Below are 60948 nucleotides of genomic sequence, written 5' to 3'. Positions count from 1 at the left end.
TTGCAAAAATATTGTAGTCTTTATTTCATTCTCGATTTCTTAGAGAGGAAATAAGCAACAACTACGTAGATAAAGAGCCCAAAGAGCCCTTTAAAAGTCTTTTAAGAGTACTCAAAGTGTTCAATCCAATGGTTGTGTCCTAAAGGTAAGGCACTTTATCCACCTAGCATTGTCCTTTGGAGGACTTGAGTTTTCAATCCAGTGACTGATTGCTTACAAGCATTTAGCTGCTTCTTCAGCAACAACATACAATGAAAAAATAAATGGGGTATTAAATAAACTTGGACTAAAAAACAATGCATTTCTAGCTTGGCAAGTTGTGGCTACGTGAATGGGCAGCAGAGGAAGGTTTAACTTGAGGTTTGAAGCTGTTGATGTTTGAGTTCCCAGAGACATCTCATCTTGGTCTAGCAGGCGACACCCTTCCACTCCTGTGGTATGTCTGCTGATAGCTCTCCATGCTGCTACTTCCTGCTCAAGAAAACCAGGAAACACAGGGGGGAAAAAAAGATATTTCCTTGAAAACCATGGCATAACTTGAGTGACAATAACAGCTAATTTGGATGAGGTTGCCTTAGAAACTGTTTCCTGTTTGACTGCACACATTTTTTTCATATTACCAACTGCTCATACACAATCTACTTGGACTAAAGCTTCTGAAAAGTTTGTGAAGACCATGCCAATAACAGACTGCCTACACAAAATGCCTACACACAGGTTTACAACAAACAAAAAATTTGAGAAGTGGTAAATGGATAAACTTAGAATAAATAGTGGGCCAGCAACAGCTGCCAACTGTTCTATGCTTGATAAATGCAGAACAAAAATTTCCTGTTTCTACTTCGCAGTAAACTTATAATAAGAATAATTGACTCTTGAAAAGTAACATCTTGCATTGATACATATCATATATATACATATTATATATGTATATTCCATTGATATGAAATTAACATCACTTATGACCAGAAAAAAAAATTATACTGCAAAGACAAGAGAGAGTACAAAATGGGTCCTAGGGTTTCTTTGAGTAGCACCAAAAGACAAAACATGTACAGTTGTACTTCAATACAATCATCCTGTAATAACAGAACTTCCTTACAGGCATTTACACTACATTTACATTTACATGAATGCTGAAAGAGCCATGTTGAAAAATAACATACATGCAACCCACACAAAGAGTTCACATGCATATCCATGTTTTCCCACCCTAAAGAAATGCCACAATGTACGCTGTACGGTAAAAGTGGACATTTTCTTGGTGTGGAAGTTTTTGCATATTTTGTCCTACCAGAAACTAGCGTAGAAATAAAAGCATGCAAATATCTTTGCTTGTTATACAAAATAACTACCACTGTGTAATGTCTTGATTCTGTGCAATTAAAAACAAGCAAAATTCATCTTACTCTGCAGAGCACAAAAAATTACTCACACAAAATATATCCACTTTTACAGTACATCATATACAGTGTACTCACTCCTTTGGGTGATGTGGGAAGTTCTTGTCTTTGGAACTGGAATGGATGATTCTATGCAAGCTTTGAAGAGAAAAAAAAAAGAGAGGAGAATTAAACACAAAAATAAATAGGTAGAAAACATAAATATGAAACAGTGAAAGTACATGTATCTCATAATGCATCCTAATGCTCCTTGAAAGGAAAGGTATTTTGCACCATGTCAAAATGGTAAGAGCAACAATCATGACAGAAGCCAAACTTCATGATAAATAGGTTAACAAAAGAACAAATAAATGACCTCAACAAACTTGGTATGAAAATGTCTTGGTTTGTCTACTCACCTGGTATGCTGTGCCTCTGTGTCTGCCTGCCTCTTGGAGCTATTACTGGTGATTGGTCACCACTCCCTTTAATATGTGGGTAACATTTAAAGGAGTGAATAGAACAGGCTTTATTATCAACAAAAACAGATCCTATTCAAATGTTCACATCACATTCAGTCATGATAATTTAAAATTTTTGATATAGCTGCACAACTGACAAAACAAATTTTTCTTTGGTCCAAGTGAATGCATTGTTGTTTTTTATGTCATCTGATTACTGATTTAACAAAGTACTTCACACAATCAACACACTTTTTAAAATATGTGTGCCTTGGACCTCTGACAACCAAGTTTTCACTAATCAGTGTGAAAATACGATGAGGAAGAGCTAGTTCTTTTGTTGTCACAACAATAAAATTCCTACTTGATACAAGAATATGTTACTAGTGAGGGCCAGCTCAATATTTCAAAGCTGACCTTTCTTTGTGTCCAAGACAAGAACTGTTTCTTGCCCTGCTATCAAGATTTCATTCATATTACAATAAATGGAGCAAAATTCAGCTCCTTGTTCCTTATTTCACAGCTATATAGTTTTGACATTATGCAGGGCTCAACACTAACGGTGGCCTAAGTCAGGCCACCAAAATTTCAGAAATGAAGAATTTGGTGGCCTGATCGGGCCACCAAAAAAGGTCGGATGTTTGCCTTTGGGCCACCAAAAATAAAAGTTAGTGTGGAGCCCTGCATTATGACAGCAAAAACCAATATTTTCTACAATGCCTGCCATATCTTTTAGAAAGTCAACCGATATCAGATAAAATGTAGATAATAATGGACTGTACCTAATACAAACAATAATCATACACCATGTGTGGTACCTCTCCAGCAATAATACAGTGAACACGTAAAGCTATCTCCGTTTGTAAAAATAGGGATCACCTTTGAAGGTGACTAAATGCTTAATAAAGCTTCGGATGTATTCTAAATGCTAAATCCATTTGTTAAGAAGACCTTGAACTTTAAAAGCACACAAAAATAAGGCCTTGTAGCTCCTGTCCTAACTGATATTCCTACAAGGAAAAAAAAAAAAAGAAGGAAATGAGAGGAGCTAATGAAATATACCTGAGAGAACACTGCCTTGTCTCTTCTTGACTGGTCCTCGCTGGATTTGCCTGGCCCTAGAGCCAAAGCCAAGGCACTGAAGAGTTTCTGTCAGGTAGCGGTGAGTTGGAGACACACAGCACACCACCAGCAGCTTGGCATCACCTCCTGTTCATATCATGGGTTAATAGCGTTTTATTCACTCAGGGTAAGCTCTTCAGTTTCAGCACTGCTCTTCCATCAGGTCCTACCATTACCCCAGCACTGCCTGATAGCTATCTATACACCTGGGCTAGAAGGGGCATCATGGAGAAAACCTTTTTTCTGAAAATATTCTTTTACAGAGGTGTTAGGAAGCAAGACATATAGTACATTATTGGGAAAGTGCTGGGCAGGTGGGGGGGGGGGGGGGGTGGGGGTGGGAAGGGGTATGGAGGAGGACAGTGTAAAACATAGTTACAATTTGTACATGTAGTTCACGAAGATACATATCTTACGAAAATTACAGAATCAAAGTTAATATTGGCAATGGGTTAAAGGTAGGTCAAAATCTTGAATCACAGTTCAGAAATACATGTAGCTTATTAACAATCCATTTTAGTTTTGCCATGTTTTCGTGAATGCAAGTCATGAATAAATTGGAAGAAAAGAGGGAGCAAAAATCTCACAACAAAAACCGAAATGCATTACAGTGGAGTCAAGCTGCGGAATTAAGAATGATTGTCTGGAGGACTTGACGTGTTACCTATGGAGTCCTGAAGAAGGTGAGTGAGCCTGGAGTTCCTGTAAGGCACGTGACCTCTGCCCTCCGCCAAGGCTGCTAGAACATCAGCCAACGCTGAGAGGCTTCGGTTGATATGAGACGTCTCTCGGAGGGCGGATCCCTTCACTCCAGACATTCCTATGGTGAGATTAAAGTTTGTCTTAGTCCAGTCAAACCTATACATTACTGTATAAGCTGTTATTTTTGCATACATATATTAATGAGGTTACATATATTTTTGTGAGATGTTGTTTTCATGAATTGACACAAGGCTATCGTAAGTGCTCTATTCTCCTAACGCATGGTGACATTTTCATGTGCTGTTAAATTTGCGGTCCAACAGTGATTCGCAAAATTCCCAAAAATTAAACCCTTGCAGAAAATAGCAGCATATACAGTATACTAGGGCTGCAAATGTACACTATGCTTTGAATTTATCCATTGTCTTCACATTGTAACACACAAAAAAACATTTATGCACTATTAGAGCACAGATTCTTATGATGATAATTTTGTTTAGCATTGTACAAACAAATGCAATTTTGACAATGTTATGTGGAGCTACAGTATAATGCTGTGACAAATGGAAAGGCTCACAGACAAGTCTGTGCAACTATAACATCCCAGATAGACAGATGAATGTAGAAGCTTACCCACACACTCACTGCCAGCGAGATCTACGAGCTGAAGTTTGGTTCGTAGAACCTCTGACCTCTGCTCCTCATGTAGGGATGATGAGAGAGATGGAGACTGGCTCCGGGATCTTGTGCCTGGTCTAAAGACATGACAGGAAGAAGGGTCACTTCTCATTCATAAATTTAGTAATAATGATAATAATAATACAGAGTACTTATAATGCGCAAGTTCCACATAGTTAACGTGCTCAAGGCGCAGTAGAAGAGTAAGTTATGAAATACAAAAATCCTTACACAAACATGCACGTGAAAATGAATGACACAATAATGATAATGAAAACATACACATCATATTATACAATTCTACTGGAAAATGGTCATGAACAAATGAGTCTTTTAGCCAGACATGGGTGTTATATGCTAATTCATGATCCTGGTGTGAATTGACTGCACGCCATAGAGACTTTACAATGACATTTCATAAACACTAAAAAACCAATCCTGCCATCTATACAGCGTTAATGCAAATACTTTGTGAACATTGAATGATCTGCAAAGTGTAATGGACAGAACCCTGACAGAGTGTTTATTCAATTATAGTAACACTGTTGTAAATTAGTATTAAATTGTGAAGAAATGCCTATAATGTGCCAGTAAAATATACAAATTAGCAAACATTATTCTCAACTTTTTCAATCTCTTCTCATATGTATGCATTCTATGTATGTACAATATTGTACCTACGTGTTCTATACATACATGCAAACAAAATTAATTTTCAGAAAAGGACAATAAAATTGAAACAACTGATTGATTGATTGATAAAGAACCTTGCAATGTACTTAATTAAACTTGCAGGTCTACAGTGTACAGTCTGTTTGTTGAAATGGTCCTCTCGTGCTAATCTTGTTTGATGACTCTCACCTCATGTCATTAAGATCAATCCTCCTTGACTGGTTCTCATCTTCATTTTCTCCAAATCTTTCTTTGAACGTAGCAGAGAACTTAAGAATTGTCTCTAAATCAGCCAAGTGTAAACATGTTCCTTACTCTGGTGCATACTATGTTTGCTGGTTAATCGTTATCCAAAATGAGAGTAATTTCAATAGGAAGCATTTCTCCATATTAGGCATTAAACATATCAATGAATGGCATCCTCAGAATGTTGTTGGACATCTTGCTTTCACTGCAGTAGCTGGACACCAAAGTGACCTTTACTTCAGTCCCAGACATCTACATTGTACATCTAGATTTACATTGTACCTATGCACCCTCTGTGTCTGAATCTCACACAGCATTCACAGAGGTATCCTGCCTCCCTGACAGCCTCACCTGTGTAATGGGGACTGAATGATGGTGACCGTCAGAGTGACCACTAGGTGGGACCGGCTGGAGTGGGCGTGGACTTGAGTAGCATCCTCATGGCGGTGGGTCAGTCCATGCCGGACGAGGTCAACAATCTCTACGGCCGTTGTGACAGGTCTTTACAAAAGATGAGTGGAAAAAGAGCCTATATGTTTGTATTTCGATATCCCAGTGTGCTTTTATTGTATCAGTATCTACACTCTCTCATATATTCACAAACAATGCCTCCAAGATCAATTAAAATCTAAAAAGATACCTCAACAAAAACTACCGTGCAAACAATATAAGAATCATGACTGAATAAACAAATGTCATTTTCTTGTATTCATTCACTTAAAATCAAAGGTAGAATATGAGCAAAATTGTACTTCAAAATGGAACATAATTCAACTTTATAGATGCTTGTAAAGTTTCACAAACTGCTGTGAAGAAAGATCATAGTACATATAAAGTATACATCATTCTCTCTGCTCTACTGCGTGTTGGTGGTCACAGATGCTGTAGTCCTCCTCCAGCCCCTTCTGTCATCAAACAAATGCAGCAATGTGGATTCTCTTTTGCCAGTGAAGCAATTTAGACTGCCTTATTGGAACTGCCTGCAGATGACAATATTCACAACCTCACAGAGTCAGCTGTGCTCATCTATGTAACACAAATCTCACCTTTGTGTCAGGGAAGGGACTTCCATGGACCCATCGTCTCCTGTATAGATTCCATGCCTTGAGCTGGCTGAGTTCAGGGCCAAAAGGTCACGGATGTCGTTGTTGTAGACTTCTACCACTGAGACGTCGACTTGGTGTGAATTGGGCTTTTCTCTCAGCAGTCTGAACAAACAAAAAATAAAACAATCAGCAAGAAAACATAAAATGATAAATAGAAAATAAGAACATAAAATCCAGTCAAAGTGACAATCACATTATCATCATCGGTATGCACAAACTATTTATAAACGGTGTAATACTGAATACTGAACAGATATACATACTAGCACTACCATAGTGTGAATGAATGGATTTTGATTCATGTTTTTGAGCATGGTTACTCAGGAAATCCACCACTTTGACTGTCATTATTTCCCCAGTAATAAAGTTGGAAATTGCCACTTGCAGTACTATATTGGTACTAGTTAAACCTCCCTCTCAAATACACACTGGATAGTAGCATAATTGTACGACAAGCCACCTATCACATCATAGTGATATATGTAATCCTACACAAATGTATACAATATGTAACAGGTATTAACATGAATACTGGATATTTGTTCATTAGCAGCTATCTATGTCAATTAGCATTCAGGATTGAAGACAGTATTTGAATAGAAATGGCTTGCCTGAAAAGCTCCCTGGCAGCCCTTGGTACCACGCCATCCTCCTTGTTCTCATCAAGGATGGTACGAGATGAGGTCGGGTCGTGAGTATAGCGCCCTCCTAGCATGGTGTGAGTCTTACCACTGCCTGTCTGTCCATAGGCCATGATGCATACGTTGTATCTGAACAATTATAAAGAGTAAAAGTAACGACATTTTACCACAGCGTACTAGTAACAGCTATTATTTTCAAGATTCACATTTTAGATTATAGAAAAAACAAACAAATAAACAAACAAATGAATAAAAAAACAGAAGAAAAGGAACAAAAGGTGTTTTAAAAAGTTTGCATCATGTAATGTTAAAAACAATATACTAGTATCTGAAATACAAACAATGTTGGTTTGGGTTGAATTGGGACCATCACAAACTGCACATGAAAGACTTGATTTAACATCATATACACCATTCCTCTGTTTGTACTATCCATGTATAGAAACCTTAACACAGTGTCATAATGCATGTTCTTTTATCAACTTTATACCTCACAGCCAGTGAACATAAAGAGAATAAATCAGGAGTGCAGACAAATATTTCATTTGAAGGAAAGAAGGAAGAAATAGGTAACATTACTGACAATAATCCAATCCCACCTATAGTATGCAAATGAATGCTAGAAAATGATAATTGTTTTTTTTTTTTCTGTGTTGGTGAATTGATCAATCGCAATTGGCAGCACATTTGCCATTCTTACAGTGTCCCTTAACCGCACATACATGTATATATGGTAAATGAATGATAGATATCATGACCAGCTCACAAGTGTCACAATATCTTTCATGCATTCACCCACCATACACGTGTGTATGTGGAACACTAAAGTATTAACGGATGTGCTACCATGTCAGATCTGTAGATACGACTTACTGGCTCACAGAATTGATGTGTACTGCATATTTGCACAATGATTGACATCGCTTAGAGTGAGCTATCATAGGAATTACTTAAATTGATAGAATATGTTTGTATTACCCAAACTTTGATGGGTTTGCACTGATGTAAAACCATATCAAAATTTAGCACTGTTCTCATGAAGTGTTTGTAAAAACTTAAAAGTAAAACATAAAAAAGGATGTCCTGCCACTTACCCATCAATGAGTGATGTGAGTAGAGGCTTCACCTCACTGAATACATCATCTTGGTCTTCAGTCTGGCTGTAAACCCTGCACGGTGTGAAAAAAGTACAGCACATCCCAGTTGGGGGGAAATGGCTGTCATCTTTGATTTTGTATACATACAGTACTCTCCGCGTAATCGGGTATCGCTTGAACGGGTACTCCGTTCAATTGGGTAGAAATGTCAGTCAGTTCCAATGCACATTAAAATTACCTGACAATCAGGTTGCCTCTCTGCATAAATGGGTAAATAATTTTCTTCTTATCTACTTTCTACCCACATTTTATCACAGATATAACACTTTAAGAAATCATAAATGTCAAATTTTCCACATTAGCGAGGAGTCTATAGTCAAACGACAAAGATCTCTGAAGACATATTTGTCCATAAAAAGAGTGTAAATTATTGCTCGTGACTGAGCAAGTGTAAGGTACTTATAATGTGCCGTGCATGCACGTGTGTAAAGCATACAGTGTAGGTGTTCGGTGCAGTGTACAATGTATGTACATACACATTGTGTGTGTCAAATGTGAATGAGACGTGTTCTTCTGTTAATCGGGTACTCCGCTTAATCGGGTAAGAAACGCTTTGCCCAAGCCTACCCGATTATGCGGAGAGTACTGTATCTACTTTAGAAAACACAAAACTTTACCAAAAAAAAATGCTATTAACATTACTTTAAAAGGGCATGTAATACTGAAACCAAGAATTCAACTTTCATCAAACTGGTGCAACACACTCACAGTATAAAGGTAGTGAAAGTTAGTCACAAATGACCTATTGCAAGAAAATTGACTGATAACTTCTATGGGCACTACTCGTCTTCTGTTTTGATGACTAGTGTGCCTTGAGAGCTTGGGAGTTTGTAGGGCTACTATGTTGTTCGGATGTCCTTGACACTTTACAATAAAATGCACTTGTAAGGAAATTCAAAGGCATTTTCCCCTTCACCATCATTCTTAAGTACCCAGTAAATTTGATGGAACAGTGGTTTCATTCCATGTTAAAGAAAGTCAATTGCCATCAGTAAATATAAATATGTGGAATGGAAAGGCTTGAGGAGAAGGGCAGCAACCAGCATGGCAAGAATGAATCTCTTACATCTATATTGGCCAATTGATTTTTTTTTACTGTGAATTGATCTAATCACAAAAGAAATTATTTGTAAGGAAAAGAGCTACTATTATTTCTTTCACATTCTAGATCCCTACATTTACAGGCTGTATGATCTCACCTTTCAAACTCAAACGTCCTGTTTATCTGGGGATGGCCAGGTCGACTACAAATCACTCCCATACTTTCCTGCACAAAGAGATAATAAAACCCTTGTTCAATACACATCAAATATTATATGATTTGATATTCCTTTCTTGGAATTTGGAATAATCCACAAATAATTAATGACGACATGGGTTCTTCATGAGTCTTGAGAATGTGATGTGTGTTGTTTGAAATGTGATTTGCTTCCAAATGTTTTGGGTTTTTGGAAATTGCACAAACAATTCATTGGCATTTTATGGGTAGTTATCTCTGATTATGGGTCGCACAGCATGGCTAATGATCGGGGGGGGGGGGGGGGGGAGAATACATTTAAATACTACAATGCTCACTTCAGTTTTCAATCATGTTCTTATAACAATTTTCATAGCTCCTTCAAAACCCAACTGTAAACTCCGTCTGATAGCCAAAAAACATTCTCATGAAATAAAGCTGCAATGACTCCCCCCCCCCCCCCCGAATATTCTATTATGATATATAAGCACAAGATAAAGCATCCAAGTGCAAAGGGTGCTTGCATACATACTCTAAGACAGAAACAAAGTTTGTGTATCTTCGTGTAATGAAATCATAACATTCAATTCTTTGTTAAGGCATTGTTGAATAGAATCTATCATTCTCTCTCGGCACTTCTGTTTTCTCTGTTACACTTACCTCATCAACCACATACACCACCTCTTCTGCAGTATCACCCTGCCTGCATAAGGACAAACATTCAAAGAGTTGTTAGAAATAAACATTAATTAATTACAAGAATACAGACTGGAAAGACACACACTGGAGATCCTAAACTTATGGAGATAGGGAAAAAGATAGGGAAAAAGAACCATTGTTTCAACATTTCTGGCAAACTTCTTCTGATAATATTCAGACTTCTTACTAAGAATTGTCTGCCATAATCACAGGTACTGCAGTTCTACATTAACAAATTAACACATCCAACACATCTTAACATATTCAAGCAATCTCCATCGCAGATATCATTGCGTAGAAAGAAAGGATCAAAATCCTATATTCTTGATCAGTCTATTATGAAGCAGAGTGCTCACTTATCCTCTGTGTGTGTCTCTCTCTCTCTCCATCTCTTTGTGTGTTTGTTTGGTTTTTTTTCAGTGCATGTATGGAGTGCATGAGTGTGTTTGTGTATGTTGACAAGATTTTAAATTCTTTTCTCACATCGTCGCTGGGGTGGCATGACCGCATATATCTGCAAAATGTCAAATGTTAAGGAGAGCAAAAACACATGGCAGCCAAAGCACTATAACAAATGGGAGAGACTTTCCTTTGATATGCTGTGATGGCTTCTTTTTTGGGGTAAGACAGCTGGGATTTGGACAGGACATCACATAACTGATTATCTTACCATTAATCCCAAAGTCATTTTCACCAAAATTTGAGATACACGGTCTTGTCATCCCGGCGACAACATACTCTTTTTTGAATGAATCTGCTAGACTTTAATTCCCACCTGTTACTCAGTGTATTGGAGCCCACATGTTCAAGGTCATAGTCCAGGACCGGTCTCACCCGGCAGTGCACTCTGATGTTACCCCTCAGCTCCTGTGTAGAAAGGAAATAAAACAAGCTTAATTCATTTGGTACACCACAACTCTTTTATCTCTGACTCACTACATATTATTCAATAATCCTTTCAGGCCTACAAGCTGAAAATGCTATTGACGTTGGGCTTGAAAAGAATACTACAGCTACAATGTATAATGGCAGAGTTACACCACTGAAGCAATTATTATCGCCATACCAATTGTAGCTTTGTGATCAACATACTACTGAATTGACAAAAGAGTGTACATAAATGAAAGGCTTATAATGAAGGTTTATCAGTCTTTGAACTCACAACGATAGCATTGTGAAGTTCTCTCCTCCTTCCTTTCTCCTTCATGTATCTCTCCTGGGCCAGGGTCAGATTCTTCTCCAACGTTCTCACTTCTTGCTGCAGCACTGTCAAGACAATGACATACAGCAAGCAACTTTGAAATTCATCGTCTTTACTGAGCCCTCACTTCCAAGATTGGCTTTGTGCGGTAGGGGCAATGTGTCAAGAGTTAACCTCAACACAATGAGATACAAAAATACAAACTGTCATATGAAGCATACATACACAATATACTCTTAAACCCTCCAACAAAGATGAAGTAATTCCTAAAGAATCCTTGCTCAGGGCTTTCAGGCTCTGTGTACACAGTTTGATGGAAATATTTCATAAACTTGAACTTCATTACTGTAAATGCACCAACACAGACAGTTTAGAATTTGATCAAGATCTAGGTTGGATTTAGAATCTTAGCTCAGTGCCCCGAGTACACAGTTTGATGAAAATATGTCACAAACTTGAACTTCTTATATAAATGTACAAACACAGACAGTTCAGAATTTGACCTATATCTAGGTTGGATTTTTCTGTCCTTGAAGCAATGCACGACAAAAAAGACCAAAGTGTCTAGTATTCTCAATCTACTCTCATACAGAAACAATAAATGGTGTGGAAAGAAGACATTGAATCACACATATTTCTGCAATGTCTAATTCATCTTTATCACTTTATTTTTCTTGTGTACGATCATGGGCTAGTTGCCTAATTAACCATTAATAAATGCATTAATAAAAATAAATAAATTGTCCTTACGTCCGAAATCCATCTTATCTGCCTGCATTGAGTCTGTCAAGGTGTTCACTCTGTACATGGCCCAGTCAGAAATATCCTGCATCGCTGTGGTTGTCATGGTAACAGCAGATGATCTCAGCATCCTCAGTTCACCTTTGATGTCCTAAGATTCCATAGAGCAAATCATCATTTTGAGATACGTGTAGACATACCAAACACGATGCAGACTTGGATAAACACAATTTAAACAGCCAAAAATAGATGGAGATAGAAATGACAGTCAACATTTTGTGCCATGAGTGTGATGTAACAAATGTCAAAACAAAACATACTCCAAAGCCCAATATGAAATCTCAGAATTACTCATAATTATCTTCCATGTCAGTTTACTTGTTTTTATCTTAAAACATACAGAATTATCAAGGTTTTGTGCTCTTTTTTTTCTTAGCATTCCCATGTCTACAGCCATCTTCATGACATGGCATTTTTATCACATTTCTTAATTCAGTTTTCATATCGTATTTGATTTTTGCCATTAAAATAGGGAAGAAATCAGTGATTCTAAGCACTTACTCTGATCTGAGACAGAAGAAATCTCAGGTTTTCTGATCGATGTGACTCTCTTTGTCGGGCTGTGATGAGAGAAGTTTGAATGTCGCATTCATCCTGTTTTTGTCTCTCCAACTGTCCTTGTAGCTTTAGTGAAACAAGAAGAAATAAAGGCAGTGAATGCAACTTAACAGGTACAAATGTAGGTACACATTATTATAAACATACAAATATATCAAAAACAATTCAGAGTTGTTATCCATAATATGTCATTTACTTTGACTAAAATTATTATTTCCGTTAGAAAGTTATAATTGGTCTCATGACAATGAATATGATATTGATTGACACTGTCACTATAAATGTCTGTTTTCTTCACAACGCATTGAGCTTATTTTCACTCACTCAGTCACCCTTTAACCCGTTGTGGATGGGCTGATTTTGCTACAACACACATTTCTCATAGACACTTACGCGAGTATACTTGGGACTCGTCCTCAACAAGTTAATTAAGGAAGGCTGTTTGATAATTATTTTGTGAAACTTTGATCTCAGCAGTTCCAACCTTACATGTTTAATGACCAAACAAACAGAACAAACAGGTTCTGCACAATGCTCATCCACGGTCATTACTTGCTGACTTCCACATAATCTATTCACGCAACAGTTAAAGCCTTCTCAAATGCACCACAAGTCTAAATCAACATAGCATTGTAGACCATTAAGCACTGTGTGACAGATACAGCCACAAAAAGAGTGGAGCCCAACATTACGTGACATTCTGAAGAAGACTTACCTGGGCAAGTCTGAGGTACAGCATGGAGTTTTCAGTTTCCAGTGCTATGATTCTTTCATCTTTTTTCTACGGTAACAAATCAACAATGAATAGCAAATCAGAGAGCAGTAAAAAGGATGAACCAACACAAAATCAATACAACTGCATTCTGTCTTGTCTCTTATCATGTTCATGACAGCTTTGTAGAAGTCCGTATTTGTCTAAAAAAAAAAAAAAAAGAATAGAAAAGTTTGCTTATTTGAATGAGTGGCTGCAAATGCTGCAAGCATTAAAATCAATATATCAATTTATCTGTCCAGTCGATTCTTTGTTGGTAAATGCAAAACTTTTACTCGATCCCTTTTGATTTCAGTTAACACGTGCAAGCCGCCCATAATTCCACTATAATGCCATTCAAAATTTGACTGCCTGCTACATGTAGAAACCTAGGCACCAATATGTAACCCGCTACAACAAAATGATCCTAAAGTGGGGCGAGGTGGATTATTTGAAAATTACATGACACAATTCCCTAATCTTTCTGCTTTAAATTGATATATAACACATCTTATAAAGATAATCGGCTGCGGAGATATCGATGTTTAAAAGAGAGCATGTCGAGACGTCACGGAAATCACTGTTTCGAGAAAAGCGCCCTAAAAGTTCTCCTTGCGACGCAATCACAATCAGTCAGTATTCACCTCCGGACAATAGAAGGTAAGCCCTCGCAACCCCCGAAATGCTCATTTAAACACAACGTCGGCGGTCTCCTCACCGACCAATCAGTGACCAGAATGCCAGGAGAAGCGGCTGGGCATAGCACACCCCGTCCGCACGCTCCAGTCGACTGGGCAGTGTGCGAGCTTCACGCTTCGGTAAGCGGCAAGCAGCAAACTGACCAATGAGATCACTCTGGTCATTGTTAGGGGTGGAGCCTATGTGTGGCGCTCAATCCAAATGTTCGAACCAGTTTCTGCTTCATTGAAACGCCAAAAAACATGGCCCAGAAAAACGCTTTTTTTTTCGGTCTTTCCTTTCATCATTTTGCTTCAAAATTTTGACAGATGACAGAAGACATGTCAGACTCCAATAATATGTCAAATTCAGAATATCGTAAGTTTTGACCAATTTTGATGCTCTCACTTCAAACTCTATTTTCACGGCTTCGACCGTGCGCGACTTTAGGACCATTTTGTTGTAGCGGGTCACATATGCTTTTGCGCATGGTCGAACCTTGGTGCGGTTGCACATGCCGTATATTGCACTTCTAAGGGACCATGTCATTAAGGAATTTAATGCAATGGTTAAAACTAAGGAGGCGACAAAGTGAATCTATTAGTATTAATCTTCCTCGTAAGTTCCACCTAAAAATAGCAGAATCATAATCAGCCACTGGGTACTATCATTATCATTAAAACATCTAGTGATCTACATGTACAATCACTGTAGCTGCAGCATGCAGGTTGCACCAATTTACAATTAAAGTTTCTTGATTAACTTTATCAAATGGCAAGGCATTCATTCATTCGATTCATTATTTTCATTTTGCACAAAATGCAGTAACACTCAGCAAGACATTCATACAAATAGAAAGTTTGGCAAGAGTTCCATGTGTACCCCCGCTAAAATTCAACAATAAAGGAAAACACTGACTCATTGACAATGTCATATTGTCGTCTCTGGACATTGAGTGTGATGAACTGAATCCAAACCCACTGCACACTAGGCACTTGCACTGGCGAGTGGCGTGTAAGTTGTCTAACATCTAGTAACATGACACCAGTCACAGAGCGTGGGACTAAGGCACTGAGCTTCAACTACAGTAAAAGACTGAAAAGTGATACATTCATCAACAAAAGATCGTAACTGTAAACGTAAATATATATAAAGAACAAGACTGCAATCCTACCTGCAGTTGTCTGTCACATTGCTTGACTTTTTCTGGTATAGCACTCCTAAATAAATCAAAACCAAGCGGCATTTTGATATAAACTATCGGTGACTACTGAACCGTCAGTGTCTAGGCCTCCGACACGACTAGTGCCAATCTAAGAACAGTAGAGAAGTCCAAAATATAATACAGATCAGAAATAAAACTTGAGTATTTTTGTTGTTTTTTATTTCTTTGAATGGACATTAAATCATAATGAATACAAAATTATAAATAAATTACTAGTTAAAAAGGGCAATGGATATCTTAGATGAGTGTTAGTCCCACTTACAACTTCGCGTCTGTTGGCTTTTAAATTGGCAAAATATTTTGGCAAGACATTTTGTTTTTGTTTCGTTTTGTTTTTTAGCGGATCATTAAAATACTTACTAACTTCAGTCGAGCTCGGGATTTTAGCTTCCGTAGAAACGCTACGAGTTGACATGGTAGTGTTTGGTACGGTATTTTATCTTATCTGTAGAATCTAGGCCTCTTATGTCCCTCGACCGCCGAATGAGCTGAGGTGCAGTGACCTGTGTTCTGATTTTACGAAGCCTAAGGGAGAAAGTTGCGGGGCTGCATCCCTAAATCAGTAAATATCATGTAAGTACTAGTAGAACCCTAGTATTAGACACAGCTACACAGTGCCGCCGTGTCACAGCGCTTCGCACCAACGCTGGTAACGGGCTGCAGTGGTTACCGGTATAACGCCCGTACGGTACAGCTACACATACAGCGCCCCGGCGGCCGGCCCGGGGTTACGTACGTACGGCGACCCCATCACTACACTAACAGCACTGTCGGCCCGAGGAGGGTGGGGGTTATTTCACTCAGGTTTCTAACATTTTTGGGTGAGATAATGAGAAACCTCTTGTGAAATATGAAAGAACATGGTAGACTCTTTAAGATTAAGAAAGTGTGGCTGTGGGACCCATCCAGTGATACTAAAAATAGCTTTGTTTTACTTTGTTACCTCTGGCTCTGCCAAGGGAGGCCCGGAGGAGGTTATGTTTTCGTTACCGTTTGTTTGTTTGTTTGTTTGTTTGTTTGTTTGTTTGTTTGTTTGTTTGTTTGTTTGTTTGTTTAATACTAAGTAATGGTTTGTCCATGTGCAAAATGACTCAAAAAGTAGTTAAGGCCATCAACTATAAGGGATTTGGATGAAACTTACAGGAAAGGTTGAGAATGACACAAGTACTGTAACATGTCAAATGATTAAATTTTGGAGGGTCGAATTTTGGTAGTGATCCAAGAATTCTTGGGGAATTTATGAAGGATTTTTGATATTTTGACAGGTAGGGTCAATGAACTTGGGAGTTCAAGCTGCACATTTTTGAGGTTTTCAAACGCGCACTAGTATATTAGTAAAGTGTGTGGTCCACTTTCTGCAAGTGCGAGGCGCGCCGTGCAGCTGAGGGTTTATGACGTAACAAAGGCTTCTATATTGGGAGATCGGGCGATTTTTCAGCATGTATATACCTACAAGTGTAAGGCCTATGGGTGGAGATCGCTTATCTCTATGGAAGAGCCCAAAGAGCTTTCCCCCAGGGGTGGAGAGGAGAAAAATCTCCTCGGTGGAAAGTAGCTGCTTGGCGGAGGTCTGCGAGCTGCGCTCTCAGAAATATCAGAGACAGAGTGCTTTTCTACATGTAGTTTTTTGATGTTTCAGTCATTCCAAACCCAATTTTCATCAAATAAACTTTGAATTCCTCTTAAATGGTATGCTCTATAGGTGTACTATTTCATAAGTGTTTTCTTGGTATCTCGCAAAAAGTTAAAAGCCCAATTCTCATCTCCACCGCCACATATGTAGTCATAGATCTACCCAATACTGTACCATCCCTTTATAAGCAGCAGAATAGAATGCTAGAACCAAGGACAGGGCCGATCTTGGGCTTCGCACTTCCAAAGCTAAAAAGCTATGAAAAAAGGCAAACCTTGACCTAGCAGTAGTACAACTATGTACCTTCTTCTAATACTGTGTAGTTCTTTGCTTGAAACTGAATTCCTCTAACTAATTGTACACAACCCAGTCGTTGTTAAAAAAATCACTTTTTTCAGCGATTGGGCTGTGCCTCCGAACGGTTAGAATTCTAACGTTAATTTAGTTAGAATTCCTCCAGTCAGGAGAACTGCCAAAGTTGCAGAGTTGTCTAGAACATGAGGTTTTAGAATGAATACTGTATTCAAAGTCACAGGACCTAGGTACAAATTGTATTACAATGATAGTTACACAGTTGTGCACTTGTACATTGGTATAAATTTTACATTTGTATGTCAAGAAGAAAGCTACATAAACGGGCTGATCATGGTGATGGCCTGGAAGATTATGAAACAGAGGGGTTTCTCCAGTCAGAGAGGGAGATACAATTGTAGTGGAGTTTGCAGCAAGATCCAAGAAGGGTGAGTCTGGTATATATTGGTATTAAAACATTCAGGTGGTGTTGCAGTTTTGGTGAGAAGTGTTTCCCATCGTTTTGGCCACTTGGTGATGAAGCTGTCTCTGACTCAGGTTTGTACAGTAAACATTCACCCACCCAGTGGGACAAAAATTGAGTTTTAATCAAAACAGATGGCATTTTTTTCTTGTTCTCATCATGGAGAGTCATGGAGAGTGGACATGTTTGTGTAACAAAAAGTCACAGTGCAAACTTGCAACCATGATGTGAGATGGATGAGAAGTGAAGAGGAGGTCTCATGACATGAGCACTGCGGGGAAGGAGCCTCTGGAGTACCCGAGAGGTGCTCATGAGGGGGAGAGTGCCTTGTGAGACGGAGCCCCCCTAATGAGCGGATTTCCTGGTCTAAATTTAGACAAAGGCATCCTGGGCTTGTTTTACCTCTTATGGTGTGTAGGCGAGAGTTGGTTGGGTATGCCCCGCTGACCACTTGAGCTTTGATGGGTATTGCTGGGGGGTGTTTCATCAACGTTTGTCAGCGCTGACAATTTCAGCAAAATCCTTGGTTTTGAGTGGCTGAGATGCTCTGGTCACTGACTGTTACTATGGTGATTCAAGTTGTCGGCGCTGACAAACGTTGATGAAACAACCCCCTGGTTGGAGATGTGGTGAGTGAATGATGGAGGGCAGGAGAATTATGTCCATGACCCAGGACGGTGGAAAGTAGGTGTAGCGATGACTTTTAGCTGACTGCTTTTGTGGTAATGTCCATGCGATGTTCTTCCACAGCACATTTCACCATCAACTTGAAGGTGTGCGGAGGGTGTGGTGAAGTAATGAGCTCATCTATAGGAGGGAGTTCATACAAAGCAAGCTTATTTTTAGGTCGTTCATGGTATGACTTGTTGGTACAGCATGTATGTGGCAGATGGGATTCATGAGCAGTCTCCTTTCGATTCTGTCGTGAGGGAGCAGGAGGACTTTTCCAAGGAGTCGGTGAAACTGCTTGTCAGCTTCGTCAGTGACTAGTGGGAACTACCTACACCCTACACCAACACTACATCCAATAGTGTACTGGCAAACATATGAGTAGGCAAGCACTTCCCGTTCGGCCTTCTTTTTCTGTGAGTGTGACAGATCAGATGGTAGTGACCGACTACAATTCTAGATCTACTATTAGCCTGCCATTACGACCAGACAGAAGACTGTCAAATTAGCTGTAGGCCTACCATTTTAATAGTGTGCATGTAGTATTGTAAAAATGTTACTTGTTACTTGTTGCAGTAATCCTAATCGCAGCTCCAAGGAAGCTATACTGGGATGCAAATCGTGTCATGTGCCGATGGATGGAGGTGCCAAAGACAGAGTGACAAGGTTGTGCATGTTTCTCCTATGTACTATAAAAGCAAGAGTGTCTTGAGTGTGCAACTGCAAGTAAAAACAGTCCCTTTCTACAGCATGCAGAACCCAGGAGGAGGTTCCATCTAATTGATGAAGGGCAGTGCAACCTCTCTGATTGAAATGAATGTCTTGAGATTCAAAGCAATATGGGGGGGGGGGGGGGGGGGGGGGTTCAAGGCTCAATGGTTATCCCCAATTCCACCCCCCCCCCCAATTCCATGGCCCCTGTAATGTATGATCTTAAATGTATTCTTTTGTGTGTGTGTGTGTGTGTATTACTATTCATGGTGCTTACTCTCAGTTTCCTTCCAAATCTCTTTGTTTCCACAGAAAATCAAGAATCCAGAGAGAGTGACACTAGTCCCATAGGAATAGCACCAAGATGGTGAAGCTACACATCAAAAAAGGAGAAGAAAGTCAGTTTATGTATGAGACAACGGTTCAGATGCCTGTTGAAGATGTCATGAAAGAACTCCTGGAAATCTACAATGGCAGACTCAAGGTTGAGAGAATTTGCTCAGGTATTAAAATGTCTGTTTTATATCAATCTTGAAGTCAACAAATTGATGTAGGAATCTATGCATTTAGATTAAAAGTGGGGTAATATTCCTATTGGTTAAGATGTCAAATGATGAATGAAACAAAATACATCTAGAAAATTGTATACCAGGGTGTGATTTGAAGGGCCAGTGAATACTGCAGCAGGTCATCTTATGCAGATCCATTCTGTGATCTGGGGGGCATTTCATGAAGCATTTTGGTCCGACAACTGTCGGACAAATTTGCTCTCAGCCAATCAGATGCAAGGATTTCAGTAGCTTGTAACATTTTGTCAGATGAAATATCTGACAAAACGCTTCATGAAATGCCCCCCTGATTTTGTCTTGGTGGTGTCTATTAAACTAGAAACCAAACTCTATCATAATGGTAATAGCTTATTGATTTAAAGGGACTGTATAGTACTGGTTGAGGTGGGGATTCAGGTTTATAACATTCCTAAGTAAGATAATGAGAAACCTCTTATGAAATATGAAAGAGCATGTAATTTTAAGAAGGATTCAGCGTTGATTTGATGAAAATTGGTTTTCAAATGGCTAAGATATCCAAAAAAGTGATAATAATAAAAGGCAACAGGCCACGCCTTTTATTAGGATCTCTTTGTTTCACCTTGTTTTTGGATATCTCGGCCATTTCAAAACCTATTTTCATCCAATAAACTTTTGATACCCCTTAGAATTGCATGCTCTTTGACATCTTATAGAGTGGTTCGTGAATATCTCGCAAAACCTTTAAAGCTAAATCCTCACCTCAACCAGAACTGTACACACCCTTTAATCTTGTCAAACTATACCTTCTATTATGTAGGAAAAGACCTTTATGGCCAGCATACTCAAGTTATTTCATGTTCATGCTGGATAGTGATTACATTCCAAATATCCTGTATTTATATGATTTCAAAGGTTTTGCAGCAATATTGTCTAGTAATCCAAATAGTACCATTGTCCTTTGTCACACTGACATAATCTTTGCTTGTCTCAACTTTTCAGAAATTGGTGAACTTGCTGAACATGGAACATCCCTTCCTCCAAACATGCAGGGATTGACCGATGACCAAATCCAAGACCTTAAGTTGGTAGATGAATGGGGACAAAAGTGTGAGCCAAGTGGTGGTGCCATTGACTGCAAAGATCCTATTGGGAGACGGAATGGCAAAGGTACATGTGTAATCAAGCTGTGATATACATACTTTTCTACAATTACTTCCACCAAGGAAGGTGGTAATGTTTTCATCAGCGTTGGTTGTTTGTCTGTTTGCAAAATAACTCCAAAAGTTGTTAACTGATTTGAATGAAACTTGCAGGAAAAGTTGATAATGATGTAAGGAATAGATAATTAGATTTTGGTAGTGATGCTGGAATTTTTATTGATTTTATTGATTTCAGAAGGAACAGGCTTAAAGGAATGGTATAATATTGATGGACATGAGAATTGAGCTTTTAACTTTTTGCAAGATACTAAGAAACCACTTAATGGAATGTCGCTGAGCATACCATTCTATTAGAATGGTATGCTCTGTAACATTAAATAGGAATTCAAAGTTTGTATGATGAAAGTCGGTTTTGAAATGATACTAATTAATTTATATGCTAGTTTATGCAAGAAATCATAGCTTTGGTTATTTCTCACTGACTAAAGCTTTAAGGATAGCAATTTTGGGTACAAATGTATTTTATAACTTCCCTATCAATTCCTCCAAAAAAAAAAATGAGTTGTGATTTTTATTTCTTATTTAGTTTATTGATTTCAAATTTTGTTATTTATGCATTTCCTTGTTAGTTCAACTTTTTTGGCTGTGTATTAGTGTGAGAGGGAGTGTGTTGTATTTGTTGTACACTATTTCGCAAAGTTCTGATACTTTCTAAAAAGTATCTACTTAATAAAAGAAAAGTTTCTGATTTTGTCCATAGGTTTGTACACAGTCATATGTAGAAATAATGAAGTTTCAGTGGCATGTGTTCAGTTTTAACAATTTGACACCCATACCGTAGGTCTGATTGCCATGAATTTGGTGTCAAAACATGCAGAAAGGATCGCAGAAAAAGAAGTTGTGGTATTTTGTTTTGAAATGTTAAGGTGTTGGAAAGCACTGACAAAAATTTGACAGGGGAGAGTCTTAATGCCTCCCCCCCCCCCCCCCCCACCCCCAGTAGTGTTAGGGTTAAAAAACCTTCACATGCATTTCACAGAATTATATTGACTAACTTCAGTCTTGTTTGTTGTGACTTGTTTGAATGATTTGGGGGATAACTTCGCACCAGTGCTGCTATTTGCCTTGAGGATTTTTTTTTTAAAATCTGTACACATTGAACTTGTTATTACTTGACTAAATGTTTAATTTTTGCATACTGCATGAAGATGACACTATTATATGTAGTCCACCATATTTCCTTTGATTCATGTTATTTCAGCCCCAAATGAGAAGATGAAGGAAGTTCTTACCAAGACAGTAAGCGAAGCAAAGAAGATTATATCCAAAGTAAGTATAATGTATAATGTGATACAATTTGTATTCCTTTGTGTGATGAGCAACACTTTGGTCTCACAAAATTAGCATACCATGCGTCGTCCTCTGTATTAATTTTGTACACCAAAAATTATTCTGCAGTCCCCAAAGATATTTACTGTTGTAAGTCATGAGCACACACACAGACACACTCACAGTCACACACTATTTCTCTTTCTCTCTGTGTTTTGTGTGAATGTGCCAGTGAAATTTGAATCCCTTGGCCATCTTTAATTAGAAATCTGGTTAGTGCCACGAGTAGTTGATTTCTTCAATCTGGCAGTTATTGTGTAAGTGTATGAAGAGGTTCACTGTATTATCAAGTAAATATACCTGGTATTCTATTTGCCAATTTTAATTGAATGTTTATCCAGCTAAAGTGATTTTTATGCCTCCACCATGAAGTGTCTCCAGAGGCATCATGTTTTCGGGTAGTCCATCCGTACGTACGTCCGTCCATCTGTAAACAATTTTGTGGACAGTGTAACTTGAGAACCGTAAGAAATGTCCAAATGTACATTGGCCAATGTGTTTATGAGGGAACAAAGTTGTGCCTTTCGACTTGTGGTTACGCATGCTCATGTTCAAAGGTCAAAAGTCAAAGGTCAAGGTCAAATTCTTAAAATCTTACAGTTTCACCCATATCTATGCCATGCCCCAAGGTTTTTTTCTTGAAACTTAGTGTACACATGCATTGCCAGATAAAGACTATCTAGGGAAAGTTGTGGACCACAGCATTAGTGATGTGCCATTTATCTTTCTTCCCAATATAGGCTGTTATATGTATTTAGTATTGTACATAGCTCCAGTTATCATACTCTCAATCCTGTATTCACTGTATCATTTATTCTTTGCTTTCATCAAGGAGCTTCATCTTTGAAGCTTCTTGGTTTAACTAAAGTAAGTTTGCTGTAAGTCAATCTAAATAATACATACCAAGGCAGACTTTTGATCATTTGATGAAATCTGTTATGTCTACAGAACCAGGTGTCTGCTAATGTCTGTGTAACAGCACCAATGGTAAAAGATGCCTTGGATCAGCTCCGGGGTGCTGTCACTATTGTCTATCCTATGGGACTACCTCCACATGACCCTATCAGGATGGAGTTTGAGGGTCAAGAAGAACTGGAAGGTACACAGGTAAGATTTCTTTAACCTGTTCCATACTCAATTCTGAAATGCCCATAGACTTCAATACGCAGGTCACTAGGTTCCCATACGGACTGGGTTAATACTCAACTTGCAATGTGAAGCCTACAAATTAAAGTAGGATTTGGCCATACCACAGTCTACGCTTTGTTTTCATCGATTCTGTGCCCAGAGATGTGAGTGTGTGTCCTTGTGAATTCCATAGGATTATTGTATTAAAGTGTTTTGATTTCCTTTGAAATAATGGTATTTTTACTATTCCATTCTTAACTTTAAGCACTTGTATCTTTGGTTCACTGCAACTTTGCCCTGTGGCTATAGATTTCTGCAAATTTAGTTACTAAACATTTGCTGATGTAACATTATAGAAAAAATGTATGTTTTGTGATATGGAATATGATATACATGTAGTTTTGCTGCAGTCAAGGAATTTGTACTTCTTGGGACTTCATATCCAACTCCTGGTGTGTGAAGTCTAAATGGAGACCTAATCTTGCATATTAAGCCTTTCTGCATTCTGACAAGACCCGTTCAATTCTGTAATTGATTAGAAGCATTCTCTAACTCACTCCTGTAGTGAGAATAAACAGATGAATAAAATTATAGGCTGTCAGGCTGCCAAGGTTGGTGGGCAGAAGAACCTGAGGTAGGGTCACTGTAGTAACATGAATCTCATGTTGTACAAGACACACACAAAAAAGGGAAGAATCTTTACTATGTTCAGTGGTACAAACATAGTTTCTATTACTGCAGCAAAAAGAAAGATGCCAGGCCTGATAAACTGTCATATTTCATTTTAATTAGGAAAACTGTGTTTACTTTGTATTGTGTTTAAGTGTGCATTACAGCAGTCTGCATCCTGAGTTTGTAGTGTTTAATACTGATATATACATTGTACAATGAAAGCTCTAAATTTCAATCTTTGTTCCATGTGTCTGAGCTGGTAGTGTTTAATACTGATATATCTGATATATGTACATTGTACAATGAAAGCTCTAAATTTCAATCTTTGATCCATGTGTCTAGGCATCACTCTCTGTTCTAGAGGAGTCCAATGCCTCGCTGTGGTTTTCTGGCAAAGAAATGCATCGAGGCAAGAAGCTCTGTGACTACCTGGGAAAGAATGAAAAGACAAAGATCATTGCCAAACTACAGAAGGTAAGTACTAGATATAGTGTGGCAGATATTGATGACTTGGTGTATGGTATGCAACCAGTAGCACTGGGATTAAAAAGAGACAATATTTGAAACTTCAATCAGTGCCTTGTTTTCAGAGTAGAAATGAATGTTTCATATATTTACAAAGCTACAGTATAGTTGCTGAGACTGACAGAGAGAAAAAAAAAATGGTAACAGTAAGTTTGATTGTCATATAGGCTTGAAGATTCTGATATGATGATCATTGGTGTACTACAGAGTTGTACAGGAGTTATCAGTCTTAGAATATACAGTAAACCTTGCTTAAGTCAACATCGCATAAGTCGACAACTCGCTAAAGTCGACACGATAAAAAAGTCCCGACTTTTGCCTTTGTTATTCCTTGAAAATTTCTTCGTCTTAGTCGACATTTATAAGTCGACAACTCGCGTAAGTCGACCTGATTTTTGAGTGCCAACTGAGCTGAAATACGTGTTAATTTCCTCGTCTAAGTCGACATCATTTTTTCGCTCAAAATCTTATCGCCACTCTCTGAAAAAGAATTGTTTTCCCGCTCCGATTCACAGCATTCTTCTACTCGGTAATTCGCTAGTGTACGGCACGGTAGCGTTCGCGCCATGCGCTCATTGTCTTGTACGCCAGAATAGAAAGGACATACACTCATTTACATTGGAGAATTACATGTAGTATCCAAAGCAGTTTACTTTCCCCCTTTTCTCCTGCTCGTTATTCTCAAAACACACAAATTTTGTACACCTATAGGTCCTAGTAGAGAATCATTATCAGAACATGAAATAGGTGTTTCCGTTTATCCAAATATTCTAACGTTAATTATTCCGAAGCGGAAATAGAAACCTGGGCCCTTTTAAATTGATTAAAATGCAACTACATGTAATTAAATGCAACTAAAAATCAAATGCAGATGTATCAAATCAACTTTGCACATAAACACAAGTGCGTTGCTGAAAAGGCTTGCGTTTGATAATCATATGAAACTAGAAAATAGTTGTACGAACCTGAAACTCAATTGCGTTTAAATGCAACTCTAAAAATCAAATGAATTCCATCAAATCACGCACAACGCTGTATTCAAATGCAAGAGCGTTGCAGAGAAGACTTGCGGTTTTCATAAGAAACTAGAAACTGCGTTTAAAGGCATCTCTTAATATACACTGTTTGTATACGGAGGTGTGTTATTGTTGAAAAGTCTTGCGTTACTTTTTATTTCGTACGCAAAATTCAAAATTAAACGCAACTCCGAAAATCAAATGCAATTGCAAGGCCATCATATCACACGGAACGCTGAAAAGACTTGCGTTAGATAATCATACGAAACTAGAAAATTGTGGGGAACTTTTTTTTAAAACTCAATTGCGTTTAAACGCGATTCTAAAAATCAAATGCAAGTCCATCATATCACATACAACGTTATATTTAAACGCAAGAGCGTTGTAGAGAAGACTTGCAGTTTTTGTACGAAACTGTAAGAAACTGCATTTAAACGCATCTCAAAACATCTACAGAAGTGCGTTATCGTTGAAAAGACTTGCATTATTTTTCATTTTGTACGCAAAATTGAAAATTAAACGCAACCCCGAAAATCAAATGCCAGTCCATCAAATCACACGACACGCTGAAAAGACTTACGTTTGATAATCATCCGAAACTAGAAAATTATTGCGTTCAAACGCAATTCTAAAAATCTGATGCAAGTCCATCAAATCACAAGCAACTCTGTATGAAAAGACTTGCGGTTTTTGTACGAAACTAGAAATTGCGTTTAAACGCATATGGAAGTGTGTTATTGTTGAAAAGACTTGCATTATTTTTTATTTCGTAACGGAACTTTCGCCGTGACCGAACTTAGTCTGCACTAGCAGGGGAAAGACATCGCAACATTTACACGTTTCAAACTACCGAAACACATGCTGCTTCACGAAATGTCAATGAAAAGATAGTAGCAAATTATTGTTGCAGTTCGTTATGCCGAAGATTTAAATCTCAGTCAAAAGTTAAATTAGTCCGACGATGGAAAGAGATTTGTTTTAACGAAGGTTAGTAATCCGAAAGATAGCCGTTTTCGGATTAACAAACTTTTCTTCCTCGTTTTATTTCAGACTGGCCCACGCCGTACAGAGCGCTAATTGTTGCGAATCGGAGTGCGAGAACAATTCATTTTCAGAGTATGACATTAGAAATTTAAGCAAAACAAATACAACTATGGCGAATTAGGGAAGGAAAATAACACATCCTATTTCAACTCAGTCGGCAGTGAAAAATTGTCTCGACAGAATCATACGAATTCACACGCATATCTTCGCAGCAATGCACTTGAATTTAAATCGCAAAGTGCATTGCCGTTGCTAATCCGCACGAGATTTATGCATGAACTAAAACATAATTGTTGCTAGTTTCAGTAGGTATGTTTTGGCGGCAAAAGGAGTAAGATTTGGGTAGCGATCCGCATCGTGATCTTACTCTGTATAGGGGAAATTAGTTTTCATTTATAAGTCGACAAAATGTCGACTTATGCGTAAGTCAAGTGAAGACCATTTATTACTTTTTTGCTGATATCACTATGAAAAGTTGATCATGCCATGCACTCCAGTCTACATATGCAGTTCTATGTTTGGTGTGTAGCTCTTTGTAAAGTGTGTGGTAGCTCTGTGTTAGGTGTATGGTAGCTCTGTGTTAGGTGTGTGGTAGCTCTGTGTAAGGTGAGTGGTAGCTCTGTTTTAGATGTGTGGTAGCTCTGTGTTAGATGTGTGGTGGCTCTGTGTTCGGTGTGTGGTAGCTCTGTGTTAGGTGTGTGGTGGCTCTGTGTTGGATGTGTGGTTTTCGTGTGTTAGATATGTGGCTCTGATTTAGGTGTGTGTGTAAGTTTTGTGATTTGAATGATGACCTACTCATTAGGGATCAATTTATTGGTTTGGTTGTTTTGTTGTTATTCACAGTTGGTCAGAGTGATCTAATATCAGTTGTAGTTATCCCCATGTTTTTTGTGAATAGATATCAGGATGTGAGATATATACAACCTGATGCTACAGAGGATGGTAGAAATCACGTTTTCATTGTTCTTTTAATGTGACAGAAAGGCCAGGGGGCCCCAGGGAGGGAAGCAGTTTTCAGTGAAGATGAAAGGAAACAGATGATGCTCCATGCTTACCGTAAACAGGAAGAATGGAAGGTAAGGAGGTCGTACCTCTTTCTTGCTTGAGTTTTACTTTCCCACCTTAGACCCACATACTGGCCAACCAGGACCCCGTTTCATAAAAAGTTGATATGATAGCAACTCCTGCTGGAATGGCAATTGTCATGGTAACAACAAGAATCCAGCCTCCTGATTGACTGTTGCTATTAAAAGTTGTCATTCCAGCAAGAGTTGCTATCCTAACATCTTTTATGAAATGGGGCCCAGGATAAATAGTATCACATTGCATAGTGTACACACTGCTTGAAGATTATAACACAGTTGTGTGCTTTCATTTATCAATAAACATGCAAAGTTCTAATGCCACAAACTTGTGTAAAGCTACTCCTACAGCTGTGTGTGTACTTCTAGCTGATAATCTTTCATACAGAGAAGATTTTGTGACCTTGCACCTCAAAACCCTTAAAAAGTCTCCCTGGTTGATTTGTGGGTGAGATCTAAAATACAAATTTTGCATCAACAAGGCACATGTTTAATGTCTTCTGGAAAATGTATCATTAAGCTGTCTGAATCTGATAAAGTTTAGAATGATAAAGGCCACCCCATCAGGTTCATACCTAACAATAAAGTCCTTTTTGGCAGGGTAGCATACATTATGTATGTGGAGGTTAGATTTCTGTCACTTATTTCCATGTACAGTGTTTTAGCTTTGATTGGCTTTTGATCATAGGTATTCAAGGTCATGATTGGTATCTAAGTCATGTGTGGATTGTAATCCTTTGTCTCCAGACTGCTACAGGAAAACTCTTTTTTTTTTATTGCTACTCACAAAGGAAACTAGAGATTAAAAAAAAAAGAGAGAGAGAAAAGAATAGGTATAAGGACAAATAGAATTGAACAAAAATGAAAGTGATGATGATTCAGAAATTTGCCATAACTTGTGTAATATTTGTAAATTTGTTTATCATTGTGACCTGTCGGCCCAATCATAACATCTACTACAATCTGTGACCGTACTATTATGTAATTTGCATACACCCTTTGTTTTATTTGTAAAAAAGGATAAAACTTAAAATTTATCTCCTGGCATGACTACATGTCCCCTACAGTAGATGCAGTGTAAGAGTGCCTTACGTAGACATATCGTAATTCCAGAAAAGATATTAAGTAAGTATTGTTTATTTGTGAAAAGGAATAAAGAATAAGGGCAGTTGTATTCATCTAAAGAGTTATTTTGACAGTTTCTGTAAGCACAATATCATTTGTTATTATTTTTGTTAGTGTTTAGGTTGTAAAAGTGTTGACTGAAGTTTACCAAGAGATTGTGATTTATCTTGGTTCACTGCATCTAAACATTCAAATATCATCTGTCAATTATTTGCACTGACTAGAAAATGGAAGAAGACAGTGAGGATGTGTACTTAAACTCTGCCTGGGCAGACTCTGGCCAGCTCAAGAAGCAGTTACAAGGCATGAACAACGTCAAATGGGGACCACGGTGATACCTGGGATGTGGATCATCAACAAACCTGGAGAAGGGAGGGTCCATTCACAGGCTTCAGTGATGCTGACTTTTTCACGGACGTATATGACTTGTTTGAACATGCAGAAATTACAAGATCATTGGTAAAGACAAGCTGTTGAACCAGAGAAAAATTTCACAAAAGAAGTGCTGATAAGGCTGTTAAGTGCTTCACAAGTCATAAGGTGTAGGTCTGTGTCATTACTTCATGTATCTGTTAATGCTATTTACTGGTTTTGATGCAATTATCAAACATTTTAACCCTGTAGCACTCCTAGAGGTATCTAGCCTTCCGAAAAGGTTCTCTTATTCTTGTTAGAGTGACAGCAGTGATTAAAGTAAGCCAGAACTGAGTTCATCAGTGTGATAGCCTTATGAGATTTAATTATTACTATTATTATTAGTTAAAAGCTAGGATAAAATGGTTAATGCAACACAGCACTCCTATGATGTGATTTATCCCCTGAATTATTTGGTAAAATTGATCAATGAAATGAAATTGCTTGTTTCCTCTGTAGGCAGAAGTTAAAATGTAGATTTAGTTTCCCATCGTTCTCACCCTAGGGCCTGCCTCTTACTGCTGGCTAGACATTGTGATGATCCCCTGCTCACTTCTCTTATATTTAGTACAGCAAGATGGTGTCGGGTAATGGCTAAGAGGTATTTTGGAATATCTACCTCCAACAAAGCATTACATTTCACTCCATTTTGCATGGATGTAGACCATTGCTTGAAGAATGAGAGTAAATTGCTGAGTAGGTGTTATGAACTTGACAAAAAAGACATGTTTTCACATCCCACACAGCAGCAGTTCAGTAATTGATTGGTGTGTCTTGATGATTAAGACACATTTGTACTGAACTGTGCTTAAGCTACAAAGCTAACATGGGGTTTTGAGCTTTAATTCTGACACACCTTTATTAAACACATATTATGTCTGTTGGTGACTGTTCATTCCAATAAATTGCCCCCATAGCTGTCTTTGGGGGCACACTTTTTTTCTGGCAAAGGTGAGTTACTTTATATAAATGGCAATGTTACAGACCTCTTCGCACTGAGTGTGATACAAGTTATGCCAATGCATGTCCATAACATGCTGAGAAGTAGGATAGCAGGATGGTAAGATACACTGATGAAACAAAACATTTGTTTGCTTACAACAGATTATGTATTAAGATATTATTGGTGCTATTGACCTTGTTTGGGTCTTTGCATTGAAAGTAGTTGAAAAATCACATTTTGTGCCTGCTTTCAGCTACATTGGGATCAAATGTGGGCACATAGTCCAATTTGCTGTAAACATTTAAAAAAGCAGAACATATCAAAGACAAATTTTACAGAATGTTTGACTTTTAAGGAATGTTCACTTGTTTACTTTCCGTCAGACACTTTTTGGTTTGTTTAAGTTGTTCAATGAAACTTTCTAATCCTGGGAATAATCCTGCTCCCTCATGATAACTACATCTGATTCACCTTGAATTGATATGCCATTGTGGCACATTGACAATTATCGAAAGAAAGAAATAAATTTGCTGTGAAATTTTATAAGTGTTAATGTGATTCATATACTTCGTTTATTTGTTTTTGTGTGTATGTTTGTGCGTGTGTGTGTCTTTAGAACTCATGCTATGCAATCGTAGTGCTTTCTTTCTTTCATTCGTTTTTAATGATAAATTTTGATTTCTCTGCTGGATATGTGTTCTGTTGAGAAAAGTGGTACATTATTTATTTCTCTTATGAGCACATGGTAGAGTTGATGAAAAGTGTCATTTGAAGAGTTTTATTGCAAAGCGAGCTAACTCCATTTTTGTTAAGTTGACAGAGATATTTGTGATTGAAGCTGCTAAAAAAAAAACCCAAAGAAAATGATAAAGTAAAAAATATTTTTAGTCATAACTTACAGAATATTCCTTGTTATGTCACAAGTGTAGTATTTAAAGGACAAGTTCACCTTCATAAACATAAGGATTGAGAGAATGTAGCAATATTAGTAGAACACATCATTGAAAGTTTGAGGAAAATCAGACAATCCGTTCAAAAGTTATGAATTTTTGAAGTTTTTTTGCAGTACCCGCTGGATGAGAAGACTACTGCAGTGTATGAATAACTTAGATGTCACATGCGTACAACAATATAAGGAAAATATAAAGAGAATTTCACAAAATTCCATCTTTTGAAAAAAGTACACATTCCCCTGACTCGTTACCGATAAATGTTATGGGTAATATTATTCCCCCTGCCTGTAGAAAGAGGCAAGTCAATTGCTCTTTTATTATGCGAAAAAAGTGAAAATATGTTGAATTTTCTTTTATATTTTCTTTATACTGTTGTACGCATATGACTCACAAGCTGTAGTAGTCTCCTCAGCCAGCGGTTCCAACACAAAAATTTTAAAAATTCATAACTTTTGCATCGATTGTCCAATTTTCCTCAAACTTTCACTGATGTGTTCTACTAATATTGCTACATTCTCTCAATCCTTATGTTTATGAAGGTGAACTTGTCCTTTAATACTGGAAAGGTATAATTTTGCTCTATCTGATGATGGACTTTGAAATGTATTACATGTGTATTCAGACTTTGATATTCATGGCAGGCACATGCTCAAGGAAATAAAGAGCCCTGTCTACATCTCAGTTTCATTTCTAAAGCTCAAAGACACATGCATTTGAATTGAGCCCAAAACAATGTAAACTCAATTCAGGTATGAAGATTCTCAGTTGAAATAACTGCTGTTTTGAGCCCTTCTATAACAAATATCAGACCTACAATTTGTATCAAGTTTATAGAGGGCATATTATTATAGTGTACTAAGCTACTGGTAACTTTTGTGATCAAAGGGCATATTACGGCTCTTTGTAGGTACAAATGTATATAATTAGTAATAAATCACAGACAAAAGTGTGCATTAAACTTAGTTATAAGTCATCAAAATTTCTCTGATCATATATGCCAGTCAAATGTCCTGTGTGTGGGTTCAGCATGACAAAAAGACTTTGCCACACTGGTTTGGTGTGTTCATAGCAGTATTTGTACTGTATGCATTGTAGTGCTCATGTTTCAGGGTTAGTTCTCACGTAGATAGTACCATCATAAGCATTCACAGTGCCCTAAAGCTTGGTGAAAATTAAATGTCACCCTTCCATTCTGAACCTCTTCAAATTAGTCATGTAATGTTCATATACTGCCTCACATACTCCAGAACATGAATACCAACTTTTGCATGTCTTCTTGGGAAATTATTTTCCAGACAACCTCCTGTAAACATCAAATGTGTTTTATGCACAAAATTTTCTGGTTCTTTGTGCATTATTCACTGCATCCCTATATTTTAAGGTCATTCTTTCAATAAGCTTATCCACTAGTTGGTGTAGAGATTTTATTAGAGTTGTTCTTTGATGATAAAATCTTGTTCCAAGAACAACCTCTTTGTTGTTCACTTTTAATTGTTTATGTACAGTATACATAATGTATTATTTTGTGATTTTTATAGTGATAAAGTCCTTTTAAAAAAAATTTTATACAGTGTAATATGTAAAATTTTGTTTGTCTCATCTTTTAGAGTATGGTTCTGGAAAGTTTAGTGATTCTGACAATATGGAGTGAAGAGTGGCTTGATTTGTCAGGGTTGGGAAATGAACTGACATAACATTGACAGGTAGGCCTATGATTTAGCTATTGAAAGAGGATAACCTCCTATTCATTATATGACATTGCCCAGTATACAGAATAATTATTTGGCACCATAAGAGAAGTTTAATGTGTAATTTCAAGTTTGGTGCTTAAAGAAGAAATCCAGTCCAAATACAGTAATGTATAAGTTAGTCTGATAAAAAGAGTAAAATTTTATGAGTTCAGTGGTCAAAATTTGACTGAAATCGGATGAAAAATGAGGAAGTTAAGAAATTTTGAAGATTTGATAATTTGTCCAAAACAGTTCTTGTACAGTGGGTATGAATATGCAAATGAGTGAGCTAACCATATCATACCCTCTCAATTTTCCTTTGATCACATACAAAAAAAAAAATGAAAATTCAATGTTTCTGTTATTGAAATCTGAAACATGTTATTCCTGGATGAATAACTTCAGAATAGTGACCAGTTAGATATACGAAGATTTGAACCTCGGGCATAATTGGGTTTGAATGAAAAACTGGAAATTTTACAATTTTATGTAGAAATTATATGGTAAGTTGTGAGGGAATGACATGCTCACTTTGCTATTTGCATATTCATAATGACTGCTCAAGAACTGTTTCCCCCAAAAATATTGAAACTTCAAAACGTCATAGAAATGCCGTACCCAAGAAGGACAAAATATAATTGATTGCATGAATACGTGAGTTTTGAGCATTGATTTAAACTGTCTTCACTTTGAACTTGTTACCCTGGGGGGGGGGGGGGTTGTATACCAAAGAAATGGAACAATTTCAGAAAATACTGGCTACCACAACAGGTACAAGTGTAAAGGGAAATTCCAAACGATTTATATGCGTAATTCAAATCATGTAGTGCACAATTAATTGAAGGTGGCATTTATGCATAATAGATTTGTGGAAATTAATTGTGATCCTTGTTGAGAAGATAAGCCAGTACAATGTACTCTGAAAAAAAAAACCCAAAGCATAATACTGAACAAGGATGATGACGCTAGTTTCAGACGGTGGCTAACTTAGAGGATAAGCTTTCGAGCCCTTAAGGGATGGTACAGTATGTATAGGTTTGGTTGAAATGGGAATTCCGATTTTAACTTTCTTCACGATGATAAGAAATCCTTAATTTGAAATGTTAGCGACCATACAATTCTAAGAGAGATTTAACCTTTATTATTTTGATGAACATCGGTTTTGCAGTGACTGAGATATGTAAAAAACAAAGCAAAACAAAGTTGTCCTAATAAAAGATGGGACCCACCCATTGTTAGGACCTCTTTATCTTTAGGTATCTTAGCCATTTCAAAACCAATTTTCAGAAACTAACGAACTTTAAATTCATTTTTTTAATACTACGCTCTTTTATGTTTCATATAAGTGTTTCGAATTATCTCACAAAAAGCTAAAACCTGAATCCCCATGTTGATCAAAACTATACCCTCTCTTTAATAGGATAAAGCTTATCCACTCAAAGTTAGCTAACCATGAAGTTAAGATCATGTCATTTTGTCCGATGGGAAAGAGTCAAAACATACGTATCATCACTTTTGGCTTCAAAGACGTTGGGAAACGCCTACAGTACTGATACATTTGGCATATAGTCGGATATAGATACTAAATTTCGGAAGAAAAAAAATCTTGTCCTTTAACAGTGCAACACCTTGTCCAAAGTGCTGTGTCGTTTGTTTGTTTGTTTGTTTGTTTGTTTGTTTGTTTGTTGTTGTTTGTTTGTTTGTTGTTTATATCATTTTGTGAATTGTCTCCCCCTGATCGGCACTCCCACGCATTATACAGTGCCCTGTCAAGGTGACGGCGAGTGGGTTAGTCTGCAAAGTCAGACTTTATTACACTTAGGTCTATATACCTTGGACACAGTAAAATCTTAGTATCGAGGATCGAAAATGATAAATAGACAGAAAAATTCACGGATGTGTGGGAACTATCATTAAGGTAAGCTCGGCAGCGTGCATGTAGAACTCATTGTCATTTGAAAAGCTGTGATAAGGAAGTCGGCATTCACATTGTGTATCTGAATATAGGTTTCTGGATAGATACTTCAACAGTGTACCGCAAAACTTTTCATTGGAATTTTATATTTGGAGAAGAATGATAATGATATTGCCAAAATAAGTAACATGAAATTTTATAATGCCTTATAGTGAACGATTTATTTTATTTTCTCCTTCTTCCTCCTCCTCCTACAAAGCCTGGTATGAAGACTAATATAATAGGCCTATCACACAATACTTCCCTGCATGGCCTGTAAGGACGGCGTTCGTCGCTAGGGACGGGGCGTTGTTATTGCGTAACATCACTAGGCTGATCAGTAGTTAACCCGTGCACAAAGAACGATCAAAACAAAGGAGCTCCCTGAGTGCTCTTCACTCAATCACATGGCGAGACTCTATTTACAATCCCGTGCGATCATAAAAAGATTTTTATCCCTCTAACTCTCAAATCAAACAGACCTATAATGCTACGGTTCGCCATTCACATGCCTACCCTTTTTGTAGGCCTATTTCGTCTGCAAACTGACTGGGGCTAAACCACGAACTTCCACAGAGAGGTTTTCTTCTGTGTCATCAGAGGGAAAACGATAACATTTCTAATTCGATCAATAATTGTTTTGATCACGTATATAGATCATTTTCCCTCAAAATCTTTTAGATTAATCTATCACCTTCATAATGAACATAGAAAACAACTGTATGAACCAACCCTGGTGTGAACGATTTAACTTCATTTCACAGGGCCTAACTGCACTGTTCGTCGGCAATTTTTAATGATATACGCAAGTGCATGAATAACATAATCATCACACAGCAAATGTTCGCTCGCTCTCTGTTTCTCACACACAAACACACATAAACACACACAAACACACATACGCACACACACACGCACACACACACACATACACACATACACACACGCAAACACACATACTAATTTGCCAACAACATTATTTCGTCATTCTGTTCAAAAATATTTGCAGACTGCGAAAGATCAGGACGCCTTACAAAATTTATGTTCTGCTGCTGAAGTCGCCCATGTTGCCAAAGAATCATCTCACTTTCGAGGTGTGAAAGTCAATCATTATCAATTTTATTCAGAAACTACGATTGGTTGAAATTTGAAAGCCTATATAAACGCAGTTTGTCTATCCTGAAGAGGGAATAAAATCAGAAAAAGCAGAGACCTAACAGGCCTGACCATTGTACCCCAACTGAACGTCATGGAATTCCTTCTCTAGTATCGGAATACGTCCTGTACTATCTCATTATAAAGGGATCATAATCAAACTGTATTAAAATTCGTTCTTATGCTACATTATTTTCATATTAACTTATAGCAAATATATATACGTATATGTATTATATATGTATGTATGTATGTATGTACGTATATATTCATATATATGCATATATGTATTCATATATAGATATATATGTATATATATTAATACATAGATATATGTTTATATATGTATATATGTATTTATATATATATATGTATATATTTACGTATATATATATATATATATATATATATATATATACAAGCACATACGCACCGATACATGCACACACTCATGCACATTCATTCGAGGGGAGCCCAGTCAACAACAACGGTCATATATAGCCCATATTTTTATATTTTTACATGTAATATACAGTTTTAATACTTCAGATATGATCATATACATTAATTGGAATGCATAATGCACATTTTATAATACACACTTTTGGTCATGGAAGAATATGGCATATTACAAAACACGTGAAATGATAATTCAAGGTGATGTCTGCGCAAAAAAAAAAAAAAACATAAGATGAAATTGATGAGTATAGGCTCTACAGCCTGTCGCAAGTAACGCCCTACTTGACAGGACATCTTAGTGTTCAAGCGTTTCTGATTATTGCTTCTTTAAACATGTGTACACTGAGTTATCTTCTTCCCTGTCTCTCCCTTCATCTCTCACCCTCTATCCGTCTTTCTGTCTCTCTGTCTCTCTGTCTCTGTCTCTCTCTACTCATTTCCGCTAGTCGTGTTAGAAAATGCAGAAAAAGGGAAAATGGTATTCAAAGATATAACTTTTCTAATGTTGTATTTTTTTCTGTATTTCCCTTACATCATCTTTCCACCTCATCAATCCCATGTATTTTGGCTAAAGGAAAGAAAGTCCTGTATACTCATTCGAACCTCATTAAAAGAAAGAAGAACAGAAAAGAGAAATAATGACGAACGGCGCTCAGCGCATTCCAAAATTCATTGGGAAGTTCACAGCATGTGATTTTTTTTTCTTCTTTTTTTTACATTTGGATTTCTACACCAATGTAGGCGTTTCATTGCGCCTTAGTCAAAATCACATTAAGGCATTTTTGCACTTTCATTTTCTGATGCGTAATTCATGAGTTTAAGACTGTAAACGAGCATTCACTGAATGTGCATAAAGACCGCTGAAAGAAGAACAACGATTTCTGATCAAGCGTACAACTGATAGTTGGTAGGAAATGTCAGTGATCACGTTTCGATGCTGCAGAGTTGGCTAAAAAACAGGTAGTGCCACTACCATAATTGCCCCATAATAACAAACAATCCAAGAATATAGACGCCTGACAAAACAACGTGAAGTGAGAAAACTCCAAGCAATTAGGTAAATACTGGTATACATAATCAGTTACCACATTTATCCAACAGCATGGTTGAATGAGATTTGCTGTACGAAACAATCAATTTCTACATGTATACACATGGGACATTGCTTATCTGTCTCATATTTACGTCCCCGCTTACTGGTATATGATAACAAAACTTGTAGACACTGGCAGATAGGACGAAATTTTTAACAGAGTTAAGGGAGATGCTTGAATATTTCATCTCATCGGCTCCTCTTGGACCTACAGCGCAAAGTAACACTCCGCCGCCCACGCTTGGACATCTTCCTTGCGATCTAGGTAATTTGCTGATGTTCTGGTCTTTCCTTAAGATTTTATTAGTTTGTTTTTGTTACATAAATCGTGAGTTGAATCCTGATCATTCCTCGGTTTGAGCAGGCGCCTCCTCCTCTGCAGCCGGAGCTTCCGCCGCGGCGGGTTCCTCTGCCGCTTGTTGCGTCTCTTCGGCCTGGGCTGGAGCCTCGGGTGCGCTTTCCGCAGGAGCTGCAGGTTCTGCCGCTTCCTCCGTCGCCGTGGGTTCAGGTGCAGGAGCTTCTTCTGCTGGTGCCGTCTCCTCTACTTTGGCCGGCTCTTCAGGCTTGGCTTCCTCGACTGGGGCTGGCTGCTCTTTAGGTTCGGGAGCTGCTTTGGCATCAGCCTCCTTGCTCTCCTCCTGTTCAGCTGGAGCTTCGCTGCTCTCGGCCGCTGCTGGTGTGTCGTCTTGTGCTGGTTCCTCCTTAACCTCCTTCTCAGTCTCCTTCTTGCTTTCACTCTCTTCAATCTTTGGAGTTTTCTCTGATGGTTTATCCTTGGCAGGTGCATCTCCATTTGGGCCACCTGCACGTGATTGAAACAAAAAGTGTGTTACAAAAAATAATGGACCACATTTTTCAGGCAATGTTGGGCGTAGGCGTTAGGCGATTTGAAGAATGATACAACAGAAATACGAAAAATCACCCAAAAATGCGATGAGATTACAGTCAATGTTATTATTATAATGTTTGTGTAAAGTGTGAGATCTGAAGAAATTATTTTATCTTATACTGTTCCTCCTTATTTTTGTGGGAGAAGCTGTACACACGTTGGAAAAAACATCATTATATATTTATGTATATGAGGATTCGAGATGTGTCGGAGAACAACCAAAAAGAAAGGGTGTCGATTGGCATTGGAAAGAATTCCACCTCGACATCAGACACCACACCAGAAATATTGGCTTTAATATCCATAGGGTAGCCTAATAAGGTTAACAAATAGATGATTGGAGATTTACCATAATCTGACCGGGTCCTATTAAGTTATGGACTCCTTAAAGTGTCAATTTTTTTTTTTTTAAACGAATCATTGATATCAGCCAGACATGCAAGTTCGATGAAGTAATGTGTGACGTTATGACCTAAAGTCCCCAACTGATCTAGAGACCCCCAAATAAACACATACACGCACACAATATTATACAAGTTTCTTACGTTCTGTTTTTCAACATGCGTATTTTCCTCTCTCGATTGCATGTGTGCCAACAAGGCAGCAACGACAGCTGTATAATGGGCTGAAGGATACTTACATGTACAGTAGTTGCTATGACTACAGGCATGTTATCATTTTACCGATTTGTATGCATATATAATAACAATATGTAAAAGGTCGCATAAATTGTTTCAAGAGTTGGAGTTTGATGACTGACAAAATTATTATTTATATATGAAAACTTAATGTCTAATTATACACAATATACAAATATAATATTGGTATATTATGTGTTTGTGTATATAATGCATAAGATAACACATGGTGTATAAGTAACGATCATGTTTGTGTGTGTGTGTCTGTGTGTGTCTGTGTGTGAGTCTGTTTGTCTGTCTGTCTGTCGGTCTGTCTGTGTGTTTTTGTGTCTGTATGATAATAGTAGTAATGATGAAATAATATTATGCTTGTACTCACCTGCGACCACGGTGTCTGTTGATTTACTGGTATTGCAACCCATGGTTTTGATTCTTATGTCAAAGACAGTCTTCTTCTTTTAGTCTGAATAGCAAAGAGTAGAAGAACAGTAATATGTGATTTACCTTATGAACGACACCAAAATGTATACTCTAGTAAGCAGAGAACATCCTCGCATTAAAATTGAGTGATTTGTTGTGCTTAGTTACACAGCTCAATGGTTTAACATCAGCGCTGTGGCACTGTCAGGAGGTTTGTACATTGAGTCATGACTCCAAAATCATGGACAAAACAAATAGAACCACTGTCAACAGACTTTTCGAATTTGTTTGGATTGACAAACGAACGGAATTCTGATGAATTAAGTTTTCCGGTCATACTATACTCGGATAACATTTTCATTTAAACAAATCTTGCATCTAAAGAGAAGTCGTGCAGTTGTAAGTTCTCATCCGTCTTTTTGGGTGTTTAAACTCATTTTGATAATGACCCTCATGTTATTATAAGATATGGAGTTTATAAGTCCGTAGATTTTGCTGTGGCCATCATAATACGATGCGACTATTAGGGACTGATAAAACTTGAGTGCAAAGAAACTCTACCACGAGTATCCATTATGATATGTATCATATCACCTGATGTGACGGAGATTTGGTCAGATAGCAACCCCTATCAATACTGTATAATAAATTACAACAAAAATCAACTCCTATCGTTCAATGTCGTTTACATTTTGACAAACGGAAAAGTTCACATCTGGTTTTTTTTTTCCATTTTTCTTATCTAAAGAAAAAATGTTTGGATTCCTAGTGAAATGATATATTCTACAAATGGCAGTCAAGATAAATTTGATAAGTCACTGAATAATTACCTTTTCTTTCGTCTGCTGGATCAGTTGCCAACGACTGAGATATCCTGGAGTCTCGTGGACTGATCGTGACGGTTCTCAAGTCTAGCCACTCCTACAATGATTGTCTCAGTTCGATGATATGGAGTATTGTTTCCTTTACTGTCAGGCGATCACTAGTTTTGGTACACACAAGTCTTGTCTCCTAGGGACCATGTATTGATGGGCATCCGTGCGTTACCAGTGAACCCATTCATTCATTGCCACTTCATTGATGACTGTCCTTTTGTGATGCTTGTTGCGATGCATTGTTTGGTCTAGTACCCATCTCTATAGCATCCGTATTGTGTCATATCCTCGTAGTCTAAGTAGGCGTAGTGCCTATACATCATCGTTCCCTAATTTAAAGTTAGCCCAACTATAGATAGTTCCTTTTCCGAAACAATAGTAATGGCAACGGGATTTTTTTTCTCTTTCTCTCTGACTAGCATATGAAAGACATTTGATTGCAGTGCTTATAGTTGTTGAAATAAAATTTTTGTCGATACACCACCCCATCAATGTGCAACCGCCGAGGAGTAAAAGCGCGATGAAAAATTGTGATGATAATAACCATGATAACAAACTATGGTGTCAACTTCAAAACGTTCTACAGTTTTTCTCTTTCTACATGGTTAAAAACTTGAAAATCATTTAGATGCTATCACGCGTTAGTTGTTGAATAATGAATCATTGAGTGACTGTAAGAACTAAAAACGCATTAGTGCGATGTAATAGAACTAAAATTCCATCTCCCGTCAATGCGGTGTTTTAGGGCCTAACTGAAAGTCTTGCCAGAGACTAAGAAGCCTATTACAGCTGATATAATAGTATAAACGCGGCGAAACGTGACGGTTGTCATACAATGAACATAGACTCCCAGACACAGGTCAACATTTCTCGTGACCAAGGGGAGCAACCTCCCACATGTATGGCTTCAAATCAACAGGATTTTAGAATCCTTAGAGAAGGGTTAGCACGTGTAACTCATAGCTTTGTTCAGGTTCCTAGAGAAGCGCGGATATACGTAAACATTAAAACACATCCTGAATATGGCCGCCATGGTTTCCGTAAAGAACAAATATATGTTTTCATAAGATCGAGATCAATGGAGTGTGATATCGGAACTAATGGCAATTGAAGACCTGAATATAAGAACGACCCAAGTCCAATTTTTGGCCAAATTCAGTTTGACATGGGAAATTTTAGCTTATGCATGGACTCATCTTGTGTACAAATGATAAATCCTTATTACCCCCGGAAGTGCCTGAAATGAATAAGTTAAATCTTATATTAATGTAAGAATGAAGGACTTGAGTCATTCTTACATTCATATTATAGCGCCCTCTATCATCCTTCTCTCATCTCTATAGCAGAATATCATGTATATGAATCAAAGAACGACCCTAGTCCATCACACAATATGGCCTCTCCACAATTAATGTAATTTTCATAGTCATAATGATATATGTTCTAATTTGTGTTTGCCTTCCCATCACAGTTTTAAATAGAACATTATTGGAAAAATAAAAAAGATATGAAGTCTTTTTTTAAGTTTACTCGAAATGGTCTTCCATGGACTTGGGTCGTTCTTATATTCAGATACTCAATTATCTCCATTGAACACATTAGACTTGCACCACAGTATGCATAAATTAGATCATAACTTATTGATGGCAAACCCTGAATAATCATTGTTGTAGATAAAAAAAAAACAAAAATGAAAATAAATGGAAGACGCTATGTCATGAAGAAGGTGAATCAAGAGCATTACGTTATTATTAAAAGAATTGACAAGTCGTGAAAGATTGATTGTCCATCACACTGAAGAAAAAAGTTCGGAGGCGGCGGCGCCATCAACTGTGTGACTGTTGAGATATGGAAGTCGGGATTATAATACCACCGATAGATATTGAGAAACAGAGATAGAGAGAGTGGAAAGTAATTATTTAGAGAGGTATTATACTGTCATAATAATGTAGAATGTCGATCAGCGATCCCAACTTTTTGTTGTTTGTTGTTTTTTGTTTAATGAAGAAAACTCTTTTGCTGCAGTACTTTCTGGCTTCATTCACATATTTTGTTCAGTTAAAACAATTCTGTCGTTTTCGAATGAATTCTTGATTATTGTGTTTAACAGCATTAGGAAATACAATATCGGACATAATCTTTCCAAAGAGGCATCTGTCTTGGAAGCTGAATAATCAAATTTGTGATCCAGAAGGTATTTTGCTTTGAACAGTGGGCACAGACTGCATTTTATCGGTGGAGCAATCCACTACACAAACCAGGGTCTTCATCTGCAAATTCGAATTTTGCATAAAAAACTTAGAGTGTGCATTGACATTGCAGAATTCATTCGAACTTTGATGAAATATGACTTTGCCTTTCATCAGTCGAAATCCTGCACTAACATGACGAAAGGAAGCAAAATAACCAAAGAAATGTAGTTTTTATCAAAATCTATGAGTTTAGTTTGGAATTGCCATGTTCTACTTATATGATCAAAATTTGAACTGAAACACGTACCGAAGTAGTGTGTAATTATCTGAATACTGAATCATCACGCACTGATGTCTCTGTAAATGACGAATACTGTGTACTTTGATAAAGATGTCACATTCTCTCATTTGCTTCTATTTGTAAAAGTTGTGGTTCTTGTGAAGTTGATGTGATGACTAGTGGCAGCAGCATGCACTCTGAAAAATACTAGAATAGTCTTCTTGGGCCCTATGGGCGTTTCATCTCAAGCGTTTTGCCAGATTTTTTTTTTCTGACAAAATAATTTGCCTGCAGCCAACCAGACGAAGAAATTTCAGTAGGTTTCAGTAGTTTGTCAGAAAAAGAAAATCTTCAAATGTGAAAATAATACATGTAGGTTCCTATTGATGAAAATTAATCAAAATGCTCGCCAGCAGACCAACCCAGTGCCGTCGGCACTGGACCAACCCACACAAAATTAATAATGACTGCTATGAGGGGCACAGTTAAAATGATGGACCCAAGGTGATGTGAAAACCATAACTGCCGAGGGCCTACATAATTTCAACTGTGCCCCGAATATCAAGCTGTCATTATTTGTTTTATATACCGAAAATATAGATTCCGAAATATAGATGCCGAAAATATAGATTCTAGTCTTTTTAACAGCACTCGTAATCAACGCATCGCCATACAGCGCGGCGGTCGTATCATTGGTGCATACTATGAGTGATCTATGTGTACGGGGTTGCGACTGTCTCCAAACCTATTTACAGGGCACAGTTGATTCTATGCTCTGCCCCCCGGGCACAGTAAATCATGATATCATTTTGATAAAAAATTGGGCACAGCTATTTTCATGACTCCACTTTTAACCAATAGGCCCCATTTCATAAAATATGTTAGGATGGCAACTCTTGCTGGAATGGCAACTTCCAATAGCAACAGCCAATCAGGAAGCTGGATTCTTGTTGTTACCATGACAATTGACATTCCAGCAAGAGTTGTTATCATATCAACTTTTTATGAAATGGGTCCATTGAGAGGAATCTATATAATATGAGGTACAGTATACAAAACATAAATAGGGACCAACCTAGCTGAGCCAGAGCTGCCGCGCCGTGGCTCGAAGACAGCTAGTTTGAGCCAGGCCAGAGCCAGGCCTCTTGATGCCGCCCTCTTTTGTCGGCTTCCTAGAATGGCTGCAGCATGCACGTTGCGGGGATGCCGCAACGACTGCCTTCGCAAGCATCGAATCCACGCTGTTTTGATAGCGGAGCGGGAACAGCGCAAAAAAATCAGCCAGCCCCCGCCCGTCCCTCACCCCGGCGCGGCGGCGGTGGCGGCCGGCACGTGTGCGTCAGATCTCTGTTATCTTCGGCGGCGATATGGGAGACCCAGTATTCTATGGCGAATTCCGAAAGCAGCTAAAAGCTGCCCAAATTTCTGTTATGTTTGGGAGTATGTTGACTTTTCCAAACAACAGAAACTTGAAAGAGGATGGTGGAAGGTAAGTTATAGAGTTCCACAGAAAAGAATCCCGACAAGTCAAGTGTAACGTTAAACCCGGCCGCCTTGCTGCTTTCCATAGCTCGTAGTCCCGTATATTAAAAAAATATGAAGTAAACCAGTTCTCTGAACTAAAGCGAAGCGAAACTCATGTTATGTTACTGTAGTGTAGGCACACCTCTTTGTAAAACTGTATTAAGTGCACGTCTCCAGCAACGGGTCGCATAAAGGTGCTTTAGGGCCTGTTTAATTTGGATCTAGTCAGGAAATCTAGATTTCTAGTAGGCCTAACCGCAGCAGCGACCCCATACGGACAAATAGTTTTACGTACCGTAAAGGGTTACTGAGTTACAGCGCCCCGCGACGGGGTTATAGTAGGCCTAGAGGTCTATACCAAAACAGCAACAAATCAACGAGATGAACTTTGTTGTGTGTGTCGTCTACTGTCGATGTCAGTGCAATGGTGTCATGTCCCTTGGCCTTGGGCCTTATGTAGTTAGGGAGAGAGTGCTGTGTCAAGTGTTTGTAACATGCTAAAAGTCGATTCAGTCTCTTGGTCATTATTGTGTGATCGACCATGGTAGCGAGAAGCCTGCTCAATGACAATGTTTAATACCAAGCCGGGCTGATCAGATTTTGCGAGTCTTGTATGACTATGAGGTGTTCTTCTCTGTGTCAACCATCAGTTCGAGAAACCCGCTCACGAGTCCTGCTCCCCCTCACAAGCACTCCTCCATGGCTCCGCCTCACTAGGCCTCCGGAGAGCCTCATGACGCCCCTGGGGAGAGAGACTCATGAAGCTCCCTGTTCACTTTTTATTCATCTCACATCTGACATATAAATTGTCGCAACTTTTCATGGTGATTTTTTGTTACACACACATGTCCACTATCCATAATGAAAAGAAAAAAGAATTCTGTCTGTTTTTTTTTACAACAATCAAGTTGTAATCAACCGATGCACAGTGACCCATTGAAACACAGGCGCCAGCGGGTTCGCTTAATGCAAGGCTGCCGTACCTGGCGGCCTGATCCGACTATATAGGTAGCCCTATTGTCGGTGCTTTTTTCTGCGGCTCTCACCTCTCCGCGCATGAATCAGCCTCGTGAAGCTGAAGTCTGACATCTGTTTACAAAAATTCATAATGAGAAAAATAAAATCAGTAAGTACTATAAACCTGATCTTGTGCATATGAAGAGTTTGTTTGCAAAAACCAGTAAGTCCATTTTTGAAGATTTTGAAGTACGGTATCTGTCATAAAATACAAAATAATACCTTTTAAATGATATATTGGTCACTACACATAAAGGTACATTTTTGAAGTTATGGTCAAAAGAAGCAAAAATTTTCTTATTATTCTCTCTATTTTTCTTGACCTTTAATCGCAAATATCTCCATTTGACAAATATGGACTTACCGGTTTTTGCAAACAAACTCTTCATATATTCCAAATTACTATTCCACACTGATAGAGTAGGTGGGTACTCCAGTTTGTTAGCAAACTAATCACTTTGTAAGTATGACAGGTTCACTTTCTTCGTCAGTTCTGCCGTCAGCTGACCTTTGGGCGCTTTTTCTGGAATCATCCCGCAACATGACATCACATCGTAAATATTCAGTACTGAATCAGGCACCTTCAAGCACCACCAACAACAACTCTATTGACTAATTTATAGTATGGGATTTGTAATGGTCCTGTTCGGTGTGTTGGTTGATTGGCCCGTGTGTCTTGTTGGATTTGTTGGTATATCTACCATTGAGTTTGATATCTGTTGGTTTCTGTTGTAAGTGTTGGACTTGCTAGTTGGGATCTGATCCATAATGTTTGCAATGTGTTCTAATCTACATTGTAAATGGAATCTTTTGGCTGTTGATTGTTTTTGTTTTTGTTTAGTCCCAACATTATACCAACAGAAACCACTACTGTAGTACTGTAAAGCAAGATCTTATCGTCGGGTGCCCGTGCATTGGCCGCTAATGCAATACAAATTGTATTGCGTTAGCGGCCAATGCACGGGCACCCGACGTTATATTGAAATTAATTTGTTTGTCTTTATGCCTTATTGGTCGTGATGGTTAAACTAGCACAGATTAAATCAAATTCCTATTGTAATGTCCTCTGGAATCATACATGTAACAGGTAACAAGTTATACGAATGGGTCTTGTATTAACATACTTTATTTCCTTTACAAATTAAAGCATGTGATGAATATTCCTAGGATACTACTTTTATGGGCAAGATTCTCCTACCATGTCTCTTCATGATGAAAACAATTATATTTACTTTTATCTTTAGCACTGATCAGCTCGTGACCAACCTTCAGTCTAACAGAGTGTATTTTCAGCACTATTTTTGATTAAATCTTTCTTTTCTGTAGGGAGAAATTAGATGGAAAGTGTGGAATTGAAATCAATCCACATTCTATACTTCTTTCTCTTGGAGGACTCTCAACTGCCTGGACATATATTCTACCAGCTGGCATCAGGGCTCTGCCAGGTACTTGCAGTGGTCTGGAAATGATCCAGGGAGATGGCATACAAATGAGGATTCAACTTGAGATGCCAGAGGAGTGTGAAGCTGCAGAGTCAAGGGAAAGAATGGAATCCACAGGGAATGAGACTGGTGACCAAATCTTGAGAGCTTTGACCCATCCTGAGTGTGAAGTGATGTGTGCAAGATGTGATGCAGTTCTCATCTCTCCTTCTGGGTAAGCCAGCTTCTTTAACCCTTTGACAATGAGTCCCAAGTGTACTCGTGCAGGTGTTTATTGATAATGCATGTTGTAGCAAAATTTGGAAAAAAAAGCGAACTCCACAAATTCTTGAAGTCATAGTACATGTATTTTATGTTACTTTTTAGTTTAGTTTTTTTTTTTTCCATGAGAGGTGGAGAAGTAATGGAATATCTGGCTTTATGTTTTTAGATGAGATAAAAATACTTAATACCTAATAGATGCAGTTGAGTGAAATGATACTCAGTGGAATTAGTACAGCAGGGAAAGGGCAAGATGAAAGTAAATTGGCCTGAAAACAGCCACCATGGCTGTGATTGATTGTCTGGTACTTTCAACCTGAAATGAAAATAATCCTTTAGTTGCCATTTGTATGTGACACTATATGAAGGGTGCATTGTATGTGATAGCATTGTATTTGTAATATAGCTTGAGAATAGTTGATAAGATTCATCATTATGTGAAAATTTTCCAACATTGATATTTTCTGTTGCAGAAACATACTGTAATATGGTGCAAATTGCTCTATAGGTTTATTTAAGTGCAGTCATGATGAATGATTTGAGCACCATTTAACACCCTGTTTGCTTACTTGCTCAATTTGTTCAATTTACTTTACATTGATTGAGGCACTGACTTTTATTCAGTGATACTTATTGAATATTAGTGTTACTGCTTTTGTGAAGGGATTTGTAGTCAAATTTTTGTGTTCATGATATAACAAACAAGTACAGTAAATTGATTACCAGATCAATGAATTCTAAGCCTTTATCATGGTAGATTGTAGAGCATTGTGTTTTCCTAATACCATTATGAAATTGTTTGTGTTTTCTCTTACTTTGAGCATAATCAATTTATCAATAGTACTCTTAATGTGTGTTTTTCCTTCATGCCAGAGGCTTCCAAAAAGTTTTCCCTCTTCCGGAAGGAGACTGGACTGATTTGGCAGGGGACATGTGGTGTTGCAAGAGTAAAGTGATAGCAGAAAAAAGAGGCAAGATGGCGAGTCTCCATCTGTCTCCAGGCCAAGGGTCAGTCTTGGTCGATGACCTCCACTTCATCATTCATTCTGCATCCTTGAGGAAGGGATCGGTTGCTATGGAGAAGAAGAAACCAGGCAGACATCGACAGACTTCACAGCCACCTGTAAGTAACAGTCATTAAATGACATCACAAAGTATGATGACTCACTCCTCATTGTCTAATGAATAACTACAGTGCAACTCACATTAACCATGTTGTATTTATATCATCAAAAATGAAAAAAAAAAAGAGAGAAATAGACAGGATTGCATTGTGCCTTAGACTCTTGTTGGTATCAACATAATATGTGTATTTGAGTAGTTAGTGAAATTAAAGTAATTATTATCTAGATTTGTAGTTTCATATTATGCAATAAATATCATAGGAAGGTAGAATGGGTAGAAGTCATTCAGTTGTCTGTATACAGACAAGCTACAGGTAGGGCCTGTACTGGCATGGCTTCCAGAGCTTTTCCTGTGCATTCAGTCTCCATCTTGAGAGAGACAGAGAAGTAAAGGTATTTCCTATCATATCATGTTTAGATTTCATGTGAAAATGTCTTCAATATTTCTTTCACTGTTTTTTATGCCTCCGCCACGAAGTGGTGCCGGAGGCATTATGTTTTCGGGTTGTCCGTCCGTAATGAATTTTGTGGACAGGGTAACTATCAAAACCTTTTGAGGTAGACTAATGAAACTTGGCATGTATGTGTATTAGGGGGTGAAGTTGTGCCTATCAACTTTTGGGTGCACATGCTCAAGGTCAAAGGTCAAAAGGTCAAGGTCAAATGCTTAAAATTGCACTATTTCCCCCATATCTATGCAATGCCTGAAGATATTTTCTTGAAACTTAGTGTATACATGTATTACCCAATTAAGATTCTTTGGTGAAAGTTTGGGGTCATGAGGTCAAAAGGTCAAAGGTCAAAAGGTCAAGTAAAATGTTAAAATTTCACTTTTTTCTCTGTATCTTGGAAATTGTTCAAAGTATCTTTATGGAACAAAGTATACATGCATGTACTGACTGTCAGGAGTTAGCTAGGGAATTTGGGGTTTATGGGGTCAAAGGTCAGGGGTCAAAGGTCAAGGGCAATATTTTGAAATTTTACTATTTTCCTTATATTTATGCAATGCCAGCAGGATTATTTTTTTAAAACTTAATGTATGCATGTATATTACCCACTAGAGATTCTCTGGGATTTTTTTTTTGCCAAGAAGGTCAAAGGTCAAAAGGTCAAAGATCAAGTGAAAGTGCTGAACTTACTACTTTTTCCATATCTCGGAAGCGGCTCAAGTAATCTTTAAACTTAGTACATATTTACGTATGTTCTGCCTGACAGTGATTCTCTTATGAATCAAAGGCCAGATGAAAATGATAACAATTTACTGTTCAATACAGAAATTGCACTTTTTCTCCATACCTTGAAAATTACTCAAGTGCGTAAACTTATGAAAGGGTCAAAGTCGAAGTTAAAGTACATGCTCTCCTATTCATCCAGTTAAACATAGGTCAAGGAAGGTAAACATTTGATGCATTTGTGACAAACATGTCATTTTGATATTTTGCCAGTTTTGTGAAAATGTAATCACACATTGTCCACATGTACTATAGACTTATTAGGAGAATCGTGCATTATGGCGGAGGCATACCAGTCGCCATAGCGACATTTCTAGTTTTTTTCTTAATGAAATAGTATTGAGATATGGATTGGGCAAATCTGACTGTAACAAGCTTAATTGCAATTTCATAAATTGCAAGTAACTATGGCAAATGAAATGAAATGAAATGAAATATCACTTGATAGTTTCCTCTTTCTCAACAGGAAAAAAAAATGTAAATATTCAACCATGTATTCTTGTAAAGCAAATTATTTCTTGATTTTTGCATGTACATTTTTGTTTCTTTTCTCACAGGCTCCAAAGTCTTTCTGTGTGATATGCCAAAGGTGTAAGTGCATCGTAGGCTCCATAGACAATCAGGGTAAGAGTTTCTACCGTCCTATGTGTGTGTGTGTGTGTGTGTGTGTGTCATTTAAAGCTTCTGCATTCACGTTTATGATGGTTAATTCACCAAGCTTCCTGACTTTCCTAGCTTCATTTCTAGTCACATGATTTCACTTCACCAAATCCTGTAACTCACTGGGTGCAGACAAACCAGGAGCTTCAAGTTTACAATGAGAATTATGTATGTCTACATATAGTACTGTATACACCAAATATATTGTGAGGTTTTTATTTTTGCGAATTTCGTGAGTCGGGTGCTATTCGCGAAATTAAAGACAAACAAAAATATTGACTCTGATCACGCTATGAATGTGATGTACGAGTATACTTTTTCTCCGGTCGGTACACGGCTCCACGATCGCAAATTAACCACTTACGAAATCGTCAAAAAGTTTCGATTCATGAAAATTTAGACTCGCTAAATATATGGCGTATACAGTAAAGTACTCTGTTGGCATTAAAGTCAAAGAGGAGGCTGGCCAGTGTGATGATGTTTCAAAAGCTGAAATTGGTGACTCCCTTTATAGTTTGTAAAGCTTTCTGGTGGTGTAAAATAACTGGTCCCCACTTCCATTGCCTGAACTTTTCCCATCAACAGATGGCAGCAGTCAGCTGGAGACAACCAAGCTGTACCAGTATGCAGTACGAATCTCCTGTCATTACAGATCAAATCCATTGGAGCAGACTTTTTCTTCCCTGTTGGTGACACAGTTTAAACATCAGATGACCTTTAAATACATTGTTGTGGATGATGAAGAACACAGACCAAGGCTTCTGGTGAGATTTTTAATCATTCAACCTTTAAAGTAAAAGTGACAGTTAGACCAGCATAAGTTGGTTCTGAACAGAAAAATTCTGCTGAAGTAGTTGCATTTTATTATTTTTCTTTTTTGGCAGTATTGTAAAGCTGATCAACTGGAACAATAGTACGAAATACTTTTGTGCAATGTCTTGTTGGAAGTCCTTTATGGAAATTGAGTTGATGACAACTGGATTATATTCATGATCTCTAGCCATTTTCAAAGGGGTAAGACACATGAAATTGATAAAGACAACAAATTCCGTTTAAAATTGTTATGAGGTTTATCCTTTTAAAAATATCTGTTTTGTTTACATATTGAATGAATAAGTATGTAAACTTTAGGCCTTTACGGCAATCCCCCCCCCCCCCCCCCCCCGATAGATACTAATGCAATGATACTGCTAAAGATTACTTTCCTGACTAAAATGATCATTTAGAATTCTCATCACTAGCCAGGATAAAAGGTCCTCATTCTTGACCAATGGCACTGATGACACAAACACTGAGTGACTCTCCACTTCCCTCTTCTTTACCTTATCACAGGACTATGAATGGTAGAAATGCAAAGATAAGGGGAAGTACACATAAGAGTAATAAACCTTTCGTTCATTTCTGTTGAGGAATGCCCAGAGCTATTATAGGTACATGTCTGAAAATCATTACAGGTCTGGCTACTGGGAATTGACACACAGCTACTACATTCAGGAGCGCCCTCTTTCAACAGAACACTGCAAGGTAGCTACTGTTCAGCCTCCCATTCAGTTTGCTGTGATGCTGCTCAGAGAGATGCTGAGAGAGAAGTGAAGTTGGAAAGTCAGAGAGTGATCAAGGTTCTTTACCAGACTTGCAACTGTGAGACAGGACAGAGGTTGGTATTTCACCCATGCTGGATGACAGAATTTTACTTCTTTAATAATTCAGCTCTACAAATTAGCTATTATATACTTCCTGCAGTTTTGATAGAGACAGAGATTCTTGGTAGCTGTTTATCTCACACATGAAGCCTGGAATTCAGTAGATCTCTGAAGTTTTTCTGTAGATATTAGCATTTCAACAATTCTGCAATTCTAACTTGATATGTGTGAAGCTATTCAACTTCAATCCAGACTATTGTGTGCATTCTTTTAGAAGTAATAGATTTATGATGCAGTGAACTGTAGTAAGATACAAAGTTATGCAAAATGCAGACGTTTTTTATGTCCGGCTTTGCATTCATAAAAGACTGCAAGGACACTTCTATTAGTTGCAGGAAAATAGATGACCTCACCTCAACGATAACACTGTTTTCAAAATGTTAGTATCTTTTCTTTTCAGATTTAATTGTGTTGTTAACTTTGCATAGTTAAATGTTATGGACAGTAGAAATACAATGGACAGTAGATGTTAGCCATTCAAATGATGGATTTTCATAGCCCATGGTGGTGACATGCTGTGACACATTACTTGTACATCATTGTAATCTTTTTTCAGTTATAAAGTAAGATGATATCACTGATGTGCTCACCCATTCACCATCATGATTGAAGCACTGTATGATCATATACATTTTTCTTAAAAACAATTTTATTGGCCTGTCTTAAAATATTTTCTGTTAGAATAAAATATGTTTTTAACCTCTGTTTATATATGACTTCTCATAGCACTGTATCCCAATATCCTATCTCTAAATTTGCCAGATTGGCTGAGGAGTGGAATCGTGACTTGATGGTGCACGGTGTCACACTGACCACCGATGCTTGTCTAGAGCTGGGTTTGATTCTAGCAAGGAGCACCTTGAATGCCCCACCAACGATGAGGCACAGGAATAGGTTCAAGGTTGGCTCACTGAAGTTTGAAGACAGGTGACTACTGGCTGAGAGGTAGGAGACTTTGATTCAACCTGTACCGGCCAACAAGGACTCTAGGTCCATGACAAGCTTGGTGAGTCCAGTGACATGCAGATAGTGCATTTCTGACCATTTCCAATATATTTTCTTTCTCGAGTTTGCTTTGAAAATTCCTCCCATACTAGAGCTCAGAAATGCATACATCCTTGTCTCTTGCAAACTAATGGCACAAAATACTTCATCAGGGACTTACTAGTCTACCACAGTGGTAGACCAAGAAGTTTGATTACAGTTTTTTTCCCCCCAATATTTGCTTGACTCCATCGCAGGCATCATTAACAAATAGATCCAGATTATGACAAACCTGAAATTGTGTTGGGATAGTGTTCATGTCCTTTTTGTTCCTGGGTAGGGAAAAACTAAAGCGAAAAAGATTGTTCCTCGAGTATACTTTGATAGAGCTGGTGTGGGGAACAAAGTATTTCTTTGACTCATATCCTGGTTGTAACTGAAACTTTGCAAGGACTTGGGAGAGAGACTCTGGGACTTTTACATGTAACTCAAGGCCTTTAGATCCTGCTAGCAGTAATGACCATAAGTGCATACTGTTCATACAAAGTGCACATACCAGTAAAATTATTCAGTTTGTTTATGATGCAGATGTACTCACATCTTAGAATTATTGTAAAAGTGGATATTTTTGCGCAAGTAATTTTTCGCACCCAGCCGGGTGCGGCGAGTTTCGCATGTTTTTAATTCTGCAGAATCAAGACAAACTACTTGAACATATAGCAAGCAAAAATATTTGTTTGCTTTTATTTTAACACTGGTTTTTGGTTGCACAAAATGTGAAGAACTTCCAATGCTGTGAAAATTTCCACTTTTACAGTATCAGAAGTATGTGTTTTTCTTGTTTTTAAATGCTACATGCATACTAACTTACATTGGTAGCAACTCTTGTATTTATTATGGAAATGAACTTACATAACATCTGGCCTTGGTCTGCTGCAAAATCATACCCTCCATCTGTGGGCAGATTTCAAATTTATTTCTGTTGTTCCTGTCAAGGTCTCCTCAAGAAATTGATCACAAGGAGTATTAAAGCCACCCATAGATCGTTGCACTTTAACAAGCTTCATGACCCTTTTCAAACATCGTCCCTTAGTCCGGAAATATGGCAGTAATAACACAGTGAGCCTTTTATTTGTGTATGTTGCTGGAGACATCATTCTGTAATTATGATTTTAATTCATTTTCTTTCATTTCAGATGACATTTGATGGGAAGGATCAGTGGTGATTGATTTCCAGCTAGGCCTCACAGCTTGTTTGACAAGTTTTGCTGCCATCATTATTCCTAGTACACTCTTGGATTCCATAACTAAAGGTTTTTTTTTCTGGATTATGGATCAGAGATTACGAAGCATATTTTAGTTTGATTTTCATTCCACAACAATGCCTATCAGAAAATGCATGGTACAATTCCCTTGAGGTTCCAAACAAAACAGAGTTAGCTTCCATCATTTTTCTACTGATTGCTTGATTACTGTAGCAGAATGTGAACTCATTGTGGATCTATGCAATCCATTCAACATTGATCCATTAGGAATCTTCTCACAAATACAAGAAACAATTAATGTAATATCAGTTCACTGAACAGTCTTCAATATCACATTTTAGCACGCATGTGACATATTTTCCCCCTCAAAATCTTTCCAACCAGTAATCATCCTTTTGATATGTTTTATTTTTAATCACTAATTTTTCATATGAATTAGAATGTTGTCAAAAATTACTCATATCAGCAGAGACTGGTTTTAGATGTTAGCAATTTCTTTTCCTTTTTTTTTAAATGTTGATCATGATCCTGAGCTTTGCATTCCTTATACTAATCCTTGAAATGAATCAAACCTGATTAAGAAAACTGGTATGAAAAATCAAAGTCTACTATTTCTTGTTCGGATATATGAACAAGACAAATGTAGATGTTGGAGATGAAAATACTGGTACTGTATGGAATTGATGTGCATATTTGTCATTGTACTCCCTTGATAAAGTAGACTTTCACAAGTCCAAATATGTGTTTTTGATTGTAGTCTCTAGATTTTATCAAAAAGAATATTTCTTGCCATCATTGAAATGAATAATAACCAAAATGACATGCTTTTAGAATAGATTTAATGGAAATGAGTCTTTCTCTTTCATTTCTTATTTTCTGCAGACCAATCCATTTAGATTTTCATGAAATCTTAACCTAATATGAACAAATCTACCACTGGTGTATTTTGCACAATTTGGGTAAAAGAATCTGATACTACATGAATTTAATTCATGCATATCAATAGCTCAGCACAAGACATGATAGCCACCATCACTCATGTTGACACAACAAAGGGTATTTATGTTGTCTGTTATGATAGGGCTAATACTGTATACAAGTGATGCGCTGATATGTATTGCTTTGAGAGTCCGACTGCGAATTGCTGGGTTTAGATGAGCAATGTTCGTTTGAATGATTTCAAACAAACTATCTTTTTGAACTTATTTCTTTACATACTAGGTAAGTACATGTACTGTAAATGAATGAATGCACAAAAAAGATAATGAAACAAATACACATAGGTAAATAAATGCATAAACAAGTTAAAAAGATATGAAATATTCGATAAGTATACAAATAAGAGGAAGACTGAATAACTACATGAATACATTGACTGTAGTTTAACCCGTTGAGGACGGACTGATTTTGCCACAACACGCATTTCCCATACACACATGCCCGAGTATACTCGGGACTAGTCCTCAACCAGTTAAAATACATGGTAGCTTGTGGAAAAGGAAGTGATTAATGTAATGTACGTGACAGACAAAATAAAATGAAATAAAGACCGCAATTGCCCATATTTTCTTACTTGTAGTTTCTGTCAGATCTCGTGTGAAAGGAAGGCTTGTTTTGTGACTGAGTCCATTCATTGAGTGAGCGATCATACAACAGTGTTAAAAAGAGTTCCATATTAATTGTGGTTTTAATCAAGTTCATGATTGGTTTCATCAATGTGAACCTCCAGTAATAGATGTACTGCTGTGTGGGACAGTACATTGAACTCTTTATAGCACTGTTGGGACGCCCTCAACTAGATCATGAGCATTTGGTCATGTGTAAAACTGAAAATTAATTACCCCCTGTTATGGGGTGGGGGTTATGAAAATAAAACATTACACCCCCCCCCCCCCCCCCCCCCCAAAAAAAAAAAAAAAAAAAAAAAATATATATATATATATATATATATATATATATATATATATATATATACAACTGTATGTGACCATGCATCACAAAACAGCTAAAAGTCGCATACAGTGATTTTGTGTGAGGACTGAAAATAGGTGAAATTGGTCAACCTAGCCAATCTTGAGGTTTTCATAATTTCTGAAAGAGCAAGTTTTCTTTTACATTATGTTAATGTTTGGGATCGTAAAACAAATAGGAAACTGTGTTTTTAGCAGTTTTTCTCAAACACTTTATTGTAGAACAGTGTGATTAGATGTTTCTAATAGAGTCCCCTTTTCATTTCTTAAAACGGTTTAACCCTTTACACACTCTTCACTTTCAACTCTAATAACTTTTGAAAGGATAATGCTACTGCTTTGAAAGTCGACATAAATCATAGACAGAATGTTATGATAAAGCATGCCTAATTTCAGCTTAATCTAACAATCCCTTCATTGTTATTGCTCCGGTTGTTAACACTCTGTTTTGTTTGGGGTTTTGTTTGTTTTGTTTTTGTTTGTTTTTTGTCCCACAGCTAACGTGGCTTGGAAAAGATTAAGCGCTTGAATAGACTCCTTACCTCAGAGCCTCTTTCTCAGTTCACACTTTTCCATAGTGTGTGCTTTCCTTACAATACATGTATTTAGATAGGTTAGGAGAGTCCATTTGAATTGGTGCAGGGACACACACACACACACACACACACACACACACACATATATATATATATATATATATATATATATATATATATATATATATATATATATATATATATATACATGTGCATTTTAAATGTACATTGTATATTTCTTATGGGGGAAGGAATGCCTTATTTTAATCCAGGGAATGCTTGATGACAGCAGTTAACCATGAGAACCCATTTTCTCTAACAGGCCACACGAGTTGACGCTTGGAGCTAGAGTTACTTAGTGCATGTATACAACATAACAGAAATTTATGGATGAAGTAATGAGTAGCATGATTCAAGGTGTTTATGGAAGCTTCAATCTGAAATAGGCTAAATAAGAGTAAATTGGATGAAATTAAATTGTAATTGAAATTTTGATGAACAATGAGTGATGGTAGTTAGTGCGATGATGCATATATTTTGGGCCATGTATAACTCATTGAGAGAAAACGGCAGCAGAATGAAATACCCCAGGGCATGCAAGCTTGTTTCCTTCTTTTACCAAACTCCAAGTCATGCTCTGATATCAGGCATGCATAGTTATAAATTATGTACTCTTTAAAAAAAGAATCGAGTGAAAATATTCACTCTTAAAGAAGTGAATACAAAAAAGAGTGAATTTAGAGTGAAATTGGAGTGAATTTTGAGTGAAAATGTTCTTTTTCACTCGTTCTAGAGTGACCTCAGGGACCACTCCTAAATCTTTGAGTGATCCCTGAGGTCACTCCAAAATTCACTCCAATTTCATTCTAAATTCACTCTTTTTTGTATTCACTTCTTTAAGAGGGAATATTTTCACTCGATTCTTTTTTTAGAGAGTAGCTCAGGTCAGCTGTACTCCAGTCTACCTCCATCTTAAGGCACGTTAAGGGGAATGTTATCCCACCAGGTTGATTTTACATCAACTGAATTTAGCTCAAATTGATTTGCACATTGGAGATATTCAATGCCTAGGAACATACAAAATTGTACGTAGTATGTCATCCTCTTTCTACGGTTAGCATATAAACGATAAGTGCCTACTGCTATTGGCAGGCCAATTTGTTATCTTTACAGAGGTGGTATTAATCCATGTTTACATGATAATCATCATGCCATCACCTCAATTTACCTATTTGGCTGATTCATCCATCAGAATCATACACTGTAAAGTAAGTTAATGTTTGTGCAAATCACTCTTCAAGTAAATTCTAATAGTTCATTCTTTTACGATACAAATTAAGATGCGACCATGACAGTATTGAATGATTTGATGTTAGGAAAATGTTTCTAATTTCTTGTGAACTTGAAATCTAGACCGATTTATAGCCGCGAGCCATTGCTAAACTCCAAGTCACGTCACAGCGCCATCTGTCTACGAGACCTTGCCATCTACATGAGGTTTGCCGTGCGAAATGGCGATAGTGTATACATACTGAGTGTTAGGTATGGTATAATACATCCCATCTGGAATCGCGTAAATTACAGACTGTATATTAACAGAACACCGGGTCAAGAAATAAATCGTTGCTGAAAACACGACTATAAAAGGAAAACATGCGGATTCCTTATTGTATAGACAATATATGTACTTCGCGAAACACAAGGCCACATGCTGTAAAATAAAAAAGGGTCTTGAACAGGAAAATGTAACCTGCAACCCTTCAAGTTTACAATGATGAACGAAACTTGCACAGTTTGCATCCATCAGTCATTTGGTGATTTTTTTTTCAATTTAATACAGTACGTGTAGTTGAAACAGGGGCGGATCCAGGAATTCCGTAAAGAGGGGGCGTGTTTACAAAATTAAAGAGGGGGGGGGGGCGCACGCACCCCTCCCCCATTTTTTTCTTTTTATTTCTTTTGTTTCAACAAAAAATAAAGGGGGGGGGGGGCGTGCGCCGGTTGCGGTCCTCCCAGGATCCGCCCCTGGTTGAAATCATCCTCGTCAAAACAAAGAACCGCAAAACAAATTTTAAAAAAAATGAAACAAACAGACCAACAAACAGGAGCTACAAACGACACACACCAATATGCGATGAAAGACAATTAAACCCCGGGACAACAAGCACACATGCTACGTTGGCCTTTTGTGTTGTTATGTTTGTCATACACCCCAAAAAATTGATACCACGTTAGTATCCTCGGACGTTTCCGTCTAAAAGCATCGCAAGCTTACAGATGGATGAGATTTATTGTGGATATGTATTCAGTTGAAGAAAACCTCGTTTGTAAATGCATTGAAGAGAGAGAGAGAGAGGGGGGGGGGAGGGGGACAAAGACAACTGAGTCTGTGTGCTAGGAGATGGTGCTTGTTTGTTTTCATTTTAAAAAAAATACGTAATTAAACAAGTTTGTTTGTTTGTTTGTTTGACAGAATATCAGGGGCATAACCTGATGGTTGATGTTTGCCCGAGGGGAAAATCACAATGATACTAAGAAGTGAATGGAAGAATAATCGGACATTGTGTAAATAGATACCTTGCCAAACCTTGACCACTTGACCAGCGCATGCAGACGTATCAACATTTCTCTAAAACGCTGAAATGTCCATGTCTTTTTTCTTCTTTCTTTCTTTCTCTTTTAACTTGTGGGATTTTAGGCGTAATCATAGCGTATTCATATTGAGTTGACTGTAAATCTAACAATAAAGTGGGCCTAACTTGTAAGAACATTTCAAAAACTTATCAAAAATAATTTATACCAAGTCGATGGTGCTTATTGTGTTGAAGCCGTTCACATCTTCATAAGATCGTGAAAATCCAAATTACCTTAAAAAATAAAAGATGAAAAGAATGAGAATAATGGGGCTTCGTAGAGGGGTGCACGTCACTAGACCGACACCCACGAGTTATACTGCCCACAGGTCATACAGCCCATGAGTTATCCAGCTCACGAGTCATACAGCCCACGAGTTATCCAGCTCACGAGTCATACAGCCCATGAGTTCGACACTATGCTAACAAGGCCCACGAGACCGACACATTAAGCCCCGTGTTGTATCTGTTTAACTCGTGGGTTGTTTTTACGTAGTGTCGAACTCATGGGCTTTATTTGCCTGGTGTCGAACTCATTGGCTGTGTGACTCGTGAGCTGTATGACACAATGGACCTCTTTTCAGTGTCGAACTCGTGGACTGTATGACTCGTGGGTGACGGTCTTGTGGGATGACCGCCTTGAAGAGAGGATGAGGAAGAGTCAGACTTTGCACTTACACAGGAACTAAGAAACGGTAAAGAAGAAAATATTAATTTTAGAGAAAAATATTTCAATGATGCACACACAGAGGTGTGGATATCTATACTGTGTCTGTCAAGGAAGAAGAACAAATGGTTCAAATATAAGTTGAATTTCATTAAAGCCAAAAAGAATTTTTTTAAATCTATATACATTATGTACATTTATATTGTTCTTATTAATTAAATGAAAATTACGTCAGATAAAAAAGTTTTCATTTCCACTGTATGGATAACTTACTGCTCACTCATGCAAAATCAGAGAGAACAGAAGTAAAAATCAAGAAATAAAGCAGAGAAAGAAGATCGCGTGTTTCCATTCCTCATTTATAATAGTTAAACAATGGAAAACAATCAAACCACTCTTGCTGTTCGAAAAAAAAGGAGGCATAGGTAAGATGCCCACATAACGTTTCTTCTCTCTTCCTCGGCCCGTGCTACTCACCGATTTTCCGCATACATTCAAAAATAACGTGATTTCATGCACTGACATGACGATCACGTACTAGGTCGTGTAGTAAATGTACATTGCTCCCTCCGAGCCACACGCTGCTCTCGGCGTCCCCTTTTTATCTTGGCTTGAATAAGTGAGTGAATGAGTGAATATCTCTGTGTGTGTTGAGAGGGATGGGGGAGGGGTCTGAAACAAGCACGTGGATGTAGACCGGCATACAAACTTGGGTAAGCGTGATTTTAACCCTAAAACGGCCGGGGAAGGGGAATTGAATCAACCCCCTCAACAATTTCCACGACCATTCCGCCGCGCGATTTTGTTTGTTTGTTTGTTTGTTGTTGTTTTTTGACCGTGCCTCTCGCTGACTGTTTTTCCTTTCAAGTTTTGCGCATTTTATGACTCCATTTTCGCGAAAATCGTGCATATCGTTACAACGCTGCACGACCTTACCTGCGTGCTCGTCAGACTGAAAATGGCCCAGAAACGTGATTTTTTTTTTTTGTACAAACTCAATGCAAATGGATTTTTCTCTTCTTATTGGTTGAAATTATATCATTTTAGCTTAATTATGCTTGCAAAAGGTTCTGTGGTAAATATTGAGGAAAAAAATTTAAAAAGGTCAAAACAAGGAAATATTTAAGAAATTCATAAAACAAACTACATCAGAAAGTAA

The 60948-nt window shown here is 37.7% G+C and overlaps 3 protein-coding genes across 3 annotated transcripts; 2 read left to right on the top strand and 1 right to left on the bottom strand.

Annotated features, from left to right (window-relative positions):
• Positions 1 to 397: 397 nt before the first annotated feature.
• LOC139740129 (kinesin-like protein KIF25) lies at positions 398 to 15338 on the bottom strand. The gene is made up of 18 exons (XM_071650710.1): positions 15267 to 15338; positions 13379 to 13444; positions 12607 to 12729; positions 12055 to 12196; positions 11266 to 11369; positions 10879 to 10970; positions 10065 to 10107; positions 9367 to 9434; positions 8105 to 8179; positions 6981 to 7139; positions 6310 to 6471; positions 5615 to 5764; positions 4301 to 4422; positions 3630 to 3785; positions 2906 to 3052; positions 1802 to 1867; positions 1482 to 1541; positions 398 to 471 (listed from the first exon to the last, which is right to left on the bottom strand). Exons 1-18 carry the CDS (start codon positions 15336 to 15338, stop codon positions 398 to 400), a joined length of 1881 nt encoding a protein of 626 aa, XP_071506811.1.
• A 452-nt stretch (positions 15339 to 15790) lies between these two features.
• On the top strand, positions 15791 to 29125 carry LOC139740127 (cilia- and flagella-associated protein 298-like). Its single transcript, XM_071650709.1, has 8 exons — positions 15791 to 15890; positions 19418 to 19608; positions 20635 to 20802; positions 22057 to 22124; positions 23133 to 23291; positions 24327 to 24458; positions 27550 to 27645; positions 29001 to 29125. Exons 2-8 carry the CDS (start codon positions 19470 to 19472, stop codon positions 29109 to 29111), a joined length of 873 nt encoding a protein of 290 aa, XP_071506810.1. The 5' UTR covers positions 15791 to 15890; positions 19418 to 19469; the 3' UTR covers positions 29112 to 29125.
• A 15013-nt stretch (positions 29126 to 44138) lies between these two features.
• Positions 44139 to 52665, top strand: LOC139740114 (E3 ubiquitin-protein ligase E3D-like). The gene is made up of 7 exons (XM_071650697.1): positions 44139 to 44260; positions 46639 to 46968; positions 47889 to 48138; positions 49929 to 49995; positions 50617 to 50795; positions 51486 to 51688; positions 52497 to 52665. Exons 1-7 carry the CDS (start codon positions 44139 to 44141, stop codon positions 52663 to 52665), a joined length of 1320 nt encoding a protein of 439 aa, XP_071506798.1.
• The last annotated feature ends 8283 nt before the right edge of the window (positions 52666 to 60948 follow it).

Source organism: Diadema antillarum, unplaced genomic scaffold, assembly GCF_040938485.1.
Source record: "Diadema antillarum isolate AM-2024a unplaced genomic scaffold, OU_Dant_1.0 seq00000836_RagTag, whole genome shotgun sequence".
NCBI classification, from domain to species: Eukaryota; Metazoa; Echinodermata; class Echinoidea; order Diadematoida; family Diadematidae; genus Diadema; species Diadema antillarum.
Note: the sequence above shows the minus strand (reverse complement) of the source record. Positions and strands in the feature narration are given on the sequence as shown.

Excerpts from the sequence above, each read along its gene's own strand:
- LOC139740114 (XM_071650697.1), top strand. The coding sequence starts at position 44,139 with ATGGGAGACCCAGTATTCTATGGCGAATTCCGAAAGCAGCTAAAAGCT. Across the intron at positions 48,139-49,928 it reads GACAGACTTCACAGCCACCT|GCTCCAAAGTCTTTCTGTGT; the intron begins GTAAGTAACAGT and ends CTTTTCTCACAG. Across the intron at positions 50,796-51,485 it reads AACACAGACCAAGGCTTCTG|GTCTGGCTACTGGGAATTGA; the intron begins GTGAGATTTTTA and ends AAATCATTACAG.
- LOC139740127 (XM_071650709.1), top strand. The coding sequence starts at position 19,470 with ATGGTGAAGCTACACATCAAAAAAGGAGAAGAAAGTCAGTTTATGTAT. Across the intron at positions 19,609-20,634 it reads GGTTGAGAGAATTTGCTCAG|AAATTGGTGAACTTGCTGAA; the intron begins GTATTAAAATGT and ends TCAACTTTTCAG. Across the intron at positions 23,292-24,326 it reads AAGAACTGGAAGGTACACAG|GCATCACTCTCTGTTCTAGA; the intron begins GTAAGATTTCTT and ends CCATGTGTCTAG.
- LOC139740129 (XM_071650710.1), bottom strand. The coding sequence starts at position 15,338 with ATGCCGCTTGGTTTTGATTTATTTAGGAGTGCTATACCAGAAAAAGTC. Across the intron at positions 12,197-12,606 it reads TTCTTCTGTCTCAGATCAGA|GACATCAAAGGTGAACTGAG; the intron begins GTAAGTGCTTAG and ends ATGGAATCTTAG. Across the intron at positions 3,786-4,300 it reads CGCTGGCAGTGAGTGTGTGG|GAATGTCTGGAGTGAAGGGA; the intron begins GTAAGCTTCTAC and ends ATCTCACCATAG.